At 42.4% G+C, this 72,089-nt stretch overlaps 1 protein-coding gene and 1 pseudogene across 1 annotated transcript in view; one reads left to right on the forward strand and one right to left on the reverse strand.

Moving 5' to 3' along the window:
* Nucleotides 1–6,697: 6,697 nt before the first annotated feature.
* Nucleotides 6,698–31,042, reverse strand: LOC101011146 (annotated as a pseudogene).
* A 36,676-nt stretch (nt 31,043–67,718) lies between these two features.
* The window catches only part of CCK (cholecystokinin), a 6,913-nt gene continuing 2,542 nt past the window's right edge, over nt 67,719–72,089 (forward strand). Inside the window, exons 1-2 of the mRNA XM_021934524.2 lie at nt 67,719–67,920; nt 68,960–69,175. Coding sequence (XP_021790216.1) covers nt 68,962–69,175 — 214 coding nt within the window. The 5' untranslated portion in view covers nt 67,719–67,920; nt 68,960–68,961. The remainder of the gene's footprint in view (nt 67,921–68,959; nt 69,176–72,089) is intronic.

Genomic DNA, 72,089 nt, shown 5'->3' on the forward strand with positions numbered 1-72,089 from the left:
GTTCTATTGTTCCATTTCCTTGGCCTTCGTTTTTATATTTATTGTTTACTTTGAAGATTACTTTGATTTTTTTCCTTAGCTTCTTCAGTTGAAACCTGTTTACTTATTTTAAAAATATCATATTTTCTAATAAATGTATTAAGGCTGTACTTATTTTTAGTATGGCTGACTGCATCTCAGAGATTTTTATATGTAATGCCTCTTGTCATTAATTTCTAATTTAGTCTATAAGTTGTTTCATTTTTTTCTTTCTGACATTCAAATATTTTGGAAGGATTATTTCTATTCTAATCCAATAAATCATTTTGGGGAGACTTTAAATTTAGTTCTCCTTTTTTGCTATAATTTGTTTATTATAAATTTGCTTATACAGTTTTTCCTTTTGGAAAAAAATTGAAAAGTGCTATTAAGCCTAAAATATGCTTATTTTTGGTGAATTTTCCACATTTGTTTAAAAAGAATGTTTCTGCTTTGATGTTGGGTACAGATTTCTTTGTATAGCTGTTACATCAAGCTTGTTATTTAAATCCTTTAAAGTCCTACTGATTATTTACCTATTGATTTCTATGTTTGATCTTAGCCAAAAGGCCAAAAAGCAATGCCTATTGATTTCTGGAGATATGTGCTAATCTCTATATCAGTTAGCTATTGCTGCAAAACAAACTGCCTCAAAACTCAAGCACTTAAAATAATCATTTGTTATCACTCATGTACCTGTGGTCAGCTGGGACTCAGTTGATCTGTAATGCACTTGGCTGAGTGCCTCCGATTTAGGCTGTAGTGGCCAGGGGGGCTATTGTGGCTCCTAACTGCATGTCTATGGGTCAACTAAGGTGGCAGTAGTTGATTCTGATCCCTACTGCAAGTCTGTGGGTTAGCTGGAAGAACAGATCAGCAAGGAATAAAACTGCCCTTACCAAGCCAACTTGTTGATTCAACAATCAGGAGAACATGTACTTGTGTCAAGAATTCTGTTATATCCAGTTTTATAATCTGCCCTGAGCCTTACTTAACACTCTAAAGACCTATGTGGTGGGTTACATAGTGGTCCCAAAAATATACGTACAAGTCCTAAGCCCCAAAACCTGTGAATATGGCCTTACTTAGAAATAGTCTTTGCAGATATAATTAAGAATCTCGATATGATGTCATCCTGTATATAGCGTGGGCCCTAAATCCAATGACAAAATGTCTTTTTTCAAAGACAGAAAAAGAGAAGACACAGAGACACACAGAGGAGAACATGATGTGAAGATAAAGGCAGAGATTAGTAATGTATCCACAAGTCGAAAATGCCAAATATGGCTGGAAACCAGCAGAAGCTAGGACAGAGGCATGGAATAGATTCTCCCTCAGAGCCTCTAGAAGGAGCCAACCCTGCTGACACCTTGATTTAGGACCTCTAGCCTCAAGAATTGTGAAATAATAAATTAATGTTGTTGTAGGCTACTGGTTGATGGTAATTTGTCACAGCAGTGTCTTAGTCTGTTTGGGCTACTATAATTGCCATAGATGGAGTGGCTTATAAGCAACATAAATTTATTTCTTAGAGTTCCAGAGGCTGGAAATCTGAGATCAGAGTGCCAACATGGTCAGGTTCTGGTAAGGGCCCTCTTCCAGGTTACAGACTGCTGACTTCTCATCGTGTCTTCTCGTAGTAGAAGGGGCAGAGCATCTCTCTGGGACTTCTTTATAAGGACACTAATTCCATTAATGAGGGCTCCACACACAAGCTCCCCAACAAATGTCCCCTAGGTCTAACTGACACACAGTAAAAAGTTCCGTAAGTTCCCTTGACATTTAGGCTATTTCTTCTCCATCGAGGTTGTGCTGGGGTCTGTCTAGTTTTTGGCCCGGAAGAAATGACAAATAATGGCAGCAAGTCTTGAGAATCAGTACCTCTTTGTGAGGCACTGAGGCACTCAAGTGAGGTTAACATGATTTCCAGGCAAGGGACAGCTATTCTCTGGCAGAGGGAAGAGATTGCTTTTGCAAACTTGGGGAGTTCAAAGGAATGTTAGGGTTTAAGATAGTTGCATTCAGCTACCAAAATGTTCCCAACTCAGGTCTCAAGCTCTCAGAAGACTATGTGACCACCTCTCATAGTCTTTTCTGCTGTGCTGCCATCATAATCAGATTCTGGGTCTGATTTTCAGCACAATCTGACCTGTGACTGCTTCAGACAGTGATCTCCTTAAAAGCTGCCATAGATGTATGAGAAGTCAGGATAATAGTTACTGTTGGAAAGAAGGATAAAGTAATTGGAAGATGGCATAAGAGGGCCTTCACAGATGCTGATAATTTCAAATTTATTAATCCAGGGACTGGTCATATGGTTGTGCTTGCTTTGTGAAAATTCATAAAAGTCTGTAGTTATAACATGTGCACTTTTCTATAGGTTAAACATCAATAAAAAAAAAATCCTTGTAAAAAAAACCCTTTAAAATAATAAAAGCTGCCATATAAGCTCCCTGGCTTTAAAAGTATGTTGACTGCCTTGATCCAACCATTCTCTTGTGTTGTCATAAATAATCAAACTATTATACATTGATTTTAAAAAGCATTATTTCCATAGCAATTAAGAGAAGCTATCCAGCCTCTTAAGATGTTGCCCTATCAGCTGGGCATGGTGGCTCACAGCAGTAATCCCAACACTTTGTGAGGCTGAGGTGGGTAGATCACCTGAGGTCAGGAGTTTGCGACCAGCCTGGCCAACATGGTGAAACTCAGTCTCTATTAAAAATACAAAAATTACCTGGGCATGGTTGTGGAAGCCTGCAATCCCAGCTACTAGGGAGGCTGAGGCAGGAGAATTGCTTGAACCTGGTAGGTAGAGGTTGCAGTAAGCTGAGATCGTGGCACTACACTCCAGCCTGGGCTACAAGAGCTAGACTCCATCTCAAAAAAAAAAAAAAAAAAAAAAAAAAGGCTTACAATGAGTCCTTGAGAAATCAGAGGCTGGGGCAAGGATTAAAGTGCTAACACTTTACTTTGAAGATACAAACCCATAAGAGTGAGGGAGAAGTAAATAGGAAGTGAAACAAGAAAAAAATGTGTGAGGCAGTGCAAGGTAATTAATTACTGCACTGACAACTGCTTCACAATGAGGTCACAAAGAGACACAGTAGGTCCATATCTGACAACTTTTATGTTCCACTTCAAATCTCAGCTCTATTTCCTACTCCAATCACTTCTGCAGCAACAGTTCTACACAGGTCTCAATCACTTTTATACAGGTGCAACCTGAGAGTATCTTTCTTCGGTTTCTCTCCTCCCGCTCCAGGGTCACTCTAATGCCAACGTGGGATGCTGGAAGAGCCCACTCAGCACTTACACATGTACAACCTGGAAGTACTCAGATGCATGTACAACCTGGAAGTACCCAGGAGTTAACATCCATGGGGAAATAGGAGCCGATGGATAAGTGTTCCCCTTTCATGTTTCCAGGAGGATAATTCTTAGATGCACTTCACAAAGCTCCTTAGATCACCTGACATCACTGAGCATCAATCACCACCCATAGTGGTGCCTACTTAATAATGTATCTTTGTACCAGCTTTCCCACCTTCTCTGTTTCACTCACAGTGTCTCTCATTCCTACTTCTTGGGATCATTTCCCAAGTAAATTATCTGTTTGCTAGCTTTGTCTCTGGCTCTGCTTCAGGGTGAACAAACAAAGCAAAATCTTTCAACAGGAAGTTTAGTCAGCATGCACAACAGATCACAACCAGCAACTACGCCTTGAAGTGGTCCACAGGAGAGCTCCTATTTCCCATTTTCACTGGTCAAACCTTACCTCACAAGGAGACAACTCCTAGTCTTTCCAGGTTGTGTCATCTGGTCCATTCTCAATCATTCAGGAAGTCTAATCTCATGTTTGAAGGGTGACCTGATGGGATAGGGTGGGAGGTGGAGAAGGGATGGATCAAAGCGATCCAATAAGGTGCACAAGTTTATTGTCCCATACAATGAAGGAAATTATATTCAGAAAAGCAAGAGAATGGGAAGTTGGCAGAGTTTGAGAGTCTACAGAACAGTCATATGGAGAATCTGTCCAAAAAGCTGTTGAAGCTCAGATCTGGAGCTCAGAAGAGAGGCCAGAGCTGGAGATTTGGATTTGAGAATAGTCAGGACACAAGAGGCTTGGAGGCTGTGGTGAGGATAAAGTCAATCTAAGGAAGAGAACAGAGAAGAGTCCATATCAGAGCTTAGTATCCGAGTGGGGCAGAGAGTGCAGAGGAAAGGAACCAAGGGGAGAAAACAATCTGAGTGAGGAGAACAGGCAGATGTTCTGTTGGTAGAAGCAAAAGGAGAGAGGGTAAGAGTGAACAAAATGCTGTGAGAGGGTCAAGCAAAAGGAAGACTGAAAAAGAATCTGTCCTGTCTGGCAATTAGAAATCCATCTGTAAATCCTATGAAAATTCTGCTACAGTGGGAATATGGGCATGTAAGCCAGACCACAATGGGCAGGGAGAAAACAGGAGGCAGAGTGGTACCAGCCTCCATAGATGCTCTCAGAGGAACTTTAGAATGTTGGCCGGGAGGGGAAGCTGCTAAAGTCAGGGAGGGAAAAGAGGAGCTAATATTTACCTGGCAAGAGTCTTCCACAAAAGTCCTCACCAACTGTACTCCACAATCCTGGGAGAAAGGGATCACCCCAGAAGGAGAAAAGAGGAAACCAAGGCTCAGTGACATTGCTGGTCCAAGGTCACAAGACCACGAAGGGGTGAGTTTACACCCAGGAAGTTGCACCTAAGATTGTATGATTCTGATTTTTCTGCTACATTATGCACTGCAGAAGGAAACAAAGATCTGGGAAGGACACTTCAGGCTGGGAGGGACTGGAGTTCATGTACAAGTGAAGAGAATACATGGTGGAAATCGTGCCACAGGCAGTGGGAGGTGAGGGGAGAATGCCGTAGGTACATAATTGGTTGAAAAATTCAACAAATAACAAAACCATGGACATGCTTTTATCCCTGTTTTGGGGGATTCCCTTTAATCTCAATCTCTAAATTAATGGATAGCCCCTAGATTCCTTGCCCAGAAATTAGGTTATGTTGCCTCCAAAAATAGCACTGGACCTGGAAAAGCATAAGCAAGTGGGTGCAAGGAGCCTCTTACTCACAGGCCCAGGCCTAAAATATTTCTCTCTAGGGATGAAAACAATATTATATAATGAACAAGAAATACCAGCATTGCTGTGGAAGTGGCAAAAAATGTAAAAGAAACGGTTTCTTTTCTTGTCTATAATTTTTAAGTTTTAATTTTGAAATAATTACAGATTCACAGGAAGTAAAATAACTAAGTTTTGAAGGGCAAAAATTCAAAATGTGCTTTCCAACACATCGAGACAGCATCAGCAGGTACAACAAAAGGGGTTTCTCCATAGATCATACATTCACAAGGCATTATTAGCTCAACAGTGAGAAAGCCACCGGTGTGTTTTCAGTGACATCCATTTCACAGTCTAAACAGGTACTATTAATGTGTTCACTTACAATTCCAGAAGAAAAGGCACAACTTGGCAGGAATAATGATAATAATAATATCTGGGGAATCCTAAAGTCAGGTGCAATAACTAAGAGACAACACCTTGACTAACAGTCTTGGATCCACTTTTTAGTCAGGGCCTTCTACCTAGAGGGAAAAGACTTTTCTCCCAGAAGCTAGAATCTTTCTTTCTTTCTCCTTTCTTGCTAAACCATGAAAGCAATGTTTCATTTGCTCAATATTACACTTACAAAAGGAGATTACAAAAAAAGGCATCACAAAAGCCTCTTGGACGTTCAGCTCTTCCAACCAATACAACTCCTAGGTTTCAGACAGGGCCTGGGAATACTTCATCGGTCTTAAAATAGGAAAACAGACACTATGGCTACAAAAGAATTTAAAAATAAATGAGGTAGATAAATTAAAGCTTTCACACCCAGGAATTGCCTATTCCAACTTCATAGCCTTCATGAAATATTCAGGAAGAAAACAAAAAAAACTTCATAATTACTTGGCTTAAGTCTCAATTTTGTTGAACTAAGGAAATTCAACAAAAAAATTAGTATATGAACCTGTGATAGGAAACACACCTTTCCATGAGTTTCTTCTCAAGAATGAAAACCCAGTTATTCAACAGAGTAGGCACTGACAAACTAAATTAAGTCACCTGAAATTCCCTGCTCAGGTGCCCACCTCTTCTGGGGTTCAGGAAGAGGACAGCACCTGGGAAGTGTGGGGAGGACACTGGCACTCTCAGGGCTCCAACTGAACTGCATTTAAGCAGCAACACACAGACTAACTCCCTAAGGACTACCATAAGTCCATCTGAGGGCATCCGACTTATGGTTCTAAAGTTGAAGCAGGATAGGCATGGTGGTTCACGCCTGTAATCCCAGCACTTTGGGAGGCCAAGGTGGGCAGATAATTTGAGGTCAGGATTTTGAAACCAGCCTGACCAACACGGTAAAACCCCATCTCTATTAAAAATACAAAAAAAATTAGCCAGGCATGGTGGCACATGCCTGTAGTCCCAGCTACTCAGGAGGCTGAGGCAGGAGAATCACTTGAACCCAAGAGGTGGAGGTTGCAGTGAGCCGAGATCACGCCACTGCACTCCAGCCTGGGTGAAACAGTAAGACTCCGTCTTTAAAAAAAAAAGTTGAAGCAATTTTATAATTCTACAACCTTAGTTTTATTTTTTTTTTAAGTACATTCAAAAAAACAAACAGTAAGATGGGGACAGGGTTGGGGTCTATAAATAGGCCCCTAAATAGATGGCAGACCTTGTCCTTTTACACACATACAGTCATCATGGAAGTATACAGTACCCCTCTCCCCTCAATTAGGCTAAGTCATTGTCTTTTCCATGTTGGTTCAATAAGTTCCAATGGTTCTACCTTGAAATAGGTAACCAGTCTTTGGAAAAAATTCTAGGTTGTACAAAGGCTCTATGTATACAGTTTGTCACAAGTACAAAAGCTACTTTGCAAGACCCATTTCTTTCCAAAAAAATTTTTAATGCTAGTCTTTATTTGTTTTGATATGAACATTTTTTGTTGTTTGATTTTTCAATTTTTTGCAAAGCAGCATAGCAACAGTCGTGATTGTAGGACTTGCCTGAGGTTGCGGTCACAACCTTCAAAAACATCATTTGCATATCAGTAAGAAAAAGAAAACAGGAGATGAGTGTTTACCAAAAAAGCAGATTCTAGAGATTTCACTGTGTCTGCATTTCTCCTTCCATGCAAGTTCTCCTTTAGCTTAGCTGACTGCAATCTTGTTTTCTTCCAGGAAGTGAGGGAACACTGTCAGTAACACCTGGTTTTTCCACATCTGCACTGATGTCTGATTGGGAGCCATCCATCTCGAAGATGGTGGTGGTATTCACAGTGGAGCTGGCCCCCAAGGAAACCAGGAGGTTAGGAACACCTCCACTCCGGATCACAGAGATCTCATTGGTCTTCATGGCCAGACTGCCACTGGGCATTCTGGTCTACTGGTTTCACACAACAGGGTCCACGTTCACCAAAGGGGCCAGGATTTCCTTGGGAAACATTTCTGAGACTTTTTTCTGTCTGTACTTAACAGAGCCATGGTATTCTCCATAGCCAGCTTCCTCCCACAGCGGGCTGAGTTATTGTTCGCCCCATGGATCATGTAAAGGACTTTGAAACTGACTTTGGTGGTAAAACTCGCCCACAAATGTTGCATACAAAAGACTTCTCTCCAGTGTGAGTCCACCCGTCAATCTGAAGAGTGCCAGCGGAGGAGAAGTTCTTTCCACACCACATGCAGCCATGTTGCTTGCGCTGTCGGTGTGGCTGGGCCTGTGGGCGTGGCTGGGCTGCTAACAAAGCAGTCATCCTGGGGACAATGTTAAGGGTCCCACAAACATGCCAGGAACTTCAACTTTGACACAGGTTGGCTGGGCTCAGATAAACATGGAAGGGAGACTGCTCTGACACTTGTGCTTGTAAAGGACCACCTGGTCTTTGGGTTTGACGTTGACTGTGGAGATACTCGGTGGCTTCCCCTTCCCTTTCTTGGATGAGTCTAGCGCCACAGTGGAGAAGGGACTCTGGAAGAGCACCGAGCCCGGCGTCTGAGGAAGCAAAGCACTTGGGAGAGGAGACATGATGTTTGGGAACAACCTGGTTCCATCTGGCTTCAGCGCAAAGGGCATCAGCCCTGGGGACAGAGAGCTGGTGGTAGAAGGGATGTTGGCAGAAGGGATGTTGGCATGAAGTAGTTTGGCTTGTTTCAACGCATCCGGAGACAGACCTTGGCTTCCAGCTTTCTGGCTGAGCAAAGTCACAGCCATAGAAACCTGCTGGGATATGCGGCTGCCCAGGGTCGTCTCCCACCGCCAAAGTGGAGAGCATGGGAGGTCCACATGTGCACCTGAATGCGATCTGCTGGGTGAGTTGTACCTGCTGTTCCTGCTGCTGCAGACACAGGATCTGCTCAAGCACAAATGGGCACTGGGACAGGCAGCACATCTGCACTCTGCTGATTCATCACCACCTTGGTGCTTCAAGGTCACATTTGTGTTAGCCACTTTGCTTTTGGGTAAATAGCTTATATCTTGGAGGCGGGCAGCAGGACGGTCTCTGTCTTTAGGTACACCACAAGGTCCATAACTGGTTTCTTCCTGTCCCCTGAGCTGACACCATTCTCCCTCTGCCCATCCTCACTGCTTGGACTGGGTGGTTGGTAACTAAGTACAGCTCTGGAGAAGTCTTCTGAAGACACTGGCCCCTCCCTGTCATTCATGATGAGAACAGGTAGATTTTTAGTGTGATTTTTTTCTTATGTTCCAGAAACTCAGAGATGCTAAAGAACTCTGCAGAGCATTTCTCACAGACACACAGGCAAAGCTACTGTACTGTGGCTTCATTCTCACTCACCTCATCATCATTCCCTGGGTGGGTCACTGGAGCACCCGCTTCCCCCGCTGGAGCCACAGGAACTGACCCCGGAGTTTGCAGATGTGGCTCCAGCAGCAGTGATATAGGACATTGTGATATTATTTATTTAATATCAAAACAAGCACAATATAAATTATCTTCCTAGCTGCATTACTGTCAAAGAAAAGAAATGAGAATGAAAGATGAGAATCAATATGGAATCTCATTGTATTGATATTGTTTTACTATTTTGCCATGAGAAAATATTCATGTGTCATTTGTGTGTTTAAATTTTTTTGAGAATGAATGAGAAGTTCTAGCATGATGATAGCTGCATGAGATAACATCTTCCTTCTTTCCCTTATAATCATGTTAAAACTTCATTTTAAGCAAAACTAGACTCCTACTATTCCTACCCAAAGTTCAGCAGTTTTTAATAAATAAATGCTCTTCATTTTGTTGTTTGCCTTTGGTCTATTCCAAGCCCTGAAATGATTTTTTTTACAGTTTTGTTCAGTTTTATAGTTGTTTGTGGAAGAGAGCATTTGCTGACCTTTTCACTCCATAACACTGGAACTCAATCATTTAATTTTTATTTGTGCTTATGGTTTTTTTTCTGAGCCAATGATTTTATTTTTAGTAGAGTCTGTATTCTTTTTCTAAGACTGTTGTAACAAGTAACACGTGGCCGGGTGCGGTGGCTCATGCCTGTAATCCCAGCACTTTGGGAGGCTGAGACGGGCGGATCACGAAGTCGGGAGATGGAGACCACCCTGGCTAACACGGTGAAATCCTGCTCTACTGAAAATACAAAAAAAAAAAAAAAAAATTAGCCGGGCGCAGTGGAGGGTGCCTGTAGTCCCGGCTACTCGGGAGACTGAGGCAGGAGAATGGCATGAACCTGGGAGGCAGAGCTTGCAGTGAGTGGAGATCGCACCACTGCACTCCAGCCTGGGCGATAGAGCGAGACTCCGTCTCAAAAAAAAACAAAAAACAAAAAACAAGTAACACGCACTGGGTGCCTTAAAACAACAGAAATTTATTTTCTCACAGGAAGCTAGAAGTCTGAAATCAAGATGTGAGTTGGGCCCTCCTCTCTGGGAAGGCTCTAGGGAAGAATCTGTTCCATGCCTTTCTCTTCGCTTCTGATGTTGCTGGCAGTCCTCGGCTTGTGGACACATCACTCCAGTCTCTGATTCTGTCATCATATTGCATTCCATTTGTGAATCTTCAGATCATCTTCCCACTGTGTATGTCTGTCTGTCTCTTCTCCTCTTCTTATAAGGACACCAATCACGTTGGACTGGGGCTGTGAAGGTTGTCAAAATAAAAACAAAGTCACTTGTGTTAAAAATCCTCACAAATAGAGCCAAGAAACGCCACAAAGGAAGAGTTCACAGGCACAAATACCTGATAACAAGAATTATGACAAAAGACTGCAAAAACTAAAGCTGTGCACAAAGGCCATCACAACCTTACACACACAAAAATTCTTCTGCAAGGACATCTGCCCAGCAACTGCCTATCTAATCTTGTACTGGCACCACTCTTATTATTGATTCTTGTAGCTGAGGATAATTATTCCAAAACAATCATGTCATTATCCTCATTTTTTCTTTAAAATGTTGTCTGTCTTTACCTCCCTAAATATACGCATAGTTTACTACAGCACATATGTTCCCATTGCAGTGCCCTATTCTCAAATAAACATTTTTCTCTCAGAGCCTCCCTGTTTGTTATTTAGATTAATAAAATGATATCTCAGAAGTGGGACCCAAGTGCACCCACCTCAGAGGAATCAGCAGCCCCTGGTATCAAGTGAAGTATCAACTGAGCCCTTTGCGCTCTATGCTGCCATGAGTTACATTTTCTGCTCTAGTAAATATCCTTTTTATTTCTTGGACTCCCTTCCCTCAGTGAATTCTTTTTCGCTTTCTGAGATAATACAAGATGTTTTGTCTTTTCTGGCAGGTGCTATCCGGAATAAGAACAATGCTTTTCTGATTTGAGTCCTCTGGTTTCTACAGAATTTATATTTTGTCTGGGTCTGCATGTCTGGCATAGTATTTTGTGTGGTCTGCATGCCTGGCTTAAAATTTTTGTGAACACTCTTATTTTTTGTTTCATTTGGGTTTGGTCATGTGCATCTGTAAATCATCTGTCTCCTTTTTCCCCCTTGCTTGTTTCTAAACATTTTCTGAGAGCAAAAATAAACACTCTAAATGGTGGGCACAAGACAGCCAATTAAAAACCACTAGGACAGTCACCACTATCTAAAACATCCGTCCAAACTCTGTGACAGGAATTACAGAATTTTCTTCACTCTTGAGAGATTAATATAAAACAAAAATGATATTCTCAAACATTAAGCCATGCCAGGTTTTTGGGGACTCCTGCCAATTACATGATTTTCCTCATGCATTTTTTTATGTTTTTACTTTTTTTTAATTTATTTATTTTTTGGTGGAAATGGGGTTTCACTATGTTACCCGGGATGGTCATGAACTCTTGGCCTCAAGAGATCCTCCTGCCTTGGCTTCCCAAAGCACTGGAATTGCAGGTATGAGCCACCATGCCCGGCCATGTTTTTAAACCAGTGGCCATCATGGGGATCATTCAAACTCCCCAAGCTTGTTTTACTTAAAGTTGAATTAGAAACTGTAACTGCAGAGTTAACATGTAGAGCCTTCTAAGTTTTCTATGTCTCTATTTTTTTTCTGCCAACTTTGAATCTGCTAATTTTTCTACTTGTATTGAGATAAACACACTGCTTATGGCATTCCAGACAAGATTTTTTTTACAGTCTTAAAAGGCTTTCAAACTAATGGCTTTACAACTTACAACAGCTCCATGGCAACCAACAATCTAGACACAAAATGTAAATTCTAGTTTGCCTGAAAAACAATTGCTTAGGGTGAGGAACAGTTAATTAAGGGATTGATATTCTAAAATAAAATAGACTACCTATCAGGGTAAATAACAGTTAGCTATATGACCAGACCCCACTTTCTAAGAAATATAATTTGTATCCAACTATCTTTTATAAACCAATAAGTATATATTACCGTGTATTTAAAATTCTAAAGTTATGTTAAATTAAGTGATACTTATAGAATGTCCAAGTCATTTCCAAGTAAAATAAATTCCAAAACATAAATAAATGTTTATAAGTTAGGCTCTCAGATTAAACAGGTCAAAATCTTAAGCTCAGAGCAATAATATGAGGTGTCTCTCTGGCATAAAAATGGCTTTGTCTCCCATGCCCAGAAAAAGCAAACAAAGCAAAACAAAAAACCTGCTAAAGTGCTTTCTTACCCACATTGACTAATCAAGCAAACCAGACAAAAAAACAAAGCATACCCTTTGCCCACTTTTTGATGGGGTTGTTTGTTTTTTTCTTGTAAATTTGTTTGAGTTCTTTGTAGGTTCTGGATATTAGCCCTTTGTCTGATGAGTAGATTGCAAAAATTTTCTCCCATTCTGTAGGTTGCCTGTTCACTCTGATGGTAGTTTCTTTTGCTGTGCAGAAGCTCTTTAGTTTAATTAGATCCCATTTGTCTATTTTGGCTTTTGTTGTCATTGCTTTTGGTGTTTTAGACATGAAGTCCTTGCCCATGCCTATGTCCTGAATGGTGTTACCTAGGTTTTCTTCTAGAGTTTTTATGGTATTAGGTCTAACATTTAAGTCTCTAATTCATCTTGAATTAATTTTTGTATAAGGAGTAAGGAAAGGATCCAGTTTCAGCTTTCTACTTATGGCTAGCCAATTTTCCCAGCACCATTTATTAAATAGGGAATCCTTTCCCCAGTTCTTGTTTTTCTCAGGTTTATCAAAGATCAGATGGCTGTAGATGTGTGGTATTATTTCTGAGGACTCTGTTCTGTTCCATTGGTCTATATCTCTGTTTTGGTACCAGTACCATGCTGTTTTGGTTACTGTAGCCTTGTAGTATAGTTTGAAGTCAGGTAGCGTGATGCCTCCAGCTTTGTTCTTTTGACTTAGGATTGTCTTGGAGATGCGGGCTCTTTTTTGGTTCCATATGAACTTTAAAGCAGTTTTTTCCAATTCTGTGAAGAAACTCATTGGTAGCTTGATAGGGATGGCATTGAATCTATAAATTACCTTGGGCAGTATGGCCATTTTCACGATATTGATTCTTCCTATCCATGAGCATGGTATGTTCTTCCATTTGTTTATGTCCTCTTTTATTTCACTGAGCAGTGGTTTGTAGTTCTCCTTGAAGAGGTCCTTTATATCCCTTGTAAGGTGGATTCCTCACTTCTTAAAAGAGGACATTCATACAGCCAACAGACACATGAAAAAATGTTCATCATCACTGGCCATCAGAGAAATGCAAATCAAAACCACAATGAGATACCATCTCACACCAGTTAGAATGGCAATCATTAAAAAGTCAGGAAACAACAGGTGCTGGAGAGGATGTGGAGAAATAGGAACACTTTTACACTGTTGGTGGGATTGTAAACTAGTTCAACCATTATGGAAAACAGTATGGCGATTCCTCAAGGATCTAGAACTAGATGTACCATATGACCCAGCCATCCCATTACTGGGTATATACCCAAAGGATTATAAATCATGCTGCTATAAAGACACATGCACACGTATGTTTATTGCGGCACTATTCACAATAGCAAAGACTTGGAATCAACCCAAATGTCCATCAGTGACAGACTGTATTAAGAAAATGTGGCACATATACACCATGGAATACTATGCAGCCATAAAAAAGGATGAATTTGTGTCCTTTGTAGGAACATGGATGCAGCTGGAAACCATCATTCTCAGCAAACTATCGCAAGAACAGAAAACCAAACACCACATTTTCTCACTTATAGGTGGGAACTGAACAATGAGATCACTTGGACTTGGGAAGGGGAACATCACACACCGGGGCCTATCACGGGGAGTGGGGAGGGGGGAGGGATTGCATTGGGAGTTATACCTGATGTAAATGACGAGTTGATGGGTGCTGACGAGTTGATAGGTGCAGTACACCAACATGGCACAAGTATACATATGTAACAAACCTGCATGTTATGCACATGTACCCTAGAACTTAAAGTATAATAAAAAATAAATAAATAAAAAATAAAAAAAAACTTTTCAAAAAAGAATCAGATCTTAGTAGCTTGTAGAGTTCAACAGCCTTTGAAATTCCTTATTATACTTGGTTAGTAAGGTTTACTGTATATTTTTTAGTCAATATTTATAAAATATTCTCCTGGAAAATATTTGATTTCCCCAAGATATAGCAATTTGTAATAATAGAATTCTGTTTTTCCTATATTTTAAAACTACTTCTGTTGAATAAATGTGGTCATTTTTGTTTAAAAAAAAACAAAAACAAAAACAAAAGCATAGATTTGTTACTAAAAAACCCAAGCCTATTTGGAGATTTGATTTTTCTTACACAATTCAAGCTGAAAATAAACAATTGAATGTTTCATTCTAAATTCATTTGAAACTGATAAAAAAAAAAGAGGGGGGTGTAAAGGGGCAAAAGAAATTTAAAAAAAGAAAACCAAACTGTTTTGTTCAAAATTTTGGTCCACAGCCTTCGTTAGACTACCTATCAGGGTAAATAACATTTAGCTATATGAACAGACCCCATTTTCTAAGAAATATAATTTGGATCCAACTATCTTTTATAAACCAATAAGTATATATTACTATGTATTACTATCTCATGACTAAAATTCTAAAATGAAAGCTATAAGATCTTTATTGTGGTATGTGTATCTATATGTGTTTACACATTCTGTATGTTGCGTCTGCATGGCAAAATCTGCCATAGTCAGCTAGAAATCCCTTAAGGAATTCTATTCAGATTGGCTTAGATAAATGAGTGCTTATATAAATTATGGAGTAATCAACCCAAATGCCTTTTAGTGCATGTGACGTAATTATTTCTTTAATAAATAAGCTTGTTTTAAATTTGTTGATGAAATAAAAATAAAAATGTCTTCAGAATGTCAGCATACATTTTTGTCTGGGTTTACTAGTCAGATAGGATTATATTTGTCTCTGCTAGATATTTTAAGATAATAAAACTATAAACCCAGCCTAAAAACATAATGATCTCTGTTTGTGTAACTCTTTGACAAGTAAGACTAATTTAATAGTGTTGGCTTAATAAAAACAGCTATGTCTTTTAAGTTATCAGCAAAATACCCATATAATTAACTTTCAAGTTCTTACTTAGGTGAACACCTGATATTCACAGACTGTACACATGTTTAACAGGGAAATTACTTTAAATGATGAGTAGCTTTATCTCATATCTCAGCTTTCATAAGTAATTTAGGTAATATTGATAAAAATAAATAAATTAGGTAAATGTAAATGGAATAAAGATTTGCAAGTGAAGTTTTGTAGGATTTAAAATTCTAAAGTTATGTTAAATTAAGTGATACTCATTGAAAGTCCAGGTCATTTCCAAATAAGATAAATTCCAAAACATAAATTGTTGAACATAAATATGTTTTTCCTTGACTTCTTAAATTTTATAGAAAGACTAAGTGTATTTGAGTCTAACAATACACACAAATTACATTATGGGGAAATGTTTCTAAAATAATAAAATTCTCATTTATAAAATACTGATATGTGACAGACAGTTCAAAATTGCTCCCTTTGCTTGGCAAAGAATTTATGACTAAGTCCTCAAAAGCAAGTGAAACAAACATGAAAATACACAAATGGGACTTAATTAAACTAAAACACTTCTGCACAGCAAAAAAAAATAATCAACAGAGTGAAAGACAACCTACAGAATGGGAGAAAACATTTGCAAACTATGCATCTGACAAGGGACTAATATTCAGAATCTGCAATGAACTAAAATATCTCAACTACAACAAAAAACAAATAGCCCTGTTGAAAACTGGGCAAAGGACATGAATAGACATTTTTCAAAAGAAGACATAGAAATGACCAAGAAGCAGATGAAAAAATGCTAAACATCACTAATCAGTGGAGAAATGTTCATTATAACCAAGATGAGATGCCATCTTATATCAGTGAGAATGGCTATTATTAAAAATGGCTATTATCAAAATAATTACAGATGTTGGTGAGGATATGGAAAAAAGGGAATTCTTAAACACAGTTGGTGGGGATGTAAATTAGTACAACCTCTATGGGAAACAGTATGGATATTTCTCATAGAACTAAAAATAGAACTACCATTTAATCCACCAAGCCCACTACTGGGTATCTACTCAAAGGAAAATAAATCATTACATAAAAAGGATATCTGCACTCACATGTTTATTGTAGCACTATTCACAAAAGCAAAGATATGGGATCTACTTAAATATCCATCAATGATTGGATAAGGAAAATGTGGTATATATATATATCATGAAATACTCCTCAGCTATGGAAAGAATAAAATCATGTCTTTTGCAAAAACACAAATGAAACTAGAGGTTATTAAGTGAAATAACTCAGAAACAGAAAGTCAAATACTGCATGTCCTCAATTAGAAGTGAGAGCTAGGCTGGGTGCAGTGTAATCCCAGCACTTTGGGAGGCTGAGATGAGTAGATCACTTGAGGCCAGGAGTTCAGGACCAGCCTGGCCAACATGGCAAAACCCCACCTCTGCTAAAAACACAAAAATTAGTCAGTCTTGGTGGCAGGTGCCTGTAATCCCAGCTACTCAGGAGGCTGAGGTAGAAGAATTGCTTGAACCTGGGTGGCAGAGATTGTAGTGAGCCAAGATCACACCACTGTACTCCAGCATGGGTGATAGAATGAGACTCTGTCTCAAAAAAAACAACAACAAACAAACAGTGGGATCTAAATAATGTGCACATATGAACATATTGAGTGGAATAATGGACATTGGAGACTTGGAAGGGTGAGAGGGTGGAAGGAGGGTGAGGGTTGATAAGTTATTTGATGGGTACAATGAACACTATTTGGGTGATGGCTACACTAAAAGCTTGGACTTCAGTGCTATGCAATATATCCATTTAACAAAACTGCACTTGTACCTCCTAAATCTGTTTTTTAAACTGCACTTGCATCTCCAAAATCTATAAAAATAAAAACACTTCAAAAATAAACATGTTGTCATAACATTTTTAAAAATTTCTTGCTTCCTAGGTTTTCACTAGAAATTAAGGTTACTAAGAATTGAAAATTCTAATTAATATATAAAATTCTGTATATAAAGCATGCCAAAGATTTTTACGAGATAAAATGTAAGAAACGAATAAAAATGTGTTCTTCATTTAGAATTAAAAAAACACGTGTTCTAAGTTCAGAGGTTATTAAAGGTTATTTCAAAATATGAATTTGGGAAGGAAATATAAACAAGATAGAAATAAACCAGTAAGTAGGACAGAGAGAGATGTAAAGAAAGTTGTTAAGTATGAGGATATAGTTTTGGTAAAGAGTTAAAAAGAAAAAAGAATAATTTTGTATGGGAAAGAATTATGTGTGGTAAATTTTTGTCTGAAAGTCAAATGACTGGTTATTTAAGAAAGAGGGAGTATAATTCAAAGCAGAAAGTCTAAGCATGTCGTGGAAGGTATGTGTACATCACAAAATGTTTGTGAAGCATGAATTTATGAAAGACATTTTTGTGTGTGATCAAGTTGGCTATAATTAGAAGGAAATTATAAGTCCTTCTAAAAATTGAGCTGTGATATTAAAAATACAATGATAGGGCTGGTTGCAGTGGCACATGCCTGTAATCCCAGCACTTTGGGAGGCCAAGGTGGGCAAATCACAAGGTTAGGAGATCGAGACCATCCTGGCTAACACGGTGAAACCCCATCTCTACTAAAAAAAAAAAATTTAAAAATTAGCCAGGCGTAGTGGCAGGCGCCTGTAGTCCCAGCTACTCGGAAGGCTGAGGCAGGAGAATGGCATGAACCCGGGAGGCGGAGCTTGCAGTGAGCCGAGATTGTGCCACTGCACTCCAGCCTGGGAGACAGAGCGAGACTCCATCTCAAGAAAAAAAAAAAAAATACAATGATAGAAAACAAAATAATCTGCTCTCCTATGTTAAAACAACAAAGTTTTCTTGAAGTATTGATCTGCTCTTAGTAACACTGCAAGGAGTTTTGATTTTTAATTCTGAAAGCTGTTTAACAGGTGTATTACAAACTGCAGCTTCTTCTTGTTTTACAGTTTCTATTTCTGCTGAGTTTCTGAGATGCATTTAATTTCTCTACTTTCAGGTTGGAAATGCCTTCTTTGTTTAGAGTGGTTATTTAATTTCTCAAGGTAGAGAAGTTCTCTAAGGCTCTTAAGGCTTCTCAAATTCATGTCTCAGAAATTCAACTTTTACTGCATTTTGCTGCACGTGATTTGCAGGTCACACACACACACATCTTCTGGTTTAGCTGGGGTGATAACTCTTTTAACTTTCCTGTCAGCTCCTGTAACTTTTTTCTTCAGTACTAACTCTGCTGTTATGACCTGACACTGAAATGCTCTATTTTGAAGGCCTGGGAAAGCAATGTTTTCCTTCTGCATAACAATTTCTTGATGTGTCCTAATTGCTCCATGTAACAAGGAGACATCTGATGCTTTTCCTAAGAGCCATGCATTTCCCTGTACAAGGTACTAGTTTTCTTGTTTACATTTCTCTCTAATATGATACAATGCTCATCACCTTTGGGCCCACACTCTTACTATATCTGATAAAATGCAAGTACCTTTTCATCAGGTTCAACTTCCAGGTACCTGAATGGGCTTCCTATGAGAAGAGATAATCACATTGAAGGAGGTTTTTCTTTATCTTTTTGGTAACTAGCCTAAGAACAAAATGTATATGCTTTATGAAGACACTTTCCTGTGTTGTCTTTATTAGGTTTTCTGATTACTTGGGAAAACCAGGCTTTGAAAGGGCTAAAGCATTTTTTCTTTTACATCAGTGTAAGTTTCTGTTTTGTGTTTGAATTCTGATTATCACTCTGGTTAAATGACTTACTATTATTCAATTTTATTACTTAATTAACAGTGACCTGTTATCCTGTCTTTCTTTTTTTTTTTTTTTTGAGACAGGGTCTCACTCTGTCACCCGGGCTGAAGTGCAGTGGCACCATCACGGTTCACTGCAGCCTTGACTTCCTGGGCTCAGGTGATTCTCCCACCTGAGCCTCCTAAATAGCTGTGACTGTAGGGGCACACCACCATGCCCAGCTAATTTTTGTATTTTTTATACTGACAGGCTCTCGCTATGTTGCACAGCCTTGTCTCAAACTCCTGGGCTCAAGTGATCTGCCTGCCTTGGCCTCCCAAGAGTGCTAAAATTACAGGCATGAGCCACTGTACTCAGCCTGTTATCCTGTCTTAATCAAGGGTTTTAAACATTTTGTCATCTTTAACAGGCCTCCCCATTATCAAAATTCTAAATTAAGTCTTTTTGACCTATAATCAACTTTGGGATATTACAGCCAGATCCCTGGAGAGCATCAAAGGATGTATCTCTCATCTTTAGAGATATTAAATGATTAGCCTTATTTAGTAAGTTACATGGGAAGCACTGTCAAATAAATGACACTAGATCTTCTTTCAGTTGCATCTATGTGTTATTGATATGAATGTTCCAAAGTGTATAAAACTCTTAAAATCCAATATATCATCAGTCATAATTCTGCTTATTATGTTATATGTCACAGAAATAATCAATTTCCTTATCAATTGCTGATTATAATGAACTTCTATCAGATTTTTAACCATGGTTCTTCTAAGTTTTTGTCATCTGTAGTTATTGTTTTGATTTTTCTCTGACAGTATTTGCAATCAGATTTGTGAAAAAGACTCTGACAAGTACTCTTCAATAGAGGTTTGGGTTTGTTTGTTTGTTTGTTTGTTTCTTGTTTTTTGTTTTGAGATGGACTTTTGCCAGGCTGGAGTGCAGTGGGGAAATCTCAGTTCACTGCAGCCTCTGCCTTCTGGGTTCAAGTGATCCTCCCACCTCAGCCTCGTGAGTAGCTGGGATTACAGGTGTGCACAACAACACCCAGCTAATTTTTGTATTTTTTATAGAGACAGGGTTTCACCATGTTGGCCAGGCTTGTTTCAAACTCCCAACTTCAAGAGATCTGATCGCCTAGGCCTCCCAAAGTGCTGGAATTACAGGCATGAGCCACAGCGCCTGGCCGGAGGTTTTTTTTTTTTTTTTTTTTTAAATAACTTTAAGAACAATTGACTAAATAAAAAACTTCAGAACTCAGAAACTGGTGAATTTGTGAGACAACAAATCAAGGTCAAGCACAACAAAAATTAATTACAGGAGATTAAATAACTGATGAAGATAATGTTTTTATGACTTTTATTTGAAACATTATTGGTTCTTCACTTAAATGTTTTGTTTTCCAGATTTAAGAAAATGTTCTCTCAGCCGGGTGCAGTGGCTCGTGCCTGTAATCCCAGCACTTTGGGAGGCCAAGGCAGGTAGATCCCTTGAGACCAGGAATTCGAGACCAGCCTGGGAAACATGGTGAAACCCAGTCTGTACTAAAAATATAAAAACATTAGCCAGACATGGTGGCACCCGCCTGTAGTCATAGCTACTTAGGAGATTGAGGTGGGAGGGTCTTCTGAGCCTGGGAGGCAGGGGTTTAAGTGAGTCGAAATCACACCACTGCAGTCCAGCCTCAGCAACAGAGCAAGACCCTGTCTCAAAAAAAAAAAAAAAAAAAGGAAAGAAAGAAAAAAGAAAATATTCTGTCTTAAGCTGTCTGCATTTTTAAGAAATGTGGTAAAGTATATTTTTATGAACAAAGGTAGAAGCATTTACTTCTTTCTCCCTACTTGAATTCTCCAAAAGGTGGAAACTATCTGTGAATATTCATTTAGTTTTCTGCATAATATAGTTATATAGTTGTGTGTGATATAGGCAATATAGTTATTTGCATAAGTTCAATAAAAATTTGCTCTCTTTGTAACAGCATACAACAGGAAACATTTGTTATATTACCAAAGCTCTGACTGGAATATTACGTTTGAGAATGTGTACAGAATGCCTGGTTTCAAGGGTTCCCAGTCTTACAGAGAGTAAGTAAAAATTGTCATTTCCTGGCAGGCTCAGGAACCTTCAGACTGGAAGTAAAATCTGAAGTCTACTTTGGTTTGGCTTCTTAGCCTCAGGATTTCAAATATGAGATTATTATGTGATCAATATAGACAGAAAAAGTTATATTTCTAAGGAAAAGCTATAATACACTTATTTATTAGATTGTAGTCCTATGCATTATTTTGAGTACTTGTTATGTACCTGTAGACTTAGATTCTAAATTATTCTAGGTTTCTTCAATCCAACTTCTATAAAATTATGAAAACTGGGAACTGTTCTATTCCTGAAGCCCTACAAGCAGAAACTAGGTAATCTTAAGAAACAAGTCTCATGCCTGATGTATAGGCCACTCTGAAAGTTCAACAAGCCACCCTATAGCATAACCAGAGACATTCAGACTGCGAACTAGGCCAAGAAGTTGACAACTTCATGCTGTGGGCAGCTTGTCCCAAGATGTCAGCACAAGACTGCGTACCATAATGAGACTCTTTTTCACTTGGCAGGATAATGTGCTAATTGAAATTTCACAATCAGGAGGGTGGAGCAACATGGCAGAATGGAAGCCTTCACCATTTGTCCTCCCTGCTGGAACACCAGGCTTTAACAACTATCTCCACAGAGAAAAGCACCATCATAGGAAACAAAAATCAGGTAAGCAATCACAGTACCTGGATTTAACTTTGTATCGCCAAAAGAGGCATTGAGGAAGGCAGGAGAGAGTCTTGAATCACCAGGAGAGTGCATTCACTGGGGGACATTACACTGACCTCTGTACTGCCCTGCCATAGAGGAGAATAAAGCCATGCTGGGCTCAGGAAGTGCCTGTGAATGGACCAGACTGAGCCAGAGGGGAATAGCCCATCCCAGCGGTCAGAACTTGAGTTTCTCAGCAAGCCTCACTACTGTGGGCTGAAGTGCTCTGGAGTCGTAGGTGAACTTGAAAGACAGTCTAGGACACAAGGACTGCAATCCTTAGGCAACTCCTAGCGCTAGGCTGGACTTAGAGCCTATAAACTAGGGTGAGTAGTGACCTAGGGAGACACCAGCTGATGTGGCTAAAGGAATATTTGTGCCATCCCTCCTTCCATCCCAGGCAGTGCAGCTTGCAGCAATGAAAGTGATTCTTTCCTTCTGTTGAAAGAGAGGGGAGCAAAGAGTGAAGAGGACTTTGTCTTGCACCTTGGGTACCAGCTTAGCCACAGTAGGATAGGTAATTGGTTAGAGATGTAAGGCCTCCATTCAAGCCCTGGCACCTGGACATTTCTAGACACACTCTGGACCTAAACAGAACCTGCTACCTCGAAGGGAAGGATCCACTCTTGGCAGGATTTATCACCTGTTGATTAAAGAGCCCGTGGGGCCTGAGTAACTACCAGTGATACCCAGGGAGTATGCCATGGACCTTGGGCTCTGACATGTGTTGGCTTTGGGGTGATCCAGCACATTCCCAGCTATAATGGCTACAGGGAAAGACTACATCTGTTTGAGAAAAGCAGAGGGAAAAGTAAAGGGGACTTTGTGTTCCACTTTAAGTGCCAGCTCAACCACAGTGGGACAGAGCTCTTAGAGGTCCCAAGTTCAGGCCCCTAGGCCTACTCTTAGACAGCATTACTGGACCTGCTCTGGGCTAGAGAGAAGCCCACTGCCCTGAAGGGTGAGCCCCAGGCCTGGCAGCATTCACCACAAGCTGATGGAAGAAACTTTGGGCTTTAAGTGGACATTAGTGGTGGCCTGACAGAACCCCGCCATGGACCAGTGGTGGTGGTGGCCACAGGGAGAGACTTCTCTGTCTGTGGAAATGGGAGGAAAGAGCAGGAAGGACTTTGTGTTGTGGTTTGAGCACCAGCTTAGCCATGGAGAATAGAACATCAGATAAATTGCTAAGTTTTTGACTCCAATTCCTGGCTCCCAAACAGCACCTCCAGATATGCCTGGGACCTGGTGAAACTCACCACCCTGAAGGGAAGGGCCTTAGGCAAGGTCCAGTGTTGTGCTGGCTTCAGATCTGACCCAGAGCAGTCCCTGTGGTGATGGCCACAGATGTGCTTACATCATCACACCCCCAGTTACAGGTAGCTCAGCACACAGAGAGAGACTCTGTTTGTTTGGGGGAAAGTAAGGGGAAAAAAAAAGAGACTCTTGCTTGATAATCTAGAGAAGTCTTCTGGTTCTTATCCAAGACCACAAAGGTGGTACCTCTGAGTCTATAAAAACCACAGTGTTATTGGGCTTGAATCCCAAGTCCCTTTGAATATATAGAAAGCCTTCCCAAGAAAGACAGGTACAAACAAGCCCAGGCTGTGAAGACTACAACAAATACCTAACTCTTCAATGTCCAGACACTGAAGAACATCTTCAAGTATCAATACCATCCAGGAAAACATGATCTCACCAAATGAATTCAATACGTTATCAGGGACCAACCCTGGAGAAACAGAGATATATGACCATTCAGACAAAGAAATCAAAATAGTTTTTTTGAGGCAACTCAAATAAAATGCAGAGAAGGAATTTAGAATTCTATCAGATAAATGTAACAAAGGGATTACAATAATTAAAAAGGATCAAGCAGAAATTCTAGAGTTGAAAATGCAACTGACACATTGAAGAATGCATGAGAGTCTCTTAATAGCAGAATTGATCAAGCAGAAAAAAGAATTAGTGAACTTGAAGACAGACTTTTTGAATATACACAGTCAGAGGAGACAAAAGAAAAAGGATTAAAAAACAATGAAGCATGCCTACAAGATCTAGAAGATAGTCAATAGCCTCAAATGGACCACTCTGAGAGTTATTGGCTTTAAGGAGAAAGTAGCAAAAGAGATAGGGGTAGAAAGTTTACTAAAAGGGGTAATAACAGAGAATTTCTCACACTTAGAGAATATATCAACATTCAAGTACAAGAAGGTTATAGAACACCAGGCAGATTTAACCCAAAGAAGACTACTTCGAGGCATTTTATAATCAAACTCCCAAAGGTCAAAGATAAAAAATTCTAAAAGCAGCAAGAGAAAAGAAACATGTAACATACAATGGAGCTCCAAAATGACTGGCAGCAGACTTTTCAGTGAAACCTTATAGGCCAGGAGAGAGTGGCATGAGACGTTTAAAGTGCTGAAGGAAAAACTTTTACCCTAGAGTAATATATCTGGTGAAAATATCCCTTAAGCATGAAGGGAGAAAAAAAGACTTTCCCAGACAAACAAAAGCTGAGGGATTTCAACACCAGATCTGTCCCACAAGAAATGCTAAAGGGATTTCTTCAACCTAAAAGAAAAGCATTGACCAGGTGTCGTGGCTAACACCTGTAATCCCAGCACCTTGGGAGGCCAAGGCAGGCAGATCACTTGAGGTTGGGAGTTTGAGACCAGCTTGGCCAACATGGTGAAACCCTGTCTCTACTAAAAACACAAAAAAATAGCCAGGTGTTGTGGTGTACGCCTGTAGTCCCAGATACTCAGGAGGTTGAGGCAAGAGAATCACTGGAATCCAGGAGGAGGAGGTTCCAGTGAGCTGAGATCATACCACTGCACTCCAGCCTGGGCAACAGACTCAGTCTCAAACAAACAAACAAACAAAATCCTTTATATTATCTAATATTCATTTTATATTTATATGTTCCCAATTGTCCTCCAAATGACTTTTTAGCTAATTGGTTTGAACAAACATCCAATCAAGGTCCACAGATTGCCTTTGTTGTTGTGTCTTTCAAATCTCTTTTCATCTAGAATATCCTCTTTCCCCCCTTTTTAGTGTTTCATGACACTGACCGGTTGAAGAGACCTGATCAGACAGATGTCTTATAGAACAACCCATCTTCTGAGACTAAAAGTTATTTCTAAATTAAGGTTAAAATATTGGGAAAAAATATGTCATAGCACTGTGTATTTCAAACTGCATTATATTAGGACACACATAAAGTCTATGTGCTATAATAATCGTTGTCCCATTATTGCTGATGTTACAATTATAAATTGATTTTAAAATCAGCTTTAAAAGCAATATTAAATACATTAAAAAGATAAAATATATATTCCTTAATCCAAAAATCAAATTCATGGAATCACACTTTAAGGAAATAATGAACCCATGGCGGGGCGGGGAAATCTATTCATGAATATTTTAAACACTTACCTATTTTATGAAAAAGCTAGAAAAAATATGAATATTTTTGACAGTAGTAACTCTGGTTCATTCATTCCTTTATTCAATACATGTTTATTTAGTTCTTGCTATGTATTAACACTGGGTTAGCTACTAAGAATTTAAAGACAAATATGGCATGGCCTCTGCCTTGGGGATCAGCTCGGGGAGCAAGCAAGCACACAGACACTGACACCACAAAGTGAGGAAAACCACAAAGGGGAGAATTTTCCACCTTTAATGACTTCAGAGTACTTCCCCCAGTACTCCACCTCCTCCCCAGATGAGGAGACACTCAAGGATTGATTACCAATTCATTTGACATTAATTTCTAACGTAATTGCAATGTGGTTTTATAAAAGATAAACAAAATGATATTTCAGGTAGCAAATAGTGACCACCTGTAGCCCTGAAGCACTGAAGAGAGCCAAGATATCAGAGTTGATATTTGTTCAACAATAGAATTGTATCCATCAATTTTTTTTATTGCTTGAGAGAGAATGTATGGGGGAAGTCTGAGCATGATTTATTTGTACATGTAAATAATATCAGTTTTAATGATGCCTTCTTACAGTTTTAATGATGCTACTTACTGAGCCTAAAATTATGTTTCAAAGGCAGTTTATGACAGCAATGGTGGGTCATGTTTGCCCTGTCTCTAGTCCCAGGACAGCAGCCGAGTGTGCACACTGCAGCTGGCATGCGGAACAGACCCGTGTCCCACATCACTGCTGATCTTGACACAAAGGTTTTACCACTCAGTCTCAAAATGGACCTTGTCAAGTTAAGTTCAGGCACTTTTAAATGTTCACTCAAGTTGCAGTGAGTTGAGATCGTGCCATAGCATTCCAATCTGGATGACAGAGCAAGACTGTCACATAAACAAATTAAATAAATAATATTCACTCAATTAACTACTTTTTTTTTAGACCGAGTCTCGCTCTGTCACCCAGACTGGAGTGCAGTGCAGTGGCTCAATCTCCGCTTACTGCAACCTCTGCCTACCAGGTTCAAACAATTCTCCCACCTCAGCCTCCCGAGTAGCTGAGATCACAGGCGTGCACCACCACGCTCAGATAATTTTTGTATTTTTAGTAGAGATGGGGATTTCACCATGTTGGCCAGGCTGGTCTCGAACTCCTGATCTCAGGTGATCCACCTGCCTCAACCTCCCAAAGTGCTGGAATTCAGGCGTGAGCCAGCATGCCCGGCCAGCTACTCTTAAAGTATGTCTGTGTAAAACATACTTTATGACAGTCAGACCTGGATGAGATTTTAGAATATCTTTAGTCCATTCCTCTGCCTTTAGACTGGACCATGGCTACTTGGAGTCATAAAGATAAGAATGTATCTTTTTAAAATAAAATGGAATGCCACAAGGAGCAACTTCACCATTTCTGCCAGTAACTTGCTTCATTGTTTAGAGACATTGGCATTTAAAGGCAATCCTCCTACATTCCTTGTGCTTGAGTTTAAAGTTCATTTCTTTGATTTTAACCTTGACAAAGGTGTAGTGCCCAGGATCAGTCCCTGTCTACCTCTCACCCTCCTTTCACATTTTTCCTCTCATCTTCCACTCCATCCCCCTAATATGCTTGGCTCTTCCTCGCTAGCTCCTATTGCAAAGTTTCCATATCACACACCACCATCCCAGCTAGCATATGGCTTGTTTCTCAAGGGACAGTGAGAGGAAAACTAGGAATTTAGAGCGGGCAGAGTGCCTCTGCCCTCAACTGGACAAATTCAGGGGAGCTTTCCCCACCTGTTCAGAGGAGGTAGCCCTGTCTTATTTAGACACTGTTTTAAACTTACTCTGACATTGTTATTAGTAATTCTAAAAACTGGAAACTAATCTATAGTAATGGAAAAGAGATCAGGGGTTGCATGGGGAGGGGGTTAAAGGAGGGAAGAGACACCGGAAAACTTTGAGGGGAGATGGAAATGTTTGTTTCCTTGATTGTGATGATGGCTTCAAGGGTGTAGACAGGTGTACATTCTAAATATGTGTAGTTTATTGTACTTTAATTATATGTTAATGAAGGTATAATTGTTTTAAAAATTCTTATTAGCTCTTAATTCAACTTATTTCAGACCTAGCCTAATTTCAGAAGGCTTGTTTTACTAATTTGCAAAGCCAATAGTTTGTCTCCGCAGTCCTCAGAGCTTGAAAGCACAGCAATAACATCTTTGCACAAGCCCTACTTTGTAAATCAGCCTTAGTTCCCTGTAATCATGTAGCCACTTCACTGTCAATGGGGCTCAGAGAAATTAAGCAGACTGCAGTTTTTTCCTACCAGAGAGCACCACACTTGCAGTTCAGCTGTGTGTGGGCCACCCGGTGACGTTGGAGAGGCAGACCTGGCTCAGTACAAGGGACATTTCACAGGTGACTATTCTGAAGAGGACATTCAACATCATACATATGGATGATCATCCCCCCTACCCTCACCAAAACATTCTCAAGGCCACGGCTAAGTCTTACGCATTCTAAACCTTTGCTGAAATGAAATGGGGTTCACGAACTGTTTCCTTCCCAGCAGCATCCCAGCTGTGTGTTAAGGGGAAGAGATCTAAAACTCTCTCCTCCACATCTACTCCGTCAGCATGGAGGAGGAGAGAAGAGAGACTGTGAGAACCTTGAGCATTTTACAACTCCAGAGCCTTCCAGACTGAGGGCTCAAATTGCATTTAGCTCCAGCACAAGGCAGAAGATGGCAGGAAAAGACAATGATCAACACAATATATGCACATTTAAATGGCCTTTTCCAAGGAGGAGTGTGAATCTTTGATTTAGTCACAAATATCCTTCCCACCCCAAGAAAAAAGATTTCTTCCACCATTCACCTGGATAAATGCAGTACGGAATTTATAGAAGTCAAGGTTCAAATGTAATTGAATGTAACATGAACGTGGCTCAAATGAGCTTGCACAAAATTGGAATTTATTAACTACTATACATAGGAAATCCAGTTATTGGTCTCCATTCAGGCATAGATGGATTCAGGTGTTAAAGGATGCTGTCCAAACTCTGTCCCTTTCCTTTTCTCTCACCCGTGTCAATCCTCTGTGCTGGCTGCATTATAAGGTGGACTCACTCATCCTACTTTATCCAAGACAAAGACGGGGCAGCTGCCTCATTGTTAATATAACGAATCTTGTGGAAGAACTTTGATTGTCTGCTTGGATTAGGTGCTCATTTGTGGACCAATCACTGCAACCAAGAGAATGAGGTGCTCTGACTGGCTACATCAGTGGTCACTGTTCATCCTGTGACTAGGACTGAGAGGGTGGGAGGAAGAGAATTATAGGTCCATCCAAACTATATGGACTGGTTTTCCCAAAGTAAAGAAGAGTTCTGTTGGCAGAACAAGGACAGAAGAGCATGCTGGGAAGCTGTCACAGTCCACTAAAAAGAGGAACAGAAAGAGCTGGCACCCCCAATCAGAAAGGCTGTTGTCTGAAGAAAAAACCCCTCTTCCACTTCCTGCCACCTGGAGGGTCACAGAGCTTTTCTCTGTTGTGAACCTCCACAGTTCTCATTCATCTGGGGAAAAAGATTCAGCTTTGGTGGAAAGGTGAATGCCCTGCCTCTGCCTCTGCTATCTTGCTTCTGCAGCAGGAGGAAAGGCCATGGGCCTGCCCTCTCCATTCACAGGAAAATCACAATGCCAGCTTTTAATTTATTCAGAGTGGAGAGAAACTCGACCTTCACAGAGAGGAAAACCACTCTGAGGGTGAGGGAAGTACTGATGAATGAAATATCACCATTCTTGCCTTGACCTGTGAGACTTGGATATACGATAACAGATATTCATGACAGAGTGGTGGAACCTATTATGTAGTCACCTTCTGTGACGAGTTTGAGGTTTGGTCTCTCTGAATGTCCACAACTTGAGATTCTTTCTCCTCCTTCCTTACTTAGCACTATTCTACCCGAGAGAAAGAAGGAGACATGCTAGACCTGCTTTTGAGTCACAGGGACACTAGCTAAAACTCCCTGTGACTCAAAAACAGGTCTAGCTTAATGCTAGGGCCTTTCTTTTACCATTGAACCTCACACCTCCCTGGTCCCCAGTCTGCCATTTTACTGTGTGGCCTTTGGCAAGTATTCTGATCTCACCAAGTCTGTTCTCTCAAGGTCAGTGGAAATAATGAGACCTACTTTTGCAGGAAGACACACCTGAAAAAGTTTCTGTAATTCCTTTATTTCCTGAAAACCTAACACAGTTGTTGGAACCTCATTTTTAACAGACTGCATTAGTATTATGAAACATATACTATATACCAATGAAAGTTAACATCCATAACTCCTAAAATGTTAATTAATACACATTCTACGTCTCCGTGCTATGCTGAGAATTGTGTTTTTATCGAATGCTTTTCTCAAGTCCATGTACAATTGCATCCCATTTCTCCTGACTCTGATGCACAGCCAGCCTACTTCCTCATTAGTATCACTGTGTTAGTCCATTCTCACATTGCTATAAATACCTGAGACTGGGCAATTTATAAAGAAAAGAGGTTTAATTGGCTCTTGGTTCTGCAGGCTGTCCCGGAAGCATAGGACCTTCTGGGGAAGCCTCAGGAAACTTTCAATCATGGCGGAAGGTGAAGGAAAAACAGGCATGTCTTACATGGCTGGAGCAGGAGGAAGAGAGAGAGCAAGCAGGTGCTATATACTTTTAAACAACCAAATCTCGTGAGAACTCTGTTACAGGAACAGCACTGGGAGATGATGCTAAACCATTAGAGACCTCCCCAATCCAATCACCTCCCATCAGGCCCCACCTCCAACCATGGGAATCATAATTTGACATGAGATTTGAGTGGGAACACAAATCCAAAACTTATCAACTACTGAGGCAAAAATGGGAGAAAAGAGGGAAAAGAAGAGTGTGTGCGTGCGTGTGTGTGCGTGCGTGCTGTGTGCATGTGTGTGTGGGGACATACATTATCTGGTAATGTAGACACCATGATTATTATTTGAGCCGTGCATTCTTTGTCATGAAGAAAGTATTTTGGCACATTCCCCATCTGGGTTCCACTCCCATCAGGACCCTTCGTGGGAGTCTAGTGACTCCATAGTGTCAGGGGGAATTCAACAAGTTCTAACCTCACACCTAAAGGAGGAGATGCCTTCTGCAAAATTATCCTACTCAAAGAAGAGCAGAAAAGAAGGAAACCCTGCACCCTGATGTCATTCTCTCTGCCCTGTTTTAGATCCTGACTGCCAAGTAGAGAAATACATAGTTTAGGCTTGGTTGGAACAGGATGTGAGAGCACAGATTTAAAGACCACTTCAGGAATTTATTTTTGAGTGACTCATGGGAAACTGGGTGTTAAGTGACTTTTGGGGGGCTGGGATGTGGCTGATACTGCCAGTCATCAGAGAGCACCACTTGGTGTCCCTGTGCCTCTATGGAAAAAGGGAGAAGCCAGCTGCATACTTTTTGTAGACTGGACAGGTAGATGGTGTTACTTGTTCATCATCCTTTGTTGTCCTTGCCAAGGCTTTCTTGTTGGCCATGTGTACACCCTTGCTCCACTGGTTTTGGGTTTGATCTGTGACTTGGAATGTGAGTAGAGGTACCATATGTCCATTCAACCACAGGCATTAAATGTACTTGGATGGTTTGGTTTGCTTTCTTGGGCTTCTGCCATCTGTCATCAGAACAGCATTCCCCAGGAAGCTACCTCCCATCCAGCCTGGGTCCCAAAATAAGTAACATGGAGAAAATTAAACTCAACCCACAGCCTGAAGCAGTGTCTGGAGGTCCTTCCCATTGCATGTCTTCCCGTCCTTCAACCACCTCCTGCTCTCTCCTGGCTTGGGCCGTGTGGACATAGTCGTAGCACTGCATGGCTAAACTCTCCTCAAGAGGATGAATTCCAATCTCATCCGACCCCTTCATGACTACCGCACTGATGTTTCTCATCTCCCTTGAGTCACCCTACTGTGACCTTTCTCCCTTCCTCTCAGAAGATGACACACCATACACTGTACTAGAAAGATGAAAGCTTTTCTATCTGGTTTAGGTTTCACCAAAAGCAGACCCTCAAACAAGAATTTGGGTGAGGAGGTTTATTTGTGAGGTGATCCCAGGAAACAGATGTGAGGAAAAAGGGAAAGTAAGACAGGTAAAGGAGACAGGTCAACAAATGGTGCTAAGGTTTGAATGTGTCCCCTCCAAAATTCAGATGTTGCCAGTTACATGACAGTATTAAGAGGCAGTGCCGTTAAGAAGTGATTAGGCCGTAAGGGCCCCTCCCTCATGAATGGGATTAGGGGTGTTTGAAAGGAGCTTGATGACAGGAGTTCTTCCTGCTTCCCCTCTTCTGCCTTCTGTCATCTAAGGACACAGCAAGAAGGCCCTAATCAGATGCTGGTGTCTTGATCTTGGATTGTAAGAAATAAATTTCTGGGTTTTTGTAATAAATAACTCAGTCCCAGGTATTCTGTTATAGCAGCACAAAATGGACTAAGAGAGATGGCATTAGTGAAATTCTGGGCAACTGGAGCTCAATCCATTGCATACCCTCTGAGGAACTATATAAAATGTGCCTCCAATTTTCCCCCAGAAAAGGACCAGGGACACGATCTCATCAACTATTGATTGAGGATTGGGAATGGTAACTCCCTTGTACTTCTGGGATGTGCCTACACCTGGCTAAGTAATCTCCTGCCTCTGATATGAAAGCCTGAGGTTTTGTGTGGAAGCCAGTCACAGCAGGCAACTGTCCTCCACCACAGTGCTGAAACTAGACAAGCCAAGGGAATCCAGTTTCAAATTCTCTATTCCTGTGCTATCCATGTCCCTGTGTCTCTGGCCAAGTGGCAAAAACAGATCTAGAGTGAGATATAAGAGGCAGAGACAGAGACAGACAAACTGCTGGTGGTATTCAATCCTGGTTCCAGGCATTCCTCTTGTCACGGAACACTCCTAACTTTCCCTTGGTTTAGAGGAGGATCTGCCAGTTTCCAGCAAGAAACAGAGGGTAGTCTCAAAGGGTTTTAGCGAAGAAAGTTAATTATTCTCTTGTCCTACTATTATTCCTATAGATCAGACACAGCAAGGACAAAAGTTTGAAGAAAAGTTATATGAGAATAACTTGAAGTGATGAAAGTCCTAGAAAAATTGCCAGATTTAATTTTACTGGTGGATTCCAAGTTTGGTTATTTGAGTTCAGATGGTCACTGAGTTTGAGAAGTCTTCTGTTCCCCTCCAGTCCATTTGGCCCTAGAACCATAATAATTTCTTCCCCTTGGTTGCCAAACAAGGATACATAAGATGGTTCCACTGTCCTGGGTTTAGGCAGAGAGAGATGTCTTGTCATCCTTTTCTTGGATTTAAATGATTGGGTTCCCAGACCACTAGTAAATCTTTGGACAGTTAGCCTGATGTGGGCTTGGGAAGGGATGAATGGCTTGATATTTTCCTGGAGACCCTCATCAGGATCAGGGGCCTAGCTAGGGGCACAATTCTAAATTGGCATTTATTTTTCCTCAGTACCTTGAGGACATTAATCTATTGTTTCCTGAAATTTATTAATATTTTTACTGTTGAGAAACTGATTGTCAAGCTCATCATAGTTATTTTGCATGATTTTTATTTTTTCTTTGAATTTTTTTTAAAATTTCTTCATCCTTAATGTTCTGCAGTTTTCATCAAATGTGTGTACATATGGATTTATTTTTATCTGCATAATTTTTAGTACATACTATGAATTCAGGGATTTATGTCTTTCTTTAATTCTAGAAAATTCTAAGCATTTTCTTAGAATATTAATTTTCTGCATTCTTCTAATCCACTTCTTGGACTCCTTTTACTTATTTATTTTTCAGAGACAGGGTCTTGCTGTGTCACTCAGGATGGAGTTCAGTGGTGTGATAACACACATTGCAGCCTTGAACTCCTGAACTCAAGGAATCCCCTTGCCTCAGCTTCCTGAGTAAGTGCGTAGGTGCACCATCATGCCTAGCTGTTTTTTCCTCCTTTTTGTGGAGATGGAGTCTTGCTATGTTTCCCAGGCTGGTCTCAAACTCCTGGCCTCAAGAAATCATCCCACTTTTGCCTCCCAACGTGCCAGAATTACAAGCAGGAGCCTCTGCACCTGGCCTGGAACTCCTTTTAGATGTTTGCTAAAGACTGTCAAACTACTCTATTTTTGTGTATGTGTTTTATCCTTCCCTCTTTCTGTGCTACATTCTGGATTCCATCCTTTAGGACTAATTTTCCAATTGCTTAGTATAATATTAGAGTTTGTCTTGTCTATCGGACCTTTATTTCAGTGACCTTATTTTTCAATTTCTAAGATTTCTATTTGGTTCTTAGCATATTTACCTGGTCTCACTTCTGTTTGTTTGTGTTCAGTAATTTCTCATTCTACAGCTATTTATTCATCTCTTGAGAATTCTTAGCGTATATGGTTTTCAGATTGCTCTGTAGCTGTTGACTCTCGGACAACACAGGTTTGAACTGCTCAGGTCCACTTATTTTCTTCTGCCTCCACCACTCCTGATGCAGCAAGACCAACCCCTCCTCCTACTCCTCCTTCTCAGCCTATTCAAAGTGAAGATGACAAGGATGAAGACATTTATGATGATCCAATTCCACTTAATGAATAGTAAATATATTTTCTCTTCTTTATAATTTTTATAGCATTTTACTTTCTCCAGCTTATTTTATTGTAAGAATATAGTATATAATACATATGACATACAAAATATATGTTTATCAACTGTTCATGTTATTAATAAGGCTTCCAGTCAACATTGGCTATTAGTAGGTAGGTTTTTGGAGAGCCAGAAGTTATATGTGGATTTTTGACTGCATGGGGGTGGGGTGGTCAGTGTACCTAACCCCATGATGTTCAAGGATCAACTGTATTTTCATTTTATCTGGTGTGAATTCATCGCTTGATTGTTGATTTATATTGCTGTTTTTCTTTTTTTGGTTTTTGTTTTTCCTCGGGTGTTTTCAAATTTATTTTTTAGCCTATCTTGAAGTGATGTCCCTCTTCACTCTCTTTTCTCCCTGTTTCACCCTACCCCTCAAGTACATTACTTCCTACTAACTGGTTTGCTGCTGCCTCTGTTCATCCTCCCGGGACATCCAGCTGCCTTGTGACGATATTAGAGATCCTGCATATCCATTTACCCAGGCTTGGTCTAGGTCCTGGCTGTGAAGTTCTGTCTCCTTCCTCTGCCCACCCTGGGAAGGTAGATGAAGTAAGACATAATTCCTGGAATTGATGGGGAATGATTTTCCTTCCTCACATTGTTTCTTAGGCAAGGAAACCCCAGACCAGCTTGTGGCTTGCACAGGTGACCCTGGATCTGAAGCCTTGCCTTGTATGGAGCTATTTTAGCTTGTACTTCCTTGAGTAATGTGAAGTCCTGCTGTTGCCTGTCTCTGCACCTGGAGGCCCCAAGCCTGTACCTTTAGCCCCAGCTCACCACCATATGTATCTATTATGTTTCCAGTCCATGTATCTACAGATTTTGGTTGTAATGGTAGCTATATCTTCCTAATTTACATGTTTTACATTTTACCTATCACCCTTTGGAGCAAAGGGAAGCCCTTGAAGCAAAAACTTACAAAAAGAAAAGAGGAAACTTACTCCCCCAAGGCCACACAGCTAAGAACCATGGCCCGATGTTGGCTCCCAGCCTGTATGACTCCAAAGTGAATTCCACACAAATATGGACAAATTATTAAATGACTCATTTATTATAGATAGCTTAATATTTCTTAAATGAATTTAACAGTTAGGGTATTAGCCAACTGGGAATCTAAATTGCCACAATAAGTACCTTTTGCAGGTCACAATTGATCTCATTAATACTTGAATAAATGATACTAATTGTAATTAATAATGATACTATTAATAAAGATAAAGTTAAAAGCACCAACAGCGCCAAACATCTGTATGCCAGGCACTGTTGTATGTTGTAGGCACTGAGATAAGAAAGGAATATAAAATACGCTCCCTGCCGTCAGGAATTGGACAGAAGTTTCTAAATTAAAAAGTGCATACAGGCTGGATGCAGTGGCTCACACCTATAATCCCAGCACTTTGTGGAATCTGAGACCTAGGTGGGCAGATCACCTGAGGTCAGGATTTTGAGACCAGCCTAGCCAACATGGCAAAACTACGTCTCTACTAAAAATACAGAAATTAGCCAGGCATGATGGTGCACATCTGTAGTCCCAGCTACTCAGGGGGCTGAGGCACAAGAATTGCTTGAACCAGGAGGTGGAGGCTGCAGTGAGTCAACATTGTGCCACTGCACTCCAACCTGGGCAACAGAGCAAGACTCTGTTAAAACAAACAAACAAACAAACAAAAAACTCATATAATACATTAAAAGATAATCAAAAGGAAACAAGGAGAGATGCATCATGGTCTAAGATGATTAGAGAGGCTGCACTGACTAGATGAACGTTAAGACAAAGTTTTAAGAGAATGGTACCACCACACCTACCTGCATGGTTTATTTTATTTATTCGTATTGGAAAATCCCTGCTTCAACTGAGAAATACTGTAGCACTGTTGTTTTTTCATTACATTAATATTTCTGCCTGGCTCAACAGTCACTAACTTTATGAAGATGTGATAAAGCAGACTAAAATTATTTTATTAACTCCCAAAGCCAGAATAGAGTCTCAGATAGCATCTTTAAATCATGAACAGCATAAACAATGTGACTAACTTTAATTTCAAGGAGCATCTTGGCCACCCAAGTTATATGGAAGTCAGTAAAAATTGAAACATTCACCCAGAAACACACACACACACACACACACACACATATTTTCCTGACAGCAGGGAAAAAGAAAAGGATTTGAATCTACATTTTAAATAAGTCCCCCTCAAAATTGAAATTGATTTTAAATGTTTTTAATTTAAAAGCAATTGACGGAATAAGGCCATATTTTGATTGTGGGGTTTTTCTCTTTTTCTCTCTCACTTATTTCCCCCACCCCCACCACACACATGCCTAATCACTATCTCACATTTTTCCTGCTTGGAGGAAAATGAGAGGTTGAACAAATTCAAAAATCCTGGTAAATGTCCCATAGGCATGTAGCCATTACTACCTAAGTTACCTTAGTTATCTAAGTCAACTATTTGTCAAAGTATGGTCTAAGCCCACTCGTGAGACATGGGGGTCCTTCTGAAGGCCACAAAAACGAGAGTGTTACACTGGAGTTCTCAGATGAACCCTAGAAAAGTTGAAATAATTTAAAAAGTAATACTTAGTCAGCACTGAGAGAGGCACTTTATATTTATCTCCTTTAATTATTACAACAGCTCCAAAAGGAAGACACTATTGTTTTTGTCCTCATTTTGCTGATGACAAAATGAAAGCTCTGAAAGTATAAGTAATTTTCACAGCTAAGGAGAAAGATCAGCATTTGATCCCAGGCAGTCTGGATCCAGAGTCTGTGCTCTTAACCACCACAGAGCACTACCCTAGTAAACTGAGTAACCCAGAGCTATTTTTTTTTTTTTTTTTGGTGGTGGTGGTGTGTTTCTTGGGGATTTTTTTGTTTGTCCATTTGGTTTTTGGTTTTTGTCTTGTTTTGTTTTGTTTTGTGAGACAGGGTCTAACTCTGTCATCCAGGCTCCAATGCAATGGTTCAATCATGGCTCACTGCAGCCTCGACCTCCAGTGCTCAGGCAATCCTCCCACCTCAGCCTCCCAAGTAGCTGTGACTACAGGTGTGTGCCACCATGTCCAGCTAATTTTTACGTTTTTTGTACATATGTGGTCTCCCTATGTTGCCCCAGATGCTCAGAAACTCCTGAGCTAAAGTAGTCTGCCTCCCAAAGTGCCAGAATTACAAATGTGAGCCTTCAAATCCAGTCTTTTTTTAAAAAATAGAGACAATGTCTCATTATGTTGCCCAGACTGGTCTCAAACTCCTGGCCTCAAATGGTCCTCTTGCTTCAGCCTCTCAAAGTGGTAGGCCTCCCAAAGTTCTGGGATCATAGGCATGAGCCATTGTGCCTGGCCATTTTTTTGTTTTATTATTTCCATTTCTAGTCTACTGATCTATTCACTCATTCTATACATCTTTTCTTAAAACTTTAGACAGATTTTTAATAACTCTTTTAAAATTTTTGTCTTCTTATCCTTCTATTCTCTCGTTTGCCAATCCTTTTTTTAAAAACCCTTGAACATACTTATAATAATAACTTTAAAGTCCTTTGCTAACTTCAACACCTAGGTTATTTCAGAGTGTCTATTTAGTGCTTTTTCTATTGCTTATGGTTCTGTTTTCCTGCTTCACATGTCTGATAATTTTTGATCATATGATGGACATTGTAAATGATACCTTGTACAAAGTCTGAACTATGTTGTCTTCCCTTAAAAAAAAAAAAAAGCTAAGTTTTTCTGACCAGTGGTTAAATTACTGGTAGATTCTCTTGATGCAGTCAGAATTTAGTAGGCTTTGTTAGGGCCAATCTATTTCAAGTTTTGTCCATAGTCCTAGAAGCATGGCTTTCAATCCAGAATGTGGTCCTTACTCCTAAATTATGGCTTTTCTGACATCTCAACTGAATGCTTGAGGTGTTCAGCAAGGTCTCTGAACACTGACTGTGTGGGAACTCAAAAATTTCCCAGGACTTCACTACTTCTGTGGTCTTGACTTAGTTCTCTGCATTCCAGTACAGCCTTGCTCTGCACACAGACAACCCAGAATGCTCCCCGTTGTGCACTCTCTCCTCTTTAGCACCCTTCTCTACTAATTCCAAACACCCCAAACTTCATTCTCTGCCTTCTCCACCCAGCAAGACCCCTGTGTTCCACTGGGGCTCAACTTTTCTGCTCCAGCCTAGGAATGGCCTGCAGGAGCAAAGCAAATGTGAATTTCTCTTTTTTCTTTTTTGTCTTTTTGTTTTTTAATTATACTTTAAGTTCTAGGGTACATGTGCACAACGTGCAGGTTTGTTACATGTGCCATGTTGGTGTGCTGCAACCATTAACTCATCGTTTACATTAGGTATATCTCCTAATGCTATCCCTCCCCGCTCCTCCCACTCCACAATAGGGCCCGGTGTGCGATGTTCCCCTTCCTGTGTCCAAGTGTTCTCATTGTTCAATTCCCACCTATGAGTGAGAATATGTGGGGTTTGGTTTTCTGTCCCTGCGATAGTTTGCTGAGAATGATGGTTTCCAGCTGCATCCATGTCCCTACAAAGGACATGAACTCATCCTTTTTTATGGCTGCATAGTATTCCATGGTGTATATGTGCCACATTTTCTTAATCCAGTCTATCATTGATGGACATTTGGGTTGGTTCCAAGTCTTTGCTATTGTGAATAGTGCCGCAATAAACATATGTGTGCATGTGTCTTTATAGCAGCATGATTTATAATCTTTTGGGTATATACCCAGTAATGGAATGGCTGGGTCAAATGGTATTTCTAATTCTAGATCCTTGAGGAATCGCTACACTGTCTTCCACAATGGTTGAACTAGTTTACAGTGCCACCAACAGTGTAAAAGTGTTCCTATTTCTCCACATCCTTTCCAGCACCTGCTGTTTCCTGACTTTTTAATGATCACCATTCTAACTGGTGTGAGATGGTATCTCATTGTGGTTTTGATTTGCATTTCTCTGATGGTCAGTAATGATGAGCATTTTTTTCATGTGTCTGTTGGCTGCATAAATGTCTTCTTTTGAGAAATGTCTGTTCATATCCTTTGCCCACTTTTTGATGGGGTTGTTGTTTTCTTGTAAATTTGTTTGAGTTCTTTGCAGATTCTAGATATTAGCTCTTTGTCAGATGAGTAGATTGCAAAAATTTTCTCCCATTCTGTAGGTTGCCTGTTCACTCTGATGGTAGTTTCTTTTGCTGTACAGAAGCTCTTTAGTTTAATTAGATCCCATTTGTCAATTTTGGCTTTTGTTGCCATTGCTTTTGGTGTTTTAGTCGTGAAGTTCTTGTCCATGCCTATGTCCTGAATGGTATTGCCTAGGTTTTCTTCTAGGGTATTTATGGTTTTAGGTCTAACAGTTAAGTCTTTAATCTGTCTTGAATTAACTTTTGTATAAGCTGTAAGGAAGGGATCCAGTTTCAGCTTTCTACATATGGCTAGCTAGTTTTCCCAGCACCATTTATTAAATAGGGAATCCTTTCCCCATTTCTTGTTTTTGTTGGGTTTGTCAAAGATCAGATGGTTGTAGATTTGTGGTATTATTTCTGAGGGCTCTGTTCTGTTCCATTGGTCTATATCTCTGTTTTGGTACTGGTACCATGCTGCTTTGGTTACTGTAGCCTTGTAGTATAGTTTGAAGTCATGTAGCATGATGCCTCCAGCTTTGTTCTTTTTGCTTAGAATTGTCTTGGCAATGCGGGCTCTCAATGTGGTCTGAGACAGTTTGTTATAATTTCTGTTCTTTTATATTTGCTGAAGAGTGCTTTACTTCTGACTATGTGGTCAATTTTGGAATAAGTGCGACGTGGTGCTGAGAAGAATGTATGTTCTATTGATTTGGGGTGGAGAGTTCTGTAGATGTCTATTAGGTCCACTTGGTGCAGAGCTGAGTTCAATTCCTGGGTATCCTTGTTAACTTTCTGTCTCGACCTGTCCAATGTTGAAAGTGGTTTTTTGTTCCATATGAACTTTAAGTATTTTTTTCCAATTCTGTGAAGAAAGTCATTGGTAGCTTGATGGGGATGGCACTGAATCTATAAATTACGAAGGGCAGTATGGCCACTTTCACGATATTGATTCTTCCTATCCATGAGCATGGAATGTTCTTCCATTTGTTTGTGTCCTCTTTTATTTCATGGAGCAGTGGTTTGTAGTTCTCCTTGAAGAGGTCCTTTACATCTCTTGTAAATTTGATTCCTAGGTATTTTATTCTCTTTGAAGCAATTGTGAATGGGAGTTCACTCATGATTTGGCTCTCTGTTTGTCTGTTATTGGTGTATATGAATGCTTGTGATTTTTGCACTTTGATTTTGTATCCTGAGACTTTGCTGAAGTTGCTTATCAGCTTAAGGAGATTTTGGGCTGAGACGATGGGGTTTTCTAAATATATAATCATGTCATCTGCAAACAGGAACAATTTGACTTCCTGTTTTCCTAATTGAATACCCTTTATTTCTTTCTCCTGCCTGATTGCCCTGGCCAGAACTTCCAACACTATGTTGAATAGGAGTGATGAGAGAGGGCATCCCTGTCTTGTGCCAGTTTTCAAAGGGAATGCTTCCAGTTTTTGCCCATTCAGTATGATATTGGCTGTGGGTTTGTCATAAATAGCTCTTATTATTTTGAGATACGTCCCATCAATACCTAATTTATTGAGAGTTTTTTAACATGAAGGGCTGTTGAATTTTGTCAAAGGCCTTTTCTGCATCTATTGAGATAATCATGTGGTTTTTGTCTTTGGTTCTGTTTATGTGATGGATTACATTTATTGATTTGCATATGTTGAACCAGCCTTGCATCCCAGGGATGAAGCCCACTTGATCATGGTGGATAAGCTTTTTGATGTGCTGCTGGATTCAGTTTGCCAGTATTTTATTGAGGATTTTTGCATTGATGTTCATCAGGGATATTGGTCTAAAATTCTCTTTTTGTGTGTGTCTCTGCCAGGCAGTCTTGGGAGGGTGTATGTGTCTAGAAATTTATCCATTTCTTCTAGATTTTCTAGTTTATTTGCATAGAGGTGTTTATAGTATTCTCTGATGGTAGTTTGTATTTCTGTGGGGTTGGTGGTGATATCCCCTTTATCATTTTTTATTGAGTCTCTTTGATTCTTCTCTCTTTTCTTCTTTATTAGTCTTGCTAGTGGTCTATCAATTTTGTTGATCTTCTCAAAAAACCAGCTCCTGGATTCATTGATTTTTTGAAGCGTTTTTTGTGTCTCTATCTCCTTCAGTTCTGCTCTGATCTGTTATTTCTTACCTTCTGCTAGCTTTTGAATGTGTTTGCTCTTGCTTCTCTAGTTCTTTTAATTGTGATGTTAGGGTGTCAGTTTTAGATCTTTCCTGCTTTCTCTTGTGGGCATTAAGTGCTATAAATTTCCCTCTACACACTGCTTTAAATGTGTCCCAGAGGTTGTGGTATGTTGTGTCTTTGTTCTCATTGGTTTCAAAGAACATCTTTATTTCTGCCTTCATTTCATTATGTACCCAGTAGTCAATCAGGAGCAGGTTGTTCAGTTTCCATGTAGTTGAGTGGTTTTGAGTGAGTTTCTTAATCCTGAGTTCTACTTTGTTTGCACTGTGGTCTGAGACAGTTTGTTATAATTTCTGTTCTTTTACATTTGCTGAAGAGTGCTTTACTTCTGACTGTGTGGTCAATTTTGGAATAAGTGCGATGTGGTGCTGAGAAGAATGTATATTCTATTGATTTGGGATGGAGAGTTCTGTAGATGTCTATTAAGTCCACTTGGTGCAGAGCTGAGTTCATTTCCTGGGTATCCTTGTTAGCTTTCTGTCTCATTGATGTGTCTAATGTTGACAGTGGGGTGTTAAAGTCTCCCATTATTATTGTGTGGGAGTCTAGGTCTCTTTGTAAGTCTCTAAGGACTTGCTTTATGAATCTGGGTGCTCCTGTGTTGGGTGCATATATATTTAGGAGAGTTAGCTCTTCGTGTTGAATTGATCCCTCTACCATTATGTAATGGCCTTCTTTGTCTCTTTTGATCTTTGTTGGTCTAAAGTCTGTTTTATCAGAGACTAGGATTGCAACCCCTGCCTTTTTTTGTTTTCCATTTGCTTGGTAGATCTTCCACCATCCCTTTATTTTGAGCTTATGTGTGTTTCTGCATGTGAGATGGGTCTTCTGAATACAGCACACTGATGGATCTTGACTCTTTATCCAATTTGCCAGTCTGTGTCTTTTAATTGGAGCATTTAGCCCATTTACATTTAAGGTTAATATTGTTATGTGTGAATTTGATCCTGTCATTATGATGTTAGCTGGTTATTTCGCTCATTAGTTGATGCAGTTTCTTCCTAGCATCGATGGTCTTTATATATTGGCATGTTTTTGCAGTGGCTGGTACCAGTTGTTCCTTTCCATGTTTAGTGCTTCCTCCAGGAGTTCTTGTTAGGCAGGCCTAGTGGTGACAAAATCCCTCAGCTTTTGCTTGTCTGTAAAGGATTTTATTTCTCCTTCACTTGTGAAGCTTAGTTTGGCTGGATATGAAATTCTGGGTTGAAGATTCTTTTCTTTAAGAATGTTGAATATTGGCCCCCACTCTCTTCTGGCTTGTAGAGTTTCTGCCAAGAGATCTGCTGTTAGTCTGATGGGCTTCCCTTTGTGGGTAACCCGACCTTTCTCCCTGGCTGCCCTTAACATTTTTTCCTTCATTTCAACTTTGGTAAATCTGACAATTATGTGTCTTGGAGTTACCCTTCTCGAGGAATATCTTTGTGGTGTTCTCTGTATTTCCTGAGTTTGAATGTTGGCCTGCCTTGTTAGGTTGGGGAAGTTCTCCTGGATAATATCCTGCAGAGTGTTTTCCGACTTGGTTCCATTCTCCCTGTCACTTTCAGGTACACCACTCAGACGTAGATTTGGTCTTTTCACTCCCATATTTCTTGGAGGCTTTGTTCGTTTATTTATTTATTTTTTTTCTCTAAATGTCTCCTCTTGCTTCATTTCATTCATTTGATCTTCAATCACTGATACCCTTTCTTCCAGTTGATTGAATCAGTTACCAAAGCTTATGCATTCATCATGTAGTTCTCGTGTCATGGTTTTCAGCTCCATCAGGTCATTTAAGGACTTCTCTACACTGGTTATTCTAGCTAGCCATTTGTCTAATCTTTTTTCAAGGTTTTTAGCTTCTTTGCAATGGGTTCGAACTTCCTCCTTTAGCTTGGAGAAGGTTGATTGTCTGAAGCCTTCTTCTCTCAACTCGTCAAAATCATTCTCTGCCCAGCTTTGTTCCATTGCTGGCAAGGAGCTGCATTCCTTTGGAGGGGGAGAGGTGCTCTGATTCTTAGAATTTTCAGTTTTTCTGCTCTGTTTTTTCCCCACCTTTGTGGTTTTATCTACTTTTGGTCTTTGAAGATGGTGATGTACAGATGGGGTTTCAGTGTGGATGTCCTTTCTGTTTGTTAGTTTTCCCTCTAACAGTCAGGACCCTCAGCTGCAGATCTGTTGGAGTTTGCTGGAGATCCACTCCAGACCCTGTTTGCCTGGGTATCAGCAGTGGAGGCTGCAGAACAGCAAATATTGCTGAATAGCAAATGTTGTTGCCTGATCATTCCTCTGGAAGCTTCATCTCAGAGGGGTACCCGGCCGTGTGAGGTGTCAGTCGGCCCCTACTGGGAGATGCCTCCCCAGTTAGGCTATTTGGGGGACAAGGACCCACTTGAGGAGGCAGTCTGTCCATTCTCAGATCTCACACTCTGTGCTGGGAGAACAACTACTCTCTTCAAAGCTGTCAGACAGGGACGTTTAAATCTGCAGAGGTTTCTGCTGCCTTTTGTTTGGCTATGCCCTGCCCCTAGAAGTGAAGTCTACAGAGGCAGGCAGGCCTCTTTGAGCTGCAGTGGGCTCCACCCAGTTCAAGCTTCCCGGCCGCTTTGCTTACCTACTCAAGTCTCAGCAATGGCGGGTGCCCCTCCCCCAGCCTCGCTGCTGCCTTGCAGTTAGATCTCAGTCTGCTGTGCTAGCAATGAGTGAGACTCCGTGGGCGTGGGACCCTCCGAGCCAGGAGCAGGATATAATCTCCTGATGTGCTGTTTGCTAAGACCCTTGGAAGAGCGCAGTATAAGGGTGGAAGCGACCTGATTTTCCAGGTGCTGTCTGTCACAGCTTCCCTTGGCTAGGAAAGGGAATTTCCTTCCCCCTTGCACTTCCTGGGTGAGGCAATGCCTTGCCCTGCTTTGGCTCTCGCTCAGTGGGCTGCACCCACTGTCCAACACGCCCCAGTGAGATGAACCCAGGACCTCAGTTGGAAACACAGAAATCTCCTGTCTTCTGTGTTGCTCATGCTAGGAGCTGTAGACTGGAGCTGTCCCTATTCAGCCATCTTGCCTGGATGGTCTTTCTTACCGTAAGGTTCACAGGGCAGGGGTTATGACTCTTTGATTCACTTCAGTTTTCAGAACCAGACATGAGGGTTCACAGTAGAGACTCAAATAAATGTTGGCTGTGAGTTCATCAGTGGGGGATTAAGAGCCCTGACAGCCTTCACCTTGTCTGGCCAGCCAAGGAATATCAAATTTCTCTTCTTTCAAGAATCAGAGACTTGCATTGTCTGCTGTATTGTGCTGAAAACATTTGCCTCATAGGTTTTGTCTAGTTGTAGAATTGTTTACAGGAGGGACCAAAAAACAAAGGAAGCATGAGAGTTTTGTGGGGGCAGAGGAGCCTGTTTTGTGTACAATTGCTAAATGTATTTTCTAGGTGATGACAGCATTTGCTGCTAATGAATATGTATGTGTCATTTTCAATGTACTATATTTCATGGACTCTAAGACTCAATTGATTATAAGATATACCATTATTTTAAAAACACTAAATGTGCTGGGCACCATGGTTCATGCCTGTAATCCCAGCAATTTGAGAGGCTGAGGCAGGCAGATTAATTGAGGTCAGGAGTTTGAGACCAGCCTGGCCAACATGGTGAAACCCCATCTCTACTAAAAATTATCTTGGTGTGGTGGCATCTGCCTGTAGTCCCAGCTATTTGGGAGGCTGAGGTGGGAGAATCACTTGAACCCAGGAGGCAGAGGTTACAGTGAGCCAAGATTGCACCACTGCACTCCAGCCTAGGTGACAGAGTGAAACTCCATCTCAATAAATATATAAATAATAAATAAATAAAAACACTAAAGGAAAAAGTGTCGCTGTTAAACACAATTCCTTGAGAATCATCCTGCATAATGCATAAATCAGTCACGCCTACCTCTTGTTGCCTTGAAGTTTCTTTTATCTAATCCAAGGAATTTGGCAATTTCTCCTGCCTGTAGGTACATGGCTTGATGTGTACTGAACAATTCTTTTGCAAGTATCTCAATACAAAACACAGCACAGTTTCATCTACTTGTGGATGATATGGTTTGGATGTTTTGTTCCCTCCAAATCTCATGTTGAAATGTGACCTCCAGTGTTGGAGGTGGGCCTAGCAGGAAGTATTTCAGTCACGGGGGCCAGTCTTTCATGAATGTCTTGGTGCAGTTCTCCCAGTAACGACTGAGTTCTCACTCTATGAGTTAATGTGAGATTGGATTGTCAGGAAGACCCTGGCACCTCCTCCCTCTCTCTCTTGCTCCCTGTCTTGCTATGTGACACACTGGCTCTTCTTTGTTTTCCAATATGACTGGAAGCTTTCTAAGGCCCTCGCCAGAAGCAGATGCCAACTCTATGCTTCATGTGCAGCCTGCAAAACCATAAGCCAAATAAACCGTCTTTTTAAATAAATTACCTAGTGTGTTAGTCCGTTTTCACATTGCTGATAAAGACGTATCCAAGACTGGGCAACTTGTAAAGAAAAAGAGGTTTAATGGGCTCACAGTTCAATGTGGCTAGAGAGGCCTCACAATCATGGTGGAAGGCAAAAGGCATGTCTTACATGGCAGCAGGCAAGAGAGAAAAATGAGAGCCAAGTGAAAGAGGAAATCCCTTATAAAAACATCAGATATCATGAGACTTATTCACTTATATGAGAAGAGTATGGGGGAAACGCCCCCATTATTCAAAAATCTCCCACCAGTTCCCTCCTACAACACATGGGAATTATGGGAGCTACAATTCAAGATGAGATTTGGGTGGGGATACAGCCAGACCATATCACTCAGTCTCAGGTATTTCTTTATAGCAACACAAATGGACTAACACAGTGGGTATCTGCTTTTTATGATGTATATAAAGCATTTGTTTATTGCTTTCTGGAATTGCAGTCATTTCTCCAATAATGAACATTTATTTCACTAACAACATCTCTAGATTTTACTGCTATTTTTGTGCCTTTCTAGGCCACAAAAACCTTTCATTCAATGCCAGATTGTAGTGTAACCTTTCTGAAGGCATTTCAAATAGCATTTAAAGTTAACACACATTGGCCGGTGCAATGACTCACACCTGTAATCCCAGTGCTTTGGGATGCTGAGGCAGGCGGATCACCAAGACCAGCCTGGGAAACATGATGAAACCTCGTCTCTACTAAAAATACAAAAAATTAGCCAGGTGCACGCCTGTGGTCCCCTCTACTCAGGAGGCTGAGGCAGGAGAATCACTTGAACTTGGAGGTAGAGGTTGCAGTGAGCCTAGATTTTGCAACTGTACTCCAGCCTGTGTGACAGAGACAGACTCTGTCTCAAAAAAAAAAAGTTAGCACACATAATACCAGTAACCCACGCCGACGAAGTGATGTCAGTATGAATGACCAAGATAACGCTCAGGTGAAGTGATATCAGTATGAACAAGCAAAGTTAAATTTGTGTATCTTCAGGCCATGACAATGACAGACCATCTTGTTCCGATGATCGTAAGATGCCATAGATTGTGACACATATCCTGATTTCAGTAATCTTACAATGTGAAAACAAAATCTATGACTTAGAATTGACAAAATATGGTAAACATAATTTTTATATATATGTACTTTATGTCATATATGTTTATATGACATAAAGCCATATCCAAAGGAAATAATGTACTCACAAAAAGGCCCTCTAATTGCTGTTCCCATTTTGACAACTTCAAGCACCCTTCAAAATTGCATCACCATTGACCTGCTAGTTAGCCTAGTTTTGTAAACTGGACTACAATTTAAGCACACTTCTCATAAAATGAAAATAATTACTGTGTGGCCATTCTGAAGGGCATTCCTTGTACTCACCACACATACCCAGTGGGGAAAGTGTAAATCATCCTAAATGTATGTCCTTTGCTGTAAGGACTGACTTTAGCTAAGGGTTGCTTTCTCAAACTAAGTGATTGCTGTGAATGTCCCTGCCCTAAGATAAGGGGCAAAGATGCTTCTCTTGGACTTGTAGTCTCTCTTGGAAGCAAGACCAAGGCACTTTCCAGCTGTAGACTGAGTCCCATGGGTGAGACACTGCAGGTGACCACAATACCACACCTTCTCTCCAACCTTCAACCCTGGAAACATACGTGAATGATCCAGGCCTCTTAAAACTGGCTTTAAGTGCATTTAACTTTTCTAAAATTGGAAACCATCTAGGCAAGCTGAAAGTTTATTTCCTTGAGACAACCCTAAAAGTGGTTTTTGACTTTTCAAGTTTCCAGAAAATTTGTTCAAAAGACTCAGGATATCCCAACCAGCAAAATGCAAGCTTTAATTTTCAATGATTATGGTAATAGTTGGTATATATGATGTGTGGTTATATGTTAGAACTTCATGTACATGATCTAACCCTGAGAGCTACCAAGAAAAGTAGGTGTCATTATAATGCTCATTTTGCAGATGAAAAACAGGATCAGAAAGACAGAATAACACAGGCAAGTCCACACAGCCAATAGGGACAAAGCAAGTGTTTAAACTTTAGCTTATCTGACACCAAAGTCCATGCACTTATGGCTAAAAGAATGTTCTCCCCCAATGCACATGCTTCCTCATCCAAATCCTTTTCAAGTATAATCTGCCATTTCAATTAAAAATACTTTTCCAGGTTGAACCCATGAGTTTGAGACCAGCCCAAGCAACATGGCAAACCGTGTCTCTCTAAAAAAAATACAAAAATTAGCCAAGCGTGGTGACACACACCTGTAGTCCCAGCTACTCAGGAGGCTGCAGCAGGAGGATCGCTTGAGCCAGGGAGGTTGAAGCTTCTGTTAGTCATGAAAGCACCACTGCACTCCAGCCTGGGTGACAAAGCAAGACTCTGTCTCAAAAAACAAAAACAAAAACAAAAACTTTTCCACCCAAAGGACTGTCTGAGAAGGTGAGAAATAAATGCTAAGCTCATACCTCGAAGTGCAGAGTGAACTAACAATTGGCTGCAAGTGTCCTATCCTAGAAAAGTTGGGGGAAGCTCAGCTGGTACCCCATTTTTCAAGTCTTGGTCCTTACCTGATTCCTCATCCTCAGCATCATAAACAATGAGTTCCTAGCTTTCCAGAACTCACTCAATCCCTTAAACTAATTTTTGCCTGAAGAAGGGATATGAGAATATGCCCTCAGGTGTTCTTGGCCATATTTGGCCAAGTGCGAAAGGCAAATTGGAAAATTTAGCTCACAGTGAATAGGGAGAGGGAGAGGCTCCAGGGCTGAAAATTAGGGAGAGGCTCCAGGGCTAAAAATTTAGGCTCCAGGTGGAGGCTCCAGGGCTGAAAATTTAGCTAACAGTGAGTAGGGAGAGGGAGAGGCACCTGGTCCCAGAAATATTCTTCCTTAGATGCACTTACTTGGGCTTGGCCCCAAATCTCAGGCCCACAGAAAGGACAGATGCAGGTGAGGAAACTGTAGTCAGGAGAATGCAGAGGTCACTACCAGAAAAAGTTCCTGAACAGGTTCATGTTGGGGTGATTAGTAATGTAGCAATAAATATTTAAGCAAAAGAAGAAAGGAGGGAGGGAAAGAAGTAAAAGAAGGAAAGGAGAAAGAGGGCTGGATTTAAGAGACTACAATAAGAGCCCAGGTAAGAGACAATGAGGACCTGAATTATATGAATTGAGAGGAGAGGTAAGCCCACTTCTGATTTGACCCAGAAAGCTGAGAGCCTCTAAGCCCTGACAGATACTCAAATAGTCCAGCAGTCACAATTTCCATTGTCAAAGCCTTCAAAATTGAACAATAAAGCATCAGACATTTTGGAAGCTGCCCCAGAAAAGGGTCTATTTGTGTATTTTCCCTGAAAGGAAAAGCGTGCTTTCATTTACAGAGGTGATCAGGTGCTAGCCGCATAGACTCCGTTGACCTCATTGACAAGTCCTTCAAAGGAGTGTTTTTGAGAGGTAGTTGCCCTCAGACACAGATGAAAATGTGAGTGAGGGGAGGATGTGTTACGAGGCCTGTGGTACCTGACATCCCTCCTTCCCTTTCCTAAGTGTATCCACTATTTTTTGTTTTTCCATAACAATTTGGCAATTCATTTCATTCTTTCCTTTTCTTTTCTTTCTTTCTTTCTTTTTTTTTTTGAGAGGGAGTCTCTCTCTGTGGCCCAGGCTGGAGTGCAGTGGCGAGATCTCGGCTCATTATAACCTCTGCTTCCCAAGTTCAAGCGATTCTCCTGCCTCAGCCTCCCATGTATCTGGGATTACAGGTGTTCACCACTGTGCCCAGCTAATTTTTGTATTTTTAGTAGAGACAGGTTTTGCCTTGTTGGCTAGGCTGGTTTAGAACCTTGACCTCAGGTGATCTGCCTGCCTCGGCCTCCCAAAGTACTGGGATTACAAGCGTGAGCCACCACACCTGGCTGGCAATTCACTTCTTCTTTTCTTATTTGTATAAATGTATGGACTACAGTGTAATTTTGTTACATGCATAGATTATGTAGTGGTAAAGTAAGGGCTTTTAGGGTATCCATCACCCAAATAACATACATTGCACCCCTTAAGTAATCTCATCATCCACCCCCCCTCCCATTCCCTTATGCTTCCAAGCAATTCATTTATTTTATGTGGACAAAATCTCTCTTCCACCAAAAAAAGAAATAATCATAAGCCTAGTTTTCCCAGAACAGTCCTGCTGCTTGACATCAAGACAACTGCTTAGAAATAAAAGCCTGTGAAGTGTCTCTCTCTCAGCATTCAAATAATTACAAGCAGCCTCTCCATTTGGAAACCTGTAGGGGATTGGGATGTCCTTTATAGCATCTGTAGGGAAAGGAGGAACTTGGCAATATGCCCTGGGGCTTCCATTCCCTTCCAGCAGAGAGAAGCTTTGAAGGTTTCACTCAATTATGCTTTCTCTAATGCTGGGCATGTATATGTGTGTGTGTGTGTGTGCGCGCGCGCGCGCGGGTGTGCATGTGTGGGTTGTGTACACTAAACATTACCCACCACACAACTACAAAAGATGATAATGCACATCTCAGTGGTGGGGAGATCTCAAAATGAGCTGGCTAGGAGCCAGTCCATCTGGAATTGCTAAACTAAAGCCCACCCCACCCCATCCCCACTCCATGATGGGGAAGGGAGATGAGGGTCCAGTATCCTGATGTCTAATCACCTGCTGTAGTGGGCACTGTGTTCTGCTTAGAGGCCCTGGGATCCCTTTGCTGCTTCTGTCCTTCCCTCTTACTGATCCCTTTGCTGCTTCTGTCCTTCCCTCTTACTGATCCCTTTGCTGCTTCTGTCCTTCCCTCTTACCGATCCCTTTGCTGCTTCTGTCCTTCCCTCTTACTTCACTAACTTCCAATGCCTTCCACTTGTGACTCAGTGTGTAGGGCTGTGCTCAGGCTATGAGAATCTCTCTGCCTGAACCTACAGAGAACCAGAAGTACCTCAAGTCAAGCCCTTAGCCAATGACTGACAAGTTCAGGAGTAGGAGAGTACAGCCTCATTGCCTCAAGCTCCTGCAGAGCTCCCCTGCAGCATCAGGCTGGGACTTTGACCGGATGGGACTTTATCAGAGACCACACCCTTCCTTGGCATCCTGTGTCTGTCCCCAAGTAGGCTTCTGGGGAGCCCAGCCTAAGGCGTTCCAGTAGCCAGTTAAAAAGCAGATCCTGGCCCTACCTCCAGAGATTCTGATGCAGTAGGCTCTGCCTGTTTAACAAGCAATCTCAATGATTCTGAAATAAAGGATCAGTGGATCCACACTGAGAATGATTGGTCCTGTTAACTAAAAAATCCCATGGTCTTCATAAATTGGGAAAGGAGAGCTTTATTTCTATAAAGGATTATGCCCTGAAAGATGGTCATTTTGACGAACTAGGAAGAATAGCCTCTGGTAAAAGCCCAGAAGCAGGCACTTGGAAGAAGGAGGAGTTGGGCAGGAGCTTTATGCTGAATAGGTTAGCTCAACATACATATTCATCAGTTTAAAGAAGAAGGTATGAATATTCACTAAGGGGATCCAGATGCAAGCATTGGGGTGGAGAATTAACATTTAAATATATTACAATTAGGCCCTGTATATCAAAAGGCTTTTTTCAGAACACAAAGGTACTCAAGTGTGTAGCCACTGTGTCCAGCCAGAACCAGTCCATGGTCAGTGGTCTTCTTATCAGGAGAAAGTTACTGAAATCAGTCTCTTGTCTCATCAAGGCTGGTGGAACAGGGAGTCAGTTAGCCAGCATTTGGCAGTGGATGAGCTGTAAATTGTTTCACCATTGCTTATGTCAAGGTCAGTGCTTCTTTAGCTGCTAGGGAAAAGGAAAAACCTTGTGGCAGTTAAAACATAGTTTATTCTTTAAGTGTAGGGGCAGGGAGTGACTTGACCCTTGCCTGGAATGGCCTCAGATCCTGTTTATAGCTTTGTATCCTACTGCTATAAAGAGTCTGTTCTGTCAGCCTTATGGTTATTTTAACATTAATATTGTTAAGTTGCATCTAACCACAATAGGGAGGTGACATAATGAGGCGTGTCTGACTTCCCATCCCATCATGACTAGGAACTCAGTTTTTAAGGTTTCTCTGGGGTCCTCTTGGCCAACAGTCCATTCAGTCAGGTGGGGAACTTAGGATTTTATTTTTACTTTACAATCCAAAACAAGTGACTGTTTGTATTAATCCATTCTCATGCTGCTATAAAGATACTACTAGAGACTGGGTAATTTATAAACAGAGGAGGTTTATTTGACTCACAGTTTCACATGGCTTGGGAGTCCTCAGGAAACTTACAATCATGGCAGAAGGTGAAGGAGAAGCAAGCACATTCTTCATATGGAGGCAGGGGAGAGAAGTGAGAATGCAGGAAAAAAAAACTACCACTTTTAAAACCACCAGATCTTGTGAGGATTCACCCACTATCATGAGAACAGCATGGGGGAAACTGCCCCCATGATCCAGTCACCTCCTTCCCTTGACAGGTGGGGATTACAATTCGAGATGAAATTTGGGTGGGGATGCAGAGCCAAACCATATCATTACACTCCTGCCCCTTCCCAAATCTCATGTCTTTTCACATTTCAAAACCAATCATGCCTTCCCAACAGTCCCCCAAAGTCTTAACTCATTCCAGCATTAACCGAAAAGTCCGAGTGTAAAGTCTCATCTGAGACAAGGCAAGTCCCTTCTACCTGGGAGCCTGTAAAATCAAAAGCAAGTTAGTTACTTCATAGATACAATGAGGATACAGGAGTTGGATAAATGCTCCCATTCCAAATGGAAGAAATTGACCAAAACAAAGGGGCTACAGGCCCCATATAAGTCCAAATTCCGGCAGGGCAGTCATTAAATCTTAAAGCTCTAAAATAATCTCTTTTGACTTCCTGTCTCACATTTGGGGCACACTGATGAAAGGGGTGGACTCCCATGGTCTTGGGCAGCTCCACCCTTGTGGCTTTGCAGGGTACAACCCCTGCTCCAGCTGCTTTCATGGGCTGGTGTTAAGTATCTGCAGCTTTTCCAGGTACACAGTGCAAGCTGTCAGTGGGTCTACCATTCTGGGAGCTGGATGACAGTGGCCCTCTTCCCTCAGCTCCACTAATCAGTGCCCCAATGGGGACTCAGTGTGAGGGCTCCAACCTCACATTCTCTTCCACACTACCCTAGCAGAAGTTCTCCATGAGGATTCCACTCCTGCAGCAAACTTCTGCCTGGACATCCAGGCATTTCCATACATCCTCTGAGATCTAGCCAAAGGTTCCCAAACCTCAATTCTTGACTTCTGCGCATCCCCAGGCCCAACACCACATGGAAAATGCCAAGGCCTGGGGCTTGTACCTTCTGAAGTCATGGCCTGAGCTGTACCTTGGCCCTTTTTAACACCAGCTGGAGCTGGAATGGCAGCAGCTGGGATGCAGGGTGCCAAGTTCTGAGGCTGCACAGAGCAACAGGGCCCTAAGTCCAGCCCACAAGACCATTTTTTCCCTCCTAAGCTTCCATGCCTGTGATAGGAGGGGCTGCCCCCAAGATCTCTGACATGCCCTGGAGACATTTTCCCCATTGTCTTGGCTATTAACATTTGATTCCTCATTACATATGCAAATTTCTATAGCCAGACTCAATTTCTGCCCAGAAAATGGGCTTTTCTTTTCTATTGCATCATCAGGGTGCAAACTTTCCAAACTTTTATGCTCTGCTTCTGTTTTAAACCTAAGTTACCATTTCAAAACATCTCTTTGTGAACACGTAAATCCAAATGCTTTCAGAATAATCCAGGCCACATCTTGAATGCCTTGCTGCTTAGAAATTTATTCCACCAGATATCCTAAATCATCTCTCTCAAGTTCAAAGTTCCACAGATCTCTAGGGCAGTGGCAAAATGCCACTAGTCTCTTTGCTAAAGCAGAGCATGAGTGACTTTTACTCTAGTTTCCAATAAGCTCCTCATCTCCATCTGAGACCACCTCTGCCTGGACTTCACTTTTCCACATCACTATCAGCATTTTGGTCAAAACCATTCAACAAGTCTCTAGGAAGTTCCAAACTTTCCCACATCTTCCTGTCTTCTTCTAAGCCCTCCATACTGTTCCAACCTCTGCCTGTTACCCAGTTCCAAAGTTGTGTCCATGTTTTTTAGTATCTTTATAGCAGTACTCCCCTCCTGGCACCAATTTACTATATTAGTCAATTCTGATACTGCTATAAAGACACTACCTGAGACTGGGTAATTTATGAAAAAAAGGAAGTTTAATTGACTTACAGTTCCACATGGCTGGGGAGGCCTCAGGAAACTTACAATCATGGCAGAAGACAAAAGAGAAGCAAGAACCTTCTTCACATGGTGACAAGAGAGAGAAGTGAGAATACAGGAAAAAAATGCCACTTTTAAAACCAGATCATCTGAGGATTCACTCACTACCACAAGAACAAAATGGGGGACACTGCCCCCATGATCCAATCACCTCCCTCCTTTGACAGGTGGGGTTTGCAGGTCCCTCCCTCAACATGTGGGGATTACAATTTGAGATGAGATTGGGGTGGGGACACAGAGCCAAACCATATCACTCTGATTCAAGGAAATGTACACTTGGGGGCTATCATTTCTTTAGGGGCTGCTAAAGAAAGATTGAGGGTCTGGATATTGGGGTGAGGCCACCCCTGAGGGAACATTAGGGCCCATGAAACATTCAGCAAATGGTTTATCAACTTGTATAAAAGCAACCTTCTCAACCTGCCAAGATAAGTCCTAGTGTTCACATCCACACATCAGGCCCTGGCCCCTGGCCAAAGCGGGAGCACCACTGCGTCGTTTATCCAGGATCCTAGGACTGCGCAAATCTCTTAGCCAAGTGGCCAGAAGGAAATTCATTGCCTGTGGACAGGGGTAATACAGGTGAAGAATATTTTAAACTCTGGAACATGATTCAGGTTAATGGAAGCTGAAAGTTCAACCATTGTAGTTTGCATTTTCCCAGAAGTAGATGCTGACCAAAAGCTTTGAGGGCCAGTGATTTGCTTGGGAGGTGATCCCAGGAAACACAGGTATGAAAATGAGGAAGTGAGACAGAGCAGAGAATTTCCACCAATAAAGGGCACATTTCTGCACATGCTACCACAAAGGGCCACTGGAACTGAATCCTGCTGGGGAACTCCAGGAGCCAGCATAGAACATGGCCTGTGATCTTCTGGAAGCTTCGGAGAGCTGAGGTAACTGTCCACCAATTCCCATTAGTTACTGGTTGAGGGCTGCTCCCAGGGGGGGCAATAATCCTCCAACACTTGAAACCTGGCTCCCCCCTCCAGAAAGAACACTGGAGAAAAGAGTCACAGGGTCAGGGAGCTGGAAGTCAGGCCAACCTCAGAGAATAGATGTGGGCAGGGCACCCAGCATCTGCTAAAGGATCAATGTTAATATTTGCAGGCCTGCTGTGTAAAGGCAAGCTCTTTCCAATCACACTGCCTATGGTATGGTCCTTTTTAAAGCAAGAAAGAAAATAGTTATGAGTAGAAGAAAAAGAAACATAACACATCCATGAAACCGGCAGCATCTTCTCTAAACCAACCCTGTAGGCCCATCTGTGTCTCCTCAAGGAAAACAGATTGCTTTGTAAGTTCCAGGGCTTTGGCTGATAACAAACCCCACTGCTGGCTTCTGATTTTCTCGGCTGTGTGCACAGTACATGCGTATGCCTTTAGCAGCCTGGCACCTCTCACAGCAATTAGGGCCGCCAAGAAATAGCTGCACTTTCTCTCCTGCTCTCTGCAACCATAATGTATCTTTAAAATTAGCATCTCATTATACAAGGGGTCGTCCACAGGGAGCCCAGAATAAACCTCCTGCAACTTTATCATTTTAGTGGACTTGAGCTTTTAGTGTTGTTTTCCCTCTGCTTTTACCTCAAGAAGCCACTGTTCTCAGAAAAGAGAGTGAGTGATAGTGCTCTGGAGCCTTGGGATGGATTTACATAACCGAGACAGTCCCAGGATGCCTGTCACCTCTATACCACCCTCCCATGAGCTGTTTCTTCCTCAACGTCTTATTCAGAGACCAGCTTTTGTTCTAAGAGCTGAATGTGGAAAATGACTGAAAATGCAAATGTTCTTGATCCTAAGGCCTCACTTCACATGGCTATAGTTCAGCCCCTTCAGACCTCACGGTGTTCTAGGGAATGGTTCCTATCCACCTCATTTGACAGTTGTGCAAATGCAGGGTCACAAAACCACAGTTACTTGCTCTGAGTTACACAGATTGGACGTGAGACCTAGGACTCAAATCTAGTATCATTTTCACTATGAAATTCCCAGGGTCAGGGAGGAAAGAGAGCAGCGTTTGGCATGGAAAAAAGAACACATTTCTTGAGCATTTCTCCAGGGCTAAATATTTGTATGCCTTGGTGCATATATTTCCCCAAAACCAAGAACAAAAGAGTTACGCTTGTGTATGTTTGCAGTTTGGGAATGTAATAGGGTCTTTCCTGAGGTTTGTGTTTAGGGGCTGTGGGAGACACTGTTGATTCTGCACCCCAGGGCACCTCCACCCACCCTGGTTCACCTGCAGCTGCAGGAGACTGTTCCAAGACAAGCTATTGGCTTCCCACACTGAGTAGCAGCACCTTTCTCTTCTACCCATCTTAGCACTAGCAGGCTCCTACCAACCCTGACTGCTGGAGTAACCCTCAAACAATAGGAGATAGGGGCCATGGATAAATGCTCCAGTGGGACAATTCTAGGGTGTTCATCTTCTGAAAGGAGCCCTGGCAAGACTGATTCCCAGTTGTCACCAGCAGTCACCTGCTTGTTGACTCACAAATTATTGATTTTTCTCGCTTTCGTGTCTCGTCTAACTTTCCACCTCCTAGTTCAGCTCTCTGGGGTGCTGTCCCAAATATACCACCTGCATCCAGGTCTTCATCTCAGGGTCTGGTTTTCTTGTGGGAGGTAGGCAAAGCAAGACAGAGACCCAAAATATAAACCAAGATTCTTGTTTGAAGACTGAGTCTCTTTCCTCTCAGCTTCAAGCTCCAGCAACTTACATAAGAAATGCAATCTGGCAGATAAAAATCACATTCTCACTCCTCTTCAAGTTCTCAGTAGACCCTGGGCCCAGCACTCAGAAGCCCTTCATTCATCTGGAGGCCCGTCTGTTACCAGCCATCTCCGGGGATGTTGAGGAAGATGGTAAACAATCTCCTTCCTTTGCTCATCATTCTGGGTGCTAGGAAAATATGTGCACAGACCCCTCATTTCCAAGCTGCCAACTTTTAGCATTCCCTTGCACATGCTGCAGGTTCATGCTATTCCTTAAGGAATGGATGTTTTTAAAATCTAAATAGAACTTTTACTTTCATGGTAAAATTCCTGCCATCCAAATACCATTGCTCTTTAGCATGACATTTTTTTCTCTTTTTCTTGTGGTGACTTTCTCCACCAACATGCCCTTTGGGCACTGCTCAGTAATATCCTTATGCGAAGTAGCCCCAGACTTGCTTTTCCTAAAACGCTGGACCTCCAGAGAACTTCCTGCGTTGGCACTGTCCACCTCCCTGCTGAAATCTGAGACCTTGCTTTCTACCCTTGGATCTTAGACTTGTCTAGGAGAAGCTAAGCACAGATTGATTGGTGTGGTCTGGCCCAGTGGTCAATAATTAGCATGGTGAGGAGGAGGAAGAGATGTGTTCAGTGATCTTTCTACACTACTTCTCTTTCTTGGTGACCATGCTCTGACCCTGTTCCCCTAGACCCCCACACTGCATCCCATTTTGCTGGAGCCCCTGACTTCAATCCCTGATCCAAACTTTTGCTCTTCTACTTTCCCCATGTTGAGTTATGATGGCAGGAAACAGGTGGAGTGCGATGTCCATATTTTTAAGATATGGATTCCTAACCCCATCAGACTCTACAACCCCTTTTGACAACAGATATTTCACACTCTTCCTTTATCATCCTAAAATGACATTTATAATGGTTATAATATACCTACTAACAAAGGTTGTCTCCTTGACTAAACGCTAGCCAGGCTCCTCTGAGCCCTTTCTCAACTAGGCCCCAACCTTGGCCTATAAAGACTTGAACAAGCACTAACATAGTTCCTAACAGGTCAAGACCACATTCTTAAGATAACTCTATCTTCCTTCCCTCTTAAAGTGCCTCCCCGAGAAAACTCAAGGTCACTAAAAGAGTTTACTGTAAGAGCCTGACATTGAGAAGTACCAGTTAACAAGCCCAGATGGGTTTCAAATGGGCCATTGCAACCCCCATCATCACCTGTGTCCCACTTTTGGTAATTTTTCACTCCTCTGACTCTACTGAAACCCTGCTTACCCTCCTTCCTATTCCCTCTTCTTCCTTTAAAACATCCGGTCACCTCTGTACAAATTGAAGTTGCATTCAGTTCATGCTTGACTCTTTTCCCTATTGCAATATTGTAATAATATATTACTGATTAAAACCTGTCCTTATCACTTTAATTACTGTCCAGTTTTGTTTATCTTTGATGCCATACCCATGATATTTTTAAAAATCAATATAATGCCCAAATATAATATAAATATTGATATGGTTTGGCTCTGTGTCCCTATTCAAATCACATCTTGAATTGTAACTCGTGTAATTCCCACATGTCAAGGAAGGCACCCAGTGGGAGGTGATTGAATTATGGGGGCGGCTCTTTCCTGCACTGTTCTTGTGATAGTGAATGAGTCTCACGATATCTGATGGGTTTAAAAAACGGGAGTTTGCCTGCACAAGCTCTCTGCCTGCTGCCATTCATGTAAGATGTGACTTGCTCCTCCTTGCCTTCTGCCATGATTGTGGGGCTTCCCCAGCCTCTTGGAACTGTAAATCCAATTAAACCTCTTTCTTTTGTAAATTCCCCAGTCTTGGGTACATCTTTATCAGCAGCGTGAAAATGGACTAATACAAATATAAAATACATTCTATAATAAAAGGCCTGAGAAAAAAAAAAGATAAAGATGCTCTCTTTGACAGTTGGGAACGACTGCTACAGAGAGCAACTTGGCAATATTCACCAACATGTTAAATGTACATATGCTTTAACTCAGCAGTTCCACTTCTAGGAACTCATCCCATAGGTAAACTTGTGCATGTGCAGAATGATGTATATTCAAGAAGCGTCGGTTATAATTGGAAAATATTGGAATCTACTTAAATTTCTATGAATAGGGCCCTGGCTAGATGAATTCAGGTACACCCGTATAATGGAATATTTTACAGATATTGAGGTAGAATTATGCTAACAGTATAAAGTGACCTACCTCAAATACATATTTTAAGTGAAAAAAGCAACATAGAGAACATTTTGTATTATATGCTTCCATTTGAAGACTGTGTGTGTGTACGTGTGTGTGTGTGTGTTTCTTTGATACATATTGATTTGCTTGTATGTGCATTGACTTTATCCAGAAGAATTTACCAAACACTAAAGCACTCTTTGCCTCTGCATGGAGGAAGAAGAGTGAGGGGAAAAATTGGTTTTCACTGTATACCCCTTTGCACCTTTTAAGTTTTGAATTATGTGCACTTAATACTTATTCAAACCATTTTATTTTAAATTTTAAAACTATGAGCCTTTTCTGATAAGGTTGTCCTGGAACAGCTGTGTCCCAAAGCCTTAGTTCAAAGGAGGTCCCATGACCACCATGCAGGCACCAGGCAGGTTGGTAAGGTAGGAGATGTCTCTGCTGGGGGCTGGGACCATTCCAGAGGACATAGACTTGCCCTCTGCTGTGAGGAGACCTCAGCTTCAGAGAGGAGCTAGATCAGCAGGACCACAAGACTCCCAGACTGCTCTTCAAGTAATTCAAGTCTCACTGTTTGCTAACACTTCCCAAGTAGAGCTATGGAGGCCTCTTCTAAACCTTCCTCAAAAGAAAGTAAGCCAGGCAACAGGCCCGAGGATACTGGTGGCTGGTTTCCCTGGCAACTACGGTTCCTCTTTTGGCTTTTCAATACTAGTTTGAAAAGCGAAAGGAAAGCTTCTTCTGCAGAGAGCTCAATCGGCTGGGAGCTGACCTCACATTCCTGTCATCCATTCACAAGGTGATCTCCCATTTCTGGTGGCTTTTCTAACCCTGGCTAAATGAAATGTGCTAAGAACAATTCCTGTGGTTAATTGGGAGTCCACGATCCAGCCAAGGGTCAGCAAATGGCTTTTCATTCACGGCTATCCATCTTGTAAGTCCAGTCAACTAAACTGATGAAACTAACAGTCCAATTTGGTGGACGTTTATTGGTCACTTAGCATGTGTCCAGCACAATCCTTGCATTGGGTGGATAAATCGCAGTTCCTGATTTCCGGCGTGTCAGATGGCAGATGAGATGTTCATGCAGATGAAGAGTTCATTCAACAAATATTCATTGAGCAGCTATGTCCCAAGCCATGTTGTAGGAAATTAAGATACAATACGGTAAGCTCTAACATTGAATACATGAAAAGTGTTAGGAGAGTGTAGCGGCTCCATGGCTGCCCCACTCAAATCCCCTCAGACCTCACTATTATGGTGCTTTCAGGCCCAGCTTCCAGTCGCCAGCATCCGCAGCTCTTCTCTGAAGGCTTCCACTGGGGACTGGACCCTCAGTGGGCCAGAAGTGCTAGAGAATGAATACCCCAGGAGCTGCCCTTAGCCAGTGAGTGAATGGAGTTGATGTATAGACACGCACGCACCTTCGCACCCTAGGGTGAGATGGCTCTGAGGCCCACGTTCTACTCTGGCCCCTAGAGTGCCCCAGGAGGTTAACCACCACCCATAACTTCACTTGCCCATGATCTTTGCTTTTTCTCTTGCTCTTCTCACCCACAGACCTCTTCACTCCCTTGGGTGGTGTTGGAATTCATGACCCTTGAACAAGAGGGTCCTCAAGATCCACCCCAGATTTAGGATTCCTTTATTCCACCAACCTTATAGAAATGCTGGTGAACAAATAAAATGTTAATTTACAGGGATGTTTTACTCTGTTATGGGCCAAATGTTTGTGTCCCACCAAATTCATATGTTGAAACCTAACCAAAAAGGGAGTGACTGAGGCAACTGTCTAAATCCCAGTACAGGTTTATTGAGCCAAAGTGTGAGGAGGCACCTGGGAAAAACACAAGCCACAGAAGCATTTGCAACCTGTCCTTTCCAGGAAACTCAGTATTTAAAGGGAAAGAGCAAGCAGGAGAAAAAAAGGGAAGGGTGTAGGCAGTGAGGCAAACAGCTATCTACTTGTGAGGCTCTGATTCATGCTCAACAAATCTACACTCTACATAAGATAAGGTAAACATCTGAAAAGAGGGAGTATGGTGAAAAGATGATGCAGCCATCTCAGAGCAGGCAGAAGAGTGATTGAACTTATCTTGTCCTTGTGTATTAGTCTGTTTTCACGCTACTGATAAAGACATACCTGAGATTAGGTAATTTATACAGGAAAAAGGGTTTAATGCCCTTACATATAGTTGGGGAGGTCTCACAATCATGGCAGAAGGCAAGAAGGAGCAAGTCACATCTTACATGGATAGCAGCAAGCAAAGAGAGAGCTTGTGCAGGGAAAGTCCACCTTACAAAACCATTAGATCTCGTGAGACTTATTCACAATCGCAAGAACGGCATAAGAAAGACCTGCCCCCATAATTCAATTACTCCCCGCTGGATCCCTCCCACAACATGTAGGAATTCAAGATGAGATTTGGATGGGGACACAGCCAAGCCATTTCATATTGATCTGTACCTGGGAAGATAAGCTTGTAAATGGCATTGTCAGGATGAAATTGAACAGAACTCAGTTTTAGGAGTTAAACTTGGCTTACAGACCTAAAGTTACAACTGGTGTGTGCTTGTTTTATAGGAGGATATGTATCTCAAACGATTTAGGGACCTGCAAGGAATTTCCTTGTGAGAAATTTGTGGGGGTGACCATCCAGAGAGGTGGAAGGCCTTTTACCATTGTGGGAACCTGGCTTATGTATAAAGCTATGAAAACACAGGGTTGTGTCCCTTGTTTAAGCCACCTAGTCTGTGGTATTTTGTTATAGCACCCTGAGTTGACAGTGACACAGTCACTGTTAATGTTCCCTTTATGTTCCCTAACCTGTAACTATTCCCACCTCAGCCATCTGGTTCTCTATAGCTATTTGTGTCAGGAAAAAGAAAGGCAATGTTGCATGGCTCAGTCTCTAGGCTTAACTCTCCCCTTGACATAATGAGTTTGGGGGTCTTGAGATTTCCTGAGATTTGATTTTCTCGTACAAAGCCCTAACCCCCAGTGTGATGGTATTAGGAGGTGGGGACTTTGGAAGGTGATGGTGATCAGCTTTAGATGAGGTCAGATGGGGGAGGACCCTCATGATAGGATTAATGTCTTTGTAAGAAGAGACACTGGAGAGCTAGCACTCTTGCTCTCTCTCTCTCGCTCTCTCTTCCCACCCCCCAACCTCCTTCTCTCTGCCACTCAAGGATACAGCAAGAAGTAGTCCATCTGTAAGCCAGGAAAAGAGCCCTCACCAGGACCCCACCACGCTGGCACCCTAATCTCAAATATTCCAGTCTTCAGAACTGTGAAAAATAAATGTCCATTGTTTAAGTCACCAGTCCATGGTACTTGTTATAGCACCCTGAGTTGACAGTAACACAGTCACTGTTTATTTCCCCTTCATGTTCCCTTTCATGTAGCTATTCCCACCTCAGCCATCTGCTTCTCTCTCCTCTGCCTGAGGGCTTTCTCTGGCTCTGCAGGAGCAGGTAAGCCTATTTGGAAGTGAGAGGGAGCTAACACCTGCTGGAACAGCCCTCAACTGATAAGAAATGGGAGTTGGTGCTCCAGGCTCTCCTCCTGGCCTCAGGTAGGCTGGCTATGAGCCATGTTCCAAGAGGTATCTCAGAGAGTCCCCAGGGGACTGGGTCTACAGCAGTCATCCACTCTACTCATTACTTCACTGTCTTCTCTCTTCCCTTCTCCCTTACTCTTGCTTCCTTGGAATCACTCCCAAATAAATTACCTGCACCCAGGTGCTGTCCCAGGCTCTACTTTTGGGGAGCCCAAACTATGAGAAGCTATTCTAAAGAAAGTCATCATGAGAAAAAGGAAACACTTCATAATGACCATAGTTACTTCTCTCTTTTCAGTCTAATCATTCCAGATATTGGCAGATGATATTGGCTATGTGGACCTTTGAAATATTCCAGGACAAATAATAGCATTTTAATACATATTCAGGAGAAAAAAAAAGACCCAAAAGAGAAGCCTTCTAACCATCACATTTCTGATCACAGCAAATAGCCTCCTGCCCTCTGGTAAGTGGGGCTTGCTCGCAACAAGCTTAAATTCTATGAATAACAAATCAGGAGGCTCTAGCTTGTCCCTGGAAATTCTACTAAGTTTTCTACAGATACAAAATGAACATATGTCTTTGAGTTAGGTCTCACGATTAAAAAATCCTGTATTGAAAATATATCTGTTTCAAGGACTAATCTTCAGGGATGCCTCCCCAACTCTGAACAAGATCTCACTTAAATTCATTTCACCACAATCAGATGGGAATTTCTAGACTCCAAACCAGTCAGCAGTCACAGGTTTCCTCTCTCCACTATTCCCTTTCCAATGCAGCATCTGGATATGGCACCCTCCACTCCTAGTCCTCCGGATAAAGGCAGGGACCAGCTGGTGCGTCTCACTCCGTGATGGGGGAGAGTGGTGGTGGTGGGAAGAACACAGAGGGCACTGACTTTTCCATTCCTTTTCTGAGACAAAAGAATGGGCTTGGGAGAAAAGTTAATTACCGTCTCACATTTGATGAAATACAAAACAATCTCCAAACAGTGCGAACTCCCATACAACTTCCTTTTTCTCTATTTGGACTGAACAGCAAAACCATTTCTCCATAATGTACATACATAGCAAGGTCTACACAGCAAAGAGCCTAACAGGGCATCCTCCAGCAGTGGTTTGCATACGTTCATGCGGGTGCCCAGTCCTCCCCAGACCCTCCCCCTGCTCTACTTTTCTTGAAAACATGTGTGCACCTTCCATGCCTGCTATGTTTTTTTTTTTTTTTTTTTTTTTTTTAGACGGAGTCTCACTTTGTTGCCCAGGCTGGAGTGCGGTGGTGCGATCTCGGCTCACTGCAAGCTCCGCCTCTTGGGTTCACACCATTCTCCTGCTTCAGTCTACCGAGTAGCTGGGACTACAGGCGCCTACCACCATGCCCGGCTAATTTTTTTGTATCTTTAGTAGAGACAGGATTTCACCGTGTTAGCCAGGATAGTATCGATCTCCTGACCTCGTGATCTGCCCACTTCGGCCTCCCAAAGTGCTGGGATTACAGGCGTGAGCCACCGCCCCTGGCCTGCTGTGTATTTTTTAAATTGTCTGTCTCCTCCACTAGAATGGAAGCATCACAAGCACAGGGATTTTGTCTGTCTTGCTCACCACCGAATCCCAACAGTGCGTGAAAGACAGTTGGCGTCTTTGTTAGGGCTATACTGAAATTAGACAGACTTGAGCACATGTCATTTATTTGGGAGAGGAGGAAGAGATGAGAAGAATAAGATGAAGAAGGAGGAAAAACCAACTAAAGAGATGTTATCGACTGGGCTCAGTGGCTCACGCTTGTAATCCCAACACTTTGGGAGACTGAGGAGGGAGGATCACTTGAGCCTAGGAATTTGAGATCAGCCTAGGCAACATAGTGAGAACCTGTCTCTACAAAAAATTAAAATATTAGCAGAGTATGGTGGTGTGCACTTGTGTTCCCAGCTACTTGGGAGGCTGAGGTGGGAAGATTGTTTAAGCCAGGAGGCTGGGTTTGTGCCACTGCACTCCAGCCTGGGTGACACAGTAAAACCCCATCTAAGGATAGGGAGGGAGGGAGGGAGAGAGAGAGAGAGAGAGAACTGTTATCAAGTTCACCGCTACAGGCAAAGGACCGTTGAGAAGTTTTTAGATGCTTCCAGAAGGGTTCATACAGAGAGACTGGGGTTCCCATTACCCACTGGCTGAAGATTGTCTTTCGGGGAGATAACACCCATACTTACAGGCTGAACCTCTGCAGGGGCTGAACTTTGAAGGAGATAAGCAGAGAAGGTGCTTTGAAAGCTTGAAGTGGGAATGCTGTCTGATGAAAACTGCCCAGCCTGGCTAGGCTGCAGCTGGTGCCAGAGGGAGAATGTGGAACTGTGGTGAGGAGCACCAAAGTCATCTGCCTCAGGAGACATCAAGCCCATTTTTTTTAAGTGAACAAATGGATTATCTTTAATGTGGATATGCATCTGGATTACAGGAATAGTGTGGGCTCCAGGCCTAACTTGCTTGGGAACGATAGTCAGAATAATTAGTACCCGTTGACCCTGTAAGAAGGAAAAATCATGACCATGGCCAAGGAGTTCAGATCCCTTATGTCTTTTTATTTTCCTAGCAGCTCTTCTATCACACATTCCTGCTCAGAATTTCCACACCTGAGAGGCAAGCAGCTACGACTGCTTTATTTTACAATAAAGAAGCAAGCAGCTCTCTTTATCATAAATTAGAAAGGCCCACTGCACAAGACCTTCTTCAGCTTCTGATGATCCTTGTCACCTCTGGCTCTGCACTGGCATTTCCATGCTGGCCTCTTGGCCCACTTGTCTGGTTCTGTACCAGCTCCTTTTTCTCCACCCCCTCTTTCACGCTGTCACTCCTCAGGGGTCTGTCTAGAGGCACCCTGTCACCTATTGCTAGCTACCTTCATCAATTCTCCCTATAACTCCCAGGCCGGCAGCCACCACCCATGTGCGAGACTCTGGGTTCACCCCTCCAGTGTCTCTCTGCTCAGGACAAAGGCTCCCAAACTCCTCCTGGACTGTCAATGCACAAACGATCAACCAATCCCATACTGGACTCATGTCCCCACGGCCACACTCCAAGCCTGCTTTTCCTTCTGAATTCCCTGCCTTGGGTAATACTCCACCACCCACCCTTGTCTCCCAGCCTGGAAACTCAAGGACAGCCTCAGTCACCAAGTCTGGTTCCCTCTACCAGTTTCCTGAGCAGCAAGAGGTTGGTCCCTGGGAGGCTGGAATCTTTCTTATTTTCTCTACTTTTGTTTTCTGAATGTTCTCTGGTGAACACTTATGACTTGCACAATGTTTATTATGTTTCCTAATAATTAATAGGTTTCATAATGGCTTATTATCCTAAACATGAATCTACCTTGATTGTTCCTGCTTGCGCATCCCCAAGGCCCTCCTCACCAGTCTTCCCCTTCCAGTCCATCTGCCTTTTGGGCAGTTTCCATATCACCACCTAGCTCGCCTCACCAAAACATTTCTCCAAGATTTCCTCCTACCATCTCCACTCCATAGTCCCCAAATATCAGAATCGTTGGGAGGTGTTTGTCCACTTGTTTGCTTCTGCTCCCCTATTGTATTGTCAGCTCTTGTTCATACTGAATCCCTGGGGCCCAACACAAAGTAAGTGTTGAATAAACATGAATTACATGGACCAAGGGCCAGGAGTTGAGTAACTGGTATAAGGTAGGGAATTTCTATAGAAATGGTCTCAAAGTGTGCTTGGTGGACCAGCATTTTCAGTATGGCCAGGGAACTTGTTAGAAATGTGGATATTTTGATAACAAGGTTATGTTTTCAAATATGTCTTGCCACAGTCACAAATAAGACTAGTTTTCCCAACTGAACTACGCAAACCTTAGCAGGCTCGTGGGGAAACCACTGGAAATCATTTAATCAGCTCTTTCAAACATATTGCCCATAAGTTGCAGAAACGCAGCTGCCTCTCAGGATTAGAAAGTGGAGCAGCAACCGGAGGTGTCTCCGGGCCGCCCCCCGCCCCACCTTCCCTACCCCCGCCTCACCCACTCGACCCCCACACTGTCATCGCCACAGTCCCTCCATTCCAGAGGGAATTCCAGAGCGGAATACGGATTCCGATTTTAAAATAAGCGCTTCTAAATCTTTCTCCTTCCCTCTAAGACGAATGAGGGAAAGAAAGGGAGAGGAGTTGAGGTCCCAAGGTTCAGGGATGCCTGGTGATCTCCAAGTCCCAGGCTGGGCTTCCTCGGTGCACGGAGAGGGCGAGGGGTGCATTGTGGAGCCTGGGCAAGCGCTGCTCTTCCTCGATCCTCGGTTTGCGGTCTGTGAAATGGGGTTCGCAGTGCCTTTGCGGGGACGCCGCGAACTCAAGCACCAGCAAGCCGATTCGAACTCAAGGGGCTTCAGGGTGTAGACGACCACCGCTCACTGAGGGACTACGGGTCGGCCCGCTCCGGAGCCAGGAGAGTAACTGCGCGCAGGGAAAGGCGCACTGCAGCCTTGGTGCCTCCCTTCCCTCCACCGGACGGGTGAGTGACGACGGGCGAGGTCCTCATCTCCAGGCTGCGCAGCTGAGTTCTGGCAGGTACGGTCCTAGGGGTGTGAGTGTGTGGGCCCTCAGGAAAGGTGGGAGGGGCGAATGCCGTGGTCTACCCGAGCTTGCAAGGGTGCGGTGGGCAAGTTCCCCAGGACCCTCGCTGGCGCCGCTTGTAGGCAGCTGGAAACAGTGGGCGCCGCGGGTGGCGGTAAGTTGGCCAGGGAAGGAAACACATCGCTTTCCCAAACCGGATTCCTCTGAGCAAAGCCAGATGGTGTCATCCCCATTTTACAGCTGCGTAAAGAGAGGCCCAGAACACCAACAGCCAGCTGTGGCCGGAGCCCTTTCACTGACCCGGAACACTAGCTCTCAGAAACCTGGAGAACTGCGAGGGCTTTTAAAGCGGCTGAGAAGAAAGTAAAGACCCCGACTCCTCTCTCCTTCGAAAGAGCCCACACAAGTATGAAGACCAGCGCCTCGGACGCTCCGGGGTAGGGGGTCCCACGCCCTATCCCTCTCAGAATCGCGCCTTACTGACGCTCAGTCCCGCCCAGTGTCCACCCCCCACCCCCGCCCCAGTTTCCTTTCTGGACCCTCCGGTCCCCAAAGCGAACTAAGCTAGCGGCAGCTTCTCCATCCCGGGGAAGACTCCAAACTCCTAGGTTTCCCACCTTGGAGAGCACTGCTCTGGAATGCGCAGGGGAGCGGCAGCTGGAAAGGGTTGGAAGGAAGCTTCTCGGACCCAGAGGGGGGCAGACACCGGGCCCAGCCAGGGAGGGGTTAAATCCGCCCCACTGGACCACCTCCCCCTCTCCCCCAGGAGCCACTTCAACCGGTTGTCGTCCCAGTGGCCACCCTCTGAGCACGTGTTGCTGCCAGTCTGCGTCAGCGCTGGGTAAATACATGACTGGGCGACGCCGCCGGGAGGGGCTATTTAAGAGGCAGCCGCCCTCTGGTCCTCCCTGAACTTGGCTCAGCTGCCGGGCTGCTCCGGTTGGAAACGCGAAGCCAGCTGCGTTCTAATCCAAAAGGTAGGTCCCTCGGTTCGTCAGCGGGGGATCCAAGTGTCGTGTGTCTTTGAAGAATGCTGTCGTCAGCTTTGTGCCCATTTCCATTTTGCTTTTCTATTTTCTGTGTCTTTCCTCCGAGAGCTCGAAAGACATTTCTTGAAGTCAGAAACAACGGCTCCGGATCTAAAAGTGAGGTCTGGGTAGGTAGAGCTGCTTTAGAGCCTTTCACGCGCCGGCATACCCATTCGCTAAGATTCACATGCAGATTGAGATTTGCTAGCTGTTACACAGCGGTGCTGGGGACTTTGCAATCTTTTCTAATAAAATGCCAGAGGGTTTTAAGATTCAAATTCATTTTCTAAATACTGCAGAAAATTTCGAGGCTTTACGGATAGAAATGTGAGGGTGTTTTATCCACTAGCGATCTAAAATGCACGGGGCTTTGGAAGCCTGAGTGCTGGGCACATATTTCTGATTTTAAAACCTGCCTATGTTTTGCGTAGTGGCTTATTGCCATTTCCCACCTACACTTTGAGAAAACTTTATAAATACGGCTTTATTTATTGCTCCTACATTTTAAACTGTGCTTCTCTTTTTCGTCATTTACTGTATTTCCATATTGAAAGCTTGTTAGCTATCTGGAAAGGTGCTTTCCCCAGGGTTCTCATTTCTCCCACGGAGTCTTCCCTTTAGGATATTTTTTTCACACTATTTTTAATCTCGTGGGGTTTTATTTTTCTTCTTTCAGTTAGAAGAGAGGCACTCTGCAAACACTTCCTCAAACTTTAGGGAAGCAGAAAACATTCCTTCTGCTCAACACGGCAGAAAACAGGGTCTCTGTCTGCCCCTCGGCACTGGGTGTGGAGTTCCCAAAGACCAGCCGTGTGCGCCCGGGGGCGGCACCATGGCACTCGGCTTGAGCCCTCGTGCTTGCAGCGGCCTGGGGAGTCTGGAGCACCTGTGTTTGTCCTAAGCCGGTTTCTGGGTGCCCTGCCCGCCGCAGGAGCTCTCGGATGCCCAGCCTTTCCGTTAACGCCCCCTCCTCCTTTGCTCCCTACAGCCATGAACAGCGGCGTGCGCCTGTGCGTACTGATGGCGGTACTGGCGGCTGGCGCCCTGACGCAGCCGGTGCCTCCCGCAGAGCCCGCGGGCTCCGGGCTGCAGCGGGCAGAGGAGGCGCCCCGTAGGCAGCTGAGGGCAGTGCAGAGAACGGACGGGGAGTCCCGAGCGCACCTGGGCGCGCTGCTGGCAAGATACATCCAGCAGGCCAGGAAAGGTAGGAATGCTGCCTCGCCATCCCTCACTTCTGCCCTTGTTCCCAGGCTCTGGATGCTGACCCTCTTCTCTAGCGCCGGCCTGATGAAGATGACCTCTCTCGGTAGGAAACAAGCAACATGGTTTCTGGCCGTCCTTTGTAGCAATCTGAGAAGGGGTATGGAGGACTTAATTTATAAGTAAGGGGAACCTTCTTGAAAAGCTTTCTTTGAACTAATTTTTAGCAATGTTGCTGATTAAGTTCAACACCATTTTACCAAGCCATTAAAAGATAATTATTGAACCCTAGGAAAGGGTTCCTAGATACACTAAATACCCTCTACTAAAAACGCAAAGAACCTGGGAGCCACCCAGATACCAACCCTTGGAAATCCTCTAGCAGGAAGGCGTCAATGCTGAGAATGCCTGAGATCTGGCTACAACAGTTTAAAAAAGCAGTGACAATGTGTCCATCTCCACCAAACCATGTAACAGAAGGAAAGAATCAGCAGCAGTTTTGTGTTCTCCTTGCAATGACTTACACATGATTACCCAACAAGAGAGGTATTTGTTTTTACTTTACTGTCACAGAGATGGTCACAGTTATAGCAAGAGCTGAGCAAGTCATTTTTCTCAGCATCAAAGTCTTTCTCCAGGAATAAGGTGATTCAGCCCCTCACTAGCTGAGTGGCATGCAGGCAGTCCTGACCTGAGGCTAGCTTTCCCCTAAGCTCCTTCCAATTCTTTGTGTGATTCAGAGGGAGGCCCATTCATCTCTTGTGACCCATAGGAATCATGCTTTGGATTGCGGCAGCTTTTTTCTGCCAACTTTATCCCCAGTGGCACTAATAATGAACACTGGCTGTGGAGGAGTGTGCTGAACAGTACAAACACAGCTGGACATTAAAATAATTCAGCAGGCCAGGAGCAGTGGCTCACGCTTGTAATCCCAGCACTTTGGGAGGCCGAGGCAGGTGGATCACATGAGGTCAGGAGTTCGAGACCAGCCTGATCAACATGATGAAACCCCATCTCTACTAAAAATACAAAATTAGCTGGTTATGATGGCACATGTTTGCAATCCCAGCTACATGGGAGGCTGAGGTGGGAGAGTAGCTTGAACCTGGGAGGTGGAGGTTGCAGTGAGCCGAGATTGCACCACTGCACTCTTACCCAACAGGTGTTCCAGGGCCTGGATTTGAACCTTAACCCCTGGCTTGACCAGAAAGGGATAAGATGAAGAGCTTTGGCTCTGCAGAGTCCTCCTGTGGGCTCACATGAAGGGAAGACTGGAACTCTTTGACCTAGAGGCTTCAGAAGGAAAGAACAAATCAGTGATTTGTTGTATTTCTTCCTGTCTTTGGGAAATTGCCCCACCCACTACCTTCTGTTTTGCTTTCCTACTAATTAAATTGAAGAAGATAGAAATACTTATCAGATGGAGAGAGAAAGTCTGAAAGCTTTTGAGTTCCTGCTGATTTTCTGCCTGAAAATAATTTAGTGTCTGTCCCCAGATACAGGCTGAATTTCAGCCAGACAAGTCTGAAATATCCTAGGCTTTTCATTGATCTGTGGATCTGGAACTCCCCTCCCCCAATTTGGGAAAGACCCTGTTTTTCTTCTACGTAGGCTGAGGATATCTGCAAAAAGGCCTGAAATGTGCTGAATTGACTCTTGGTTCCAAAATTGTTCTAGGAAAAAAAAAAAAACCAACTCATTACCACATTATTTCCTAGAACCAATACTAGACAATGGCTCTTAAAGCATAAATCTTAGCTGGAAAGTTCTTTCTAGTCCTTCTTCTCAGCCCCCCTCTCCCTTTGCCTTCAGCCAATTGTGCCAAACAAACCCAGGAGAAAATAGCAATCACTTGGAAATTTAGATGCCAACACCTAGGATCAAAGCTAGCTAAAAAACAACCAAACTCTTCTGTGTGACAAACAAGAACTAGGAATAAATACTCACACTATAGAAACTGCACAGTTTCTTTGAATATTTTACATATTTTGAAATCATATCAGATTTTTGCTGCACTATAGTATATATTATGCTTAAATGTTCTAAACAAGACAATGCATTCTTTGAGCAGTGCTTAAGAGTTTATCATTAGGAAATATCTGCAGCACTTTCAATGGCCCAAGAAGAAACAATTCTATTGGAGGGCAGTGGGTAAAGATACCTACAGGCATTTAGTGTACACCTCCCCCATGCCCAGCAAAGCTTCAATGCTACATCTATATTGTCTCTCTCAGTACAACAGCCCTGCACAGTAAGTTTTATTATACCCATTTTGCCAGCGTGGAAGCTGGGGCTCTAGAAGCCTGAGTAACCTACATGTTGTTCCGTATCTACGCAACAGTAGGGCTGAGACTCTATCTAGTCCTGCTCCTCCCAGGAGGGCCTGGAAGCCATTCAGCTTCCTAGCTGTACTGCCTAATCCACATTTTAAAGTTTAAAAGAGCTAAACCCTTCAGTTGTAGCAAGAGCTCAGAATGTCACTGTTTTTTCAGCACCAAAGCCTTTCTGCACGAATAAGGTGATTCAGCAGCTCACTACCTGAGTAACATGCAGACAATCCTGTCCTGAGGCTCACTTTCCCCTGAGCCCCTTCAAATTCTTTGTGTGATTCAGAGGGAGACCCGTCCATCTCTTGTGGCCCGTAGGAATTAGGCTTTGATCAATTCCATACGTCAGATGTAAGCCTCTACTCTATGTCAGCACTGGGAGAGTGAGTGAGGGCCCTGGTAAATACACATGACATTAGGACAGAACTGTACGTGGAACAGGGAAGTCAGGGTGTGTGATAAATGCAGCTTCCACGACTGAACATGGTGCCCCTACCGTTAACTGAGGCTGCTTGCTCATATTGAAGCTGTCACTTCGCTTCCATTAGATGGAAATTTGGGTGTGCCCAGGCCTTAGCGGGCACTCATCAT

Source organism: Papio anubis, chromosome 2, assembly GCF_008728515.1.
Source record: "Papio anubis isolate 15944 chromosome 2, Panubis1.0, whole genome shotgun sequence".
NCBI classification, from domain to species: domain Eukaryota; kingdom Metazoa; phylum Chordata; class Mammalia; order Primates; family Cercopithecidae; genus Papio; species Papio anubis.